Raw genomic sequence first — 70,797 nt, forward strand, 5'->3', positions numbered from 1 at the left:
GGCCAGTTGTGATCTAAAGGACCCTTGCATTGCACTAAGAGTTAGCAGGCCTAGCTGCAAATACAGGCGTGGCTTGGGGCACATTACTATTATTAATAAAGTTGTGACTGCAACAATTTAATCATAATTTAGCTGCTGGGCTGGAAAGGAGGTGAGGGGGATTGGATTCTTACCTACACTTGGGAAGGGGGGAGAGGAGATGGTACCCTAGAATTAAAGAGCTATTGAGGAAGGGACTACACAAGACATTTAATTCAACCCCACAGTTTTTGTTTTTGTTTTAAGATAGGGCCCATCCAGATGCCCACAGTGAGATCACAAGTTCTTCAGAAGGAACTCTGGCAGACTAGGGAGTGGAAATGGATCCAGAGGTTTTAAAGAAGATAGAGACTAAGACACAGGGCATAGAGTGAGAATGTAGATAATCTGGGACCCCCAATCCCATCATCCAAAGTGCACATACTTGTCCCAAATTCCGAGGAGTGCTGGAGAAAGAAGGAAATGTACCCTTCTCCTCTCTTACCTTGCCTTCTCCTTCCTTCCCTTCCCCCAGTACAAAGTAACATCCCAAGACAAACAGAACTCATTCTGGGCATAATGCCTAGCATGTATATAATGAATATTATTTATGTCTGTGTGTGTGTGTTGTTTTTGTTCAGTCATTTCAGTCGTGTCCAATTCTTTGTGACCCCATTTGGGGTTTTCTTGGCAAAGACAGTGGAACAATTTGCAATTTCCTTCTCCAGTACTATCCACTGCCCCACACCTAGCTGACATGTATGTATATACATGTGTACATCAATCATATATACGCATATCAATCACTTTCAGGTTTACAAAGCTCTTTACACTTTCATTTAATCCTCACAACCCAGTAGTTGCTATTATTAGCCCCATTTTACAGGTGAAGAAACTGATTACATGATCCCATCAACTGAATGCTGGGAGAGTGAGGTTGTAAATCAAGTGAGAGAGATTGGGAGGGAAACCTGTATGCCCAGGTCCCCAGGGAGCTTTCCCAGGCCCCTTTCCCCAACCTTCTCATCAGATAGTAACAGCTCCCCCTTCTTGAATACCTTACACTTTCTTTAAAATAATCCTGAGAGGCTGGTAGAGCAAGTATTGTTGCTATCCCATTTTATAGATGAGAAAACTCAGACAGTGAGTGTAATATGTCTAAGTTGTAGAACTGTGATCTGAATAGAGGAAAAGAAACCGATCCCCTCCATCCCAGTGCCTACTCAGGTGGCTTTGTCTTTTTCAGCAACTTATTCCGGGTCCCTGTAGAAGCACTGTTGTTGAATGCATGAAGAGAGTGCTGGCCTTGGAGTCAAGAAAGCCAAGGATCAAATTGTCTTGTTGGGGCACTTAGCTTTGTCACCCTGGGCAACTCACCATCTTTGATCCTCAGAAAACTCCCTAAGACCTATTGACACTAAGTCACAGACAGAAGAAGAAATCTCTCTACCAGGAGTTACTGTGTACCAATGAAGCCACAGATCACAGATGCCACAAGCGTTCAATCCATCAACATTTAAGTGCCTACTGTGTGCCAGACTCTAGGGATACGAAAATGAAATAATTCCTGCCCTCAAGGAGCTTACATTCAGGTGGCTGGGGGAAAAGGGGAGATGTCAGTATGAGAGGCAGTCTACTCAAAGCTTTCATCCACCACAGAAATATCAATTTAGTCAACTCATCTAGGTTATCTATGCACTTAAGCTGTCCTGCGGAGGGGATATAGGTATTAATTATACTTACATGAAAACAGCACATAAGTAGCAACTATATGATCCAAGAGCAAGGCACAATGATGTAACCAATGTCTTTTGAAAGAAATTTGGATTGGATTCTTACCTGAGATGAGTGCAGCTACTATTTTAACCCATTATCCCCTAGTGAGATTAGAAGCACAGGCATGTTATCTGATGTCTTCAAGGGACCTGAGGTGCCCCTCCTCCCTCGTAAGGCCCAATTTCCCAAACCTACAGCCACTTATCCAATAGGGATGTTCAAGGCAGGTGACTATATGAGTTTGGTACTAAGCATCTCTACCATTAGTTGTGAGTAAATAGCCCTCTAGATGTGAGCCATCCTTCCTACTAGGTTCTGATAGCTCTTGTCCCCCACAGGGCAGCCTCCTCTCCTTCCCTTCCTCCACCCCAACCATGGCCTGCCTACATGAGACTCGAACACCTTCACCCTCCTTTGGAGGTTTCATGGCAGCCCTAAGTGAGGCCTCCGTTCGAAAACTCGACCCAGATACTTCGGACTGCACTCCAGAGAAGGACCTAACCCCCACCCAGTGTGTGTTGAGGGATGTGGTGCCCCTGGGGGGGCAAGGGGGAAGTGGGCACAGCCCCTCCCCAGGTGGGGAAGCCCCCACAGAGGCCTTTGCCAACAGTGTCCTACAACTGCATGAGCAGGAGGCCGGGGGCTCAGGAGGGGCTGCAGGGCCCACGGAAGGCCGGACCCCTCGGTTCCGAGCCGATGAAGTCAGGCTGCAGTGTCAGAGCGGCAGTGGCTTCCTGGAGGGCCTCTTTGGCTGCCTTCGTCCAGTCTGGACCATGATTGGCAAAGCTTATTCCACAGAGCACAAGCAACAACAGGAAGGTAGGTTGTATGTTTCGTTTCTCCTTCCTTTTTCTAGAGGAGGCTGAGATACTGACCTTCCCCCACCCTCTGTTCAACTGGGTTCTGGACACCTAATTCCCACCTCCACTTGGATTCTGTTCCCTAACAGCCTATGCAATCTTCTGGGCTCTCTAGTTCCCCCCTCTAAAGCCCTACCTGAATGGGCAGGGTCAGAGTGGCCCTGAGTGACACTTCGGGAAGTTACTCGGGTGGGAAATGACACCCAAGTTTCACTGCCATGCTAAGCTCCCAGAGTTCCCTGATCTAACAATAAGCATGCTTGCTGACTTAGTGCTCATCTGCAAAACTCCCTTAAAAATCCATCTCCCTTTTTCCTTACCCAACCTTCTCTGATTAATTCACTTACTCTGAATTCATCAATTCATTTGAAAGAATATTTATTAAGCACTTACTTGGTAGGTGCTGGGAAAGTCAGACAGGAATATATAATAGATCTTCCTCTCAACAGCTTAGAACCCTTAACGTTTCAGGGTAATTCCCGTCTCCAGCTCCCTCCCATTCCTAAGTTCCATGTTTTCCTGATCCAATTCTCTCCTATAGACCTGTGGGAGGTGCCCTTTGAGGAGATCCTGGACCTGCAGTGGGTGGGTTCTGGGGCCCAAGGTGCTGTATTCCTGGGACGTTTCCATGGGGAAGAGGTGGCTGTGAAGAAGGTTCGGGACCTGAAGGAGACTGACATCAAACACCTTCGGAAACTCAAGCACCCCAACATCATTACCTTCAAGTAAGGAGGAAACCCTGACCTAGAAGGGGGACACAGTGGTATTATGGGTGTGAGGGGGTCCCCAAGTAAGTGTCTTGTATGAAAAACATTTCCCTTCAAGAGAAGATGAGAAAATTGCTCCTAGGAGAACAGGTTCCCCAGTATGATCCATTTCAAATGGAAAAGAGAGCCTCCCTTTCTAAAGTCTTGCAGTGGGGGGCGCTGGCCCACTCTGAGACTACCCCACAATCTTTTCCAGGGGCGTCTGCACCCAGGCTCCCTGCTACTGTATCCTGATGGAGTTCTGCGCCCAGGGCCAGCTATACGAGGTACTTCGGGCAGGGCGTCCCGTCACACCATCTCTGCTAGTCGACTGGTCTATGGGCATTGCTGGAGGGATGAACTACCTGCATTTGCACAAGATCATCCACCGAGACCTCAAATCCCCAAAGTGAGTAAGGGGCTGAGAAATAACCTACCCCTTCCCAGAGTTGTTTTAGTAATACCCCTGGCCCTAGGCCCTACTACCCCAAGAAATGTTGGCCCTCACCTTTTTCCCTCTGGACTCTTCCTGAAGTGACTGACCCCTCTCCCTGCTAGCATGCTGATCACTTATGACGACGTGGTCAAGATCTCAGACTTCGGAACTTCCAAGGAGCTCAGTGACAAAAGCACTAAGATGTCATTTGCAGGGACAGTGGCTTGGATGGCCCCAGAGGTGATCCGGAATGAGCCTGTGTCTGAGAAGGTGGACATTTGGTGAGGGCCAGGTTAGGGGGTGGGAGCCAGGAAACCAGTGGCATGTGTAATAGAAGGGGAATGAAGGAGGGAGAGCCTAGAAATGAGCAGGTAGTTTGGTGAGCTTCCCTCACCTCCTACTCCTCCCCTATCCCCATCACACCAGAGAGCCTGGGGAGATGGAGCAAGGGGAAAACCACTAGGTAAGTTGTTCAGGACTCTGGACTTCAAGAAATCTGGCTTTTCCTCAAATTCGGGGGGAGGGGGTGGGGAACGACTACTGTTCAGACACTTACCTAGGAATGGGCAGGTGAGACATAGGTAAAACAATTTAGGCATGAGCAGCAAAGGAGGGATGAAAAGATCTGTGGGATCCAGACCTGGAATTTGGAGGTTACCCACCTAAAGCTTCCTCTCTCCTTGTGCCAGGTCATTTGGTGTGGTGCTGTGGGAGTTGTTGACTGGTGAAATCCCCTATAAAGATGTGGATTCATCCGCCATCATCTGGGGTGTGGGCAGCAATAGCCTTCATTTGCCTGTACCATCCAGCTGCCCTGATGGTTTCAAGATCCTCCTTCGCCAGTGCTGGTGAGGCCAAGGTCCAGACCCAGTACCCAGATCCAGGAACCAGAACCCATGGGGCATGAAATCTCAAGTGTGAGGGGCTGGGAACAAGAAACTGGTTGAGGAGGGGAAAGAATCTAGAAAGGGTGAATGAGACTGGAACCTAAAGTGGAGGTGATGTTTCTGGACATAGGCATCCACATATTTATGCAGAACTAGGGGTTGGACCTAGGAGACAACGCAGAATAGAAATGTAGAACTTCTCCCTATACCCATGCACTTGGGCAGTGGAACTGGAAATCAAATTCCTGAGGAACTAGAGAAAAGAATGGAGAAGAAACAGAAAACAGACTCTGGGGCACCAGGGCTAGAACCCAGAATTAAGAATCAGAAAGACATTTGTGTGCTGAAAAAGACCACAACCTTCATAGGATTGTAGTATTTAGAACTGGAAGGACCCTTAGAAACTACCTAGTCTCACTGTCTCATGATTTTACAGATGTAAACTGACACAGAGAGAAATTAATTTAGGTGACTCAGATCACATATAGAATATGGCTGGAACTTGAATGTCGTCATCCATTCAGATGTCCGACAGATATTTATTAAACACTTATGTGTGTGCATGTGTTTCAGTGCTGGAGGAAATGCTAACTACAAACTGGTGCCCTTTTGCAATAATCATTCAGATAGACATCTGCATAAAAGACCAGTAATATAATCTAGAATACGGAGTACTTAAGAGAGCTACCAAGTATTGTCAAGGCTGAAGGAGGGAGAAAGGGAGGCAGAGGTGGCTTTCCAGAGAAGATGGTGCTTAAGCTGGACCTAGAAGCCTGGGTAGAATGTCAAGAAGCAGAAATGAAGATACTCATTGCAGGTATAGAGGACACAAACAGAAGTAGAGTGAAGCCAAGTATGGGACAGGGCAGCTAGGTGACAAAGTGAATAGAGGGTCAGGAGTCAGACTCAGGAGTTCAAATGTGACCTCAGACACTAGATGTGTGACCCTGGACACATCAGTTAACTCAGTCTCAGTTTCCTCTTTTTAAACTGAGCTGGAGAAGGAAATGGCAAACCACTCCAGTATCTTTGCCAAGAAAACCCCAAGTGGGGTCACAAAGGGTTGGACGTGACTGGAAAAAACTAAACAATTATGGGACCTGTTGGTGAAACAGAGTGGTCTGGTGCTCTGGAGGATATGAGGGGGTGTAATGTGAGAAATCAGGCTAAAAGAGTAGTTTTCGCCAGACTGAGAAAGGAATGCCAGGTATCCTAGAGTGAATGGTTACTGGTCAGGTAATAGAGAGGAAATGGTAGAGTTTTGAGATATCAGACAGGATCAAATGGATGCCAATTTGAGGACTGCATATAGGATGACTCAGAGACTAGGAGACAGATCAAGGAGGTAGGTTATCATACCAGCCCAGGGACAAGCTCAATGGGAGCTTGCTTGCAGTCAGGTAGTTAACAATGAGAACAGAAAGGAGACTAATGTGAGATAATACTTGGTTGGATCTTAGAATCATATGGAAGGGGGTTTCAGACAGGAAGACTTTATTGCCCTTGAACCCAGATGTCAGTTTAGGTGGGATGGGACCAATTTCTTACCTCATCAAGGTCCTTGCAACGCCAGTCCTGCGATGGTTTCCCTTCATATACCTTTCGTGTTTCCTTTTCTTTTCAGGAATAGCAAGCCCAGGAACCGGCCTTCATTCAGGCAGATCCTACTGCACCTGGACATTGCCTCAGCTGATGTGCTCTCCACACCCCAGGAAACCTACTTCAAATCCCAGGTGGGTTGGGTGCAGGAGTACACCAGATTACTGAGAGTCCTCATCTCCCCTCCCCATCTCTCCCTTCCTTCTCCACCTAAGAATGGAGAGTCGCGTTTTGAGTCATGACACATTTCTGGGGTTGTTATCTGAATGAGTTGTAATAGATGAATCAGTTGGGTTTAAGCCCTTCCCAGCTCTAATAACTCACATTTTGATATGACTTCAAATAAAAATCCCTTCCAAGGTTGGGAGGGAGATGGTCTATTACCTCAATACTTGACATATCAACTGGGTGGGGGCTCCCCCTCTGCAGTGCAAATCACAGGCCCTACTCAAGTAAAACTGAGACTCCAAGAAGTTATGTGATTTGTCTAACATTGTGCAGCTGTTTTGAAACCATATTTCACTCCCAGTAATGTTAACTGCTATGGGCCAATCTTGGCATCAGGAATCCTGGTTTCAAACCCTGGATGTCATTACTGACTTTATAACTTATCCCATCAGTAAAATGGCATTAATACTTGCAGCACCTGCCTCATGAGAGGCATTGTATCATAGTAGGTAGAAACTGGAATCAAGAATATTTGGGTTTCCATTCTGCCTCTTATATGTACAGGCTGTGTGACCCAGGACAAGTCATGACTTTTCACTGCCCCAGACAGCAGACTCGATGCAAAGACCAGGTGTATACCTGCACTAATGTCAGTGCTATCACAGGTCTGGCTTAAAACTCCGTCACCTTAGATGTCATCTCTTTGGAGACCAGGACTCTCTCTTACGCCTCCAAACTATGATGTTACCTTCATCCTCCTACCCTGTGGGTCCAAAGGACAGGCTTCCTTTTGAGGACTGCTCAAGGAAACTAACATGGCTCTTCCCTCTCGCCTTCTCCTCCCCCTCAGGCAGAGTGGAGGGAAGAAGTGAAGTTGCATTTTGAAAAGATCAAATCAGAAGGGACTTGTCTACACCGGCTAGAGGAAGAGCTGGTGACTCGAAGGAGAGAGGAACTCAGGTGTGGGGACAGAAGGGGAACACAAAAAGGGGTGGCCCAAGGAAATGACTGTTCCTATGGAAGTCACCCAAGGTGCAGGGGTACAGGGTACCCTCAGTCCCAGCCCCTTAAGATACAACCAAATATCCAGCCCATTCCCAGAAACATTGGGTAAGGGGAGACACGGGCAGTCGTCATATCATCCCTGTCAACTTTGATTAGACATGCCCTGGACATCCGGGAACACTATGAACGGAAGCTGGAACGTGCCAATAACCTGTACATGGAACTCAATGCACTGATGCTGCAGCTAGAACTCAAGGAGAGGGAGCTGCTGAGGTAATCCACAACCAGGCCCTCCTCCTCCTCCTACTGGGCTCTGCCCTTACCCCTCTACCAGACCCAACTCTGGTATGAACTTCTTGGCTCCCCTGCTGCCCCAATTCCTAGTCCCTGGTGGGTCCCTGCTGAGCCCATGTTCTCATGTGCCTAGCTGAGTGGGTGCCTGGATTCTTAGGCGGGAGCAGGCCTTGGAAAGAAGATGCCCTGGGCTCCTGAAACCACACCCTCCCCGAGGCCTTCTGCATGGCAACACTGTGGAGAAGCTCATCAAGAAGAGGAATGTTCCACAGAAGCTGTCACCTCACAGCAAGAGGTGGGGCCTGAATTATGGAGACAGGGGGGTAAAGGTTATCTCAAGTTTAAAAAGCTTGGTAGATGGAAGGCAGGTACCAAGATGGGGCTAGGGAATTCAGAACCCTGAACGTGGAATGTCCTTGACAGATGCCAGAGGTCACTAGGTTGATGAATATCCTACTAGTTGTAGTGTCTTGGTAGCAAACCCTTGGCATGCTTGACCCTCTCTCCTCTCCCCTTCCTTAACCTTCCCTATTTTCTCTTCCCCTTAGGCCAGATATCCTCAAAACGGAGTCCTTGCTCCCCAAGTTAGATGCAGCCTTGAGTAGTGTTGGGCTCCCTGGTTGCCCTAAAGGGCCCCCCTCTCCAGGACGGAGTCGTCGTGGCAAAACTCGTCACCGAAAATCCAGCTCCAAGGGCAGCTGTGGTGACCTGCTTGGGTTTCGGGCATCTGTACCTAGTCCTGAACCTGGGGGGCCAGCAAATCCAGGGAGTTTAGGAGGGGGACCCTCAGCTTGGGAGGTCTGCCCACCTGCCCTTCGGGGCCTCCATCATGACCTCCTCCTCAAAAAGATGTCATCTTCTTCCCCTGACCTGTTATCAGCTGCACTGGGAGCCCGAGGCCGAGGGGCAGGAGGGGGATCTATGGAACCCAGCTCTCCCCCTCCTGCCCAGGAAGACACCCCTCCTAGTGAGGGATCAGCTCCTGGTTCTACCAGCCCAGATTCACCCGGGGGAGCCAAAGGGGAACCACCTCCAGCAGGGGGCCAGGGTGAAGCTTCAGGGCTGCTGGGTTCTAGCAGGGAGGGAACTGCTGGAAGAGGAAGCAGGGCTGGTGCCCAGCACCTGACCCCTGCTGCGCTGCTGTACCGAGCTGCTGTCACTAGAAGCCAGGTGAGGTGTGGGCAAAGGGTCTGGAGCAACCACTTCCTGTTGCCCCTCAACCCCTTCTCATCCATGTATTCAGTTATCCCAAGTCCCAGGTGGCATACAGCTCCACACTTCTTGATCTCCCTTTCATTTCCCTACCCCTGCCATGACACCTTCCCAAGTTGAGAGACTCTCACCTCAACCTCTGGTCCATATCCTCAATGGGGTCCTTTTTCCTCCCCCAAAGAAACGCGGTGTATCCTCAGAGGAAGAGGAAGGAGAGGTAGATAGTGAAGTGGAATTGCCCACAAGGCAAAGGTGAGTATGAAGTACTAAAGCCCAAGAGCAACGACAGTCCGGTTAATTGCTGACCTGCGCAAAAATGCCCTCAATCCAATCCTACTCCATCCATTTTTCTGGTTCACAGGTGGCCACAAGGCCTGAACAAACGGCAATCACTATCCACCTTCAGCTCAGAAAACTTGTCTGATGCAGAGGAAGGTACAGCTAGTGAACCGTCACCCAGTGGCACCCCAGAGGTGGGCAGTACCAACACAGATGAGCGGCCTGATGAGAGGTCAGATGACATGTGCTCTCAGGGCTCTGAGATCCCACTAGACCCACCTGCTCCAGATGGAGCCCTGGGACATGAACCTGGCTCCCAGCCCAGTCCACAGGAGGTGCAAAATCAAGCCCTACTCAGAAGGGAACAGGTGCGATGTGAACAGGGCAATATGGGGAAAGGGGAGTGGGCAGTTTAGGGGCATCCTGAGAAAATCAGTTGTGATACTAAGTATCAGAAATGGCTATAAACTTAGTAGATGGGACCATCCAGCATTAACAGGAGACTGAAGAACAGAAATCGAGAAGATCCTCTTGGAAAGTAGAAGACAGGGATGAAAAAGATCAGGCACAAGAATGCTAAGGGGTGGTGAATCTAAATCAAGGCTGGACCCGAGGATGCAGGCCAGATTACAGATGCTGATGGGACTCCAACTATGGAAAAAAAAAAATAGACTTCAAGCCCCAGGATTCTCTCTCTGAACCTTTTAACTCTCCTCTCTCCCAGGGCATCCTCAACTCTGAGGACTCAGACTGCGATAGCACGGAACTGGATAACTCAGGCAGTGCTGATGCCCTGCAGCCCCCTGCCTCCCTCCCTCCGTGAATGCCACCCTCGCCCAATGTAGAGAGAAATATTTATATAAATTATATATATATTCAACACATATTCAACAGAGAAAAAGCAGGGCTGTTCCAGCCTGACATCAGGATTATGGTCGCTTCCCCCCTACCAACATCCATCTGAACTTGGGGGAGACTGGTATCTATGGGGATAGGCTCAACCTAGGAACCTCCCTCGCCCACTTCCATGGTCAGCTGGCTGTCTCTGGGGTAGAAGAAAACCTGTTATTCCCCCCCTCTTTAGCCCCACCCTATCCCAAAAGTCTTGAGGGTAGGGGCAGGGCAACTGCCTAACACTGCACTTTTTTTTGTTGTTGTTTTATTACCCTGTTTACAAATTTTGCACTTGGGAGGAGAGAGGCCAGGGTTGAGCTGAGTCCTCTCCTCTGGGGCTTCTCAGGTGACTATTCACCCTCCCTCCCTTTTTTAAAGCCCCTCCCTCTCTCACTGGCTAAAGGACTCAGGAGGAAAGAGAGGTAATAGAAAGTATATGATGATGGCTCAGGCCAGGAAAATGGAAATTATAGGGTCCTCTGTACCCAGTCTACCTGCCTTTTGGGGGTGGGGACTATGTCACTGTTGTAACCCCTGTAAGATACCTTGAAATATAATCAATCCATGCAGGCTCAGCTGTTGAGTTTTCTTGTCAAGTGGGAGAAGGGCTACAGAGTGAAGGAATACATAATTGGGGGGAGGGGAATGAGTGCCTTATGAAATGTGCAAAGCTGAAGACAGCAGAACCTGAAAAATTCCTCCCTAATCCAGCACTGCAATCAATTCTGATCTAGGTTTCTTAAAATGCCAATATTCCACACCATCTTTTGTCACAAGGCATCATGGAAAAATCTCAGAGAAACTAAAATGGGTATCTCTATAACTGACTAGGTTTTCTCATTTGGAAAGAATCCATGGCAGTTGCAGGGAAGGAGACTTAAGCAATCCGTTCAGAAATAACTGTATCCTAACTATGCTGTGTCAGTCCCACTACTCAGGTAACCTCAGTTTCATGCCCAAGCAACAGGTACATCATCTTCCCACCAGTGGAAAGATTAAACAGAATAGAAGATTGGAGAGGTAGGGAAGGCTGCTTCCCAGTGACCCAAACGAATGCAACTTCTACTTCCCTTCTTATTTTTAGGTCTAGTTTCCAAAGTAAATCTCTGGCACAACAAAGGTTTAACCAGGGAGTCAAGTACTACGACCTATGGTGGTTCTCATAGCCTTTCTTAGGGAATGAAACACACATGATTTCTTCCCACTACCAACTCAAAAAACAACTAAGACTAAGGTTAGACAGGAAGGAGATCAAGAATCCTGATCAACAGGCTTTGGAGACCTAAGTCTGAGACAAAACACAAGAGATGAAGGCAACATTCTTAGTTGGGGAAGGGCTCTATATTCCAATCCTCAATGACTGGGATTCCGGATCCCACAGTGATTCAAGTGAGAGGGACACAGACAGAAGGGAGTTAACAGGAATAAAACCCACATGAAGCACCGTGGCATCCAGTTTCTATTCACAAGGAAAAAGCTCCAGTCCATCTTTTAATTTTTTTTTGAAAAATTCCTGACATTACAGAACTAAACTGAAATGTATTAATATTCCACTCTTACATTTCAATGACAAAAACAGAAAAAAAAATTCATGAGCCCAAAAAAAAACAAAAAAAAAAAAAAAACCAAAACAAAAAAAAAAACCAAAAACAAAACAAAAAATCAAAAACAAGAAAAAAAACAGGGAGAAGCTTATAAAACTAAATATGGTTCTCAGCGTTAACGGCTGAACAGAGAAAGGAATTAAAACGCTGTAATTAAAAAAATCACGAGTGGATGATAAAGTTGTGTAGAAACTGAAAATTTACAAACTATTTAAAACCTGGAATCGCTGACTGTTCAGAAACTACACAGATGGATCATGGGTGGTGAACAGCAGAAGGGGGTTATGGGTGAGTCTGCATTGTTCTAGCTGCTCCCCATGCCACCCGTCTCCGAGGAAAGCCTGCAACACAGAAATAGACAAAGCTTATAATCAGTTTTTCCTTTTTTACCCAATAACCCCCACCTTTTTCCCAAATCCTCCTGGGACACGTATGTGTAATTATGTTTGAAAGGAAGAGGTCAAAGGAAAAAGGCCTACAACCAAATTACCTGAAAATTAAGAGCTAGTGAGTTTATAGCCTCCTGAGTTTTTATGCCAACTCAAATCACTTAAGTAGCACCTGTGTCTTAGATAACTGAACCACAGGAGCTGATGATCTTGAAAAAATTTTTGGGCTTTTGATTTCCAGAACATAAATTTTTGTAGCCAAAGTAGCACAGAAAAGGACCAGTAGGATTGATGAGAAATAGAACTTGAAATCAAGAATTACCATTATCTATACCTTCTAGGTTTAGATATTAAGGTATGAAACAGTACTGATCAAAAGAATATGGTCCAAATAGGTTTTCCCTTAGGCTGCCTTCCCAGTTCCACAGTTGTGATTACTCTTCTCAGACACAACACCTCTCTCTCTCTCTCCACTGCAACAGATTTACCAATTATATCTAGTCACTATGCAGTTTATAATCCAACTGATATGACATTCTGGGTGTTAAGAAGTAAACAAATTGAAATTAAGGATTTGGTAACAGGCACTGTATAATGCATGCACTTTTGGGAACGTTTGAATTGATTAGGAGTCTGGCTAAGGCAACCCTTCTTTAGACACTGCTATATATGATCAACATATAAAGGCCAGTTTAGGAAAGAAGCATTACAATGAAAAATAGTAAAAGGAAAGGGCCCTGATCCACAAGGCTCTGAGCAAAAACCGGCCATATTTTAATTCAGAGACAGCAAGGGAAGACAAAAAAGGGGGGGAGGGGATTTGGTGCAATTGAGGTCAGTTAAAACTGCTAGCGAAGGATGAAAGCAGGGGGGGGTTCAGAGGAAGAAACTGTCGGATGTGGCTCGGATCCAAGGCAGAAGACAGGCTAAAGCTATTGGAAGAGAATGGATGGAATGGAAGCATAAAAGCAACATTGGTCCCAAGGTCTCAGCAGGATGAGCTGGGCCACTGGCCCAAGCCCCCACAGAGCCCAAGCTGTCCCCTTCTTACTGTAGGGGTGAGATTAGGAAAGGATGTGAGGGAAAGCAGCCATAACCCAACAGAGCCTTTTACGTTATCTGCCAATACTAAACTATAGAAAAGTGCCACTATTAGAGTGACCACATGGGGGCACCCCAAGACTCTAATTTCTATATGAAAAGGAGAGCAATGTCCCGAAAACCTCCACATTACCTCTCAATTACCTTTAATTTTTTCTTAGATCCCTCAAGGATCTAAAAGTCCCACTCAATAAATAAGCAGATTAAAAATAGAAGCAGAGGCAGGGACTAGAAGGAGAGAAGGTAGTGGTATCAGAATGCCACAGCACCAAGGACAGAATACACCAAGAAAGCAGGGATATAAGGAAGAGAGGAAATCCATTCCTCTATTATATTTTCTAAAAATATCTTCAACCGGGGAACTGGAATAGATTGCCTCGTGGTTGCACCCAAGGACCCACCCTTCCCCCCACCTCCAGGCCAAACCCACTCAGGACACATGCTGAGTACATAGGCTCATATCCTGGACTACTGAGACTATATATATATATATAAATGGAATGGAGAAAATGAAAAATGGCCAACAGGATTACAAGCAATAAATTTAATTGATTATGAAGCTAAACTGGAGAGGGAAGTCAATCTGTTCCTTCTCAAACTTCACTCTCTCCAATGCACCAGGTCTACTACTTACCCTCCCAGTATCTTTTAAAGCTAACTGCACATTTCCTAGGTTGAACCAACCAAAAATGGATGAATATTTTAAAAAAATAAGTGAGACAGAATTCGTAATAAAAGAATCCAATGATAGTCTAATATCTCTAACTCTCATTTTCTATTGATTCAATTTTCCCAGTCCCATTTTTGACAAATAACTACTTACATGGACTAATGACCTCATGTCTGTGTCCACAGGGTTTTCCTCAGTACGATGAGGGGCTTAAATCACTGAAATCTTTTTTTCTCTCTAATATTCTCCATGGGTTTTTCCCCTCAAGTTCTGTTGTTGTTGGAGGGGGTGGGTCAAAGTGGAATACCCATTGTGAGTTTAGAAAAAAAGGACAGTAGACTAATTAAGCCAGTATGCTCAAAGACCTCTAAAATTATGGGAAGCCAAAGGACACTCAACAAAAATATACCTCATAGGATGACCACCATCCCTGCTACAACAAAAGAATGGAAACTACACCAGCATTTTATCAATTTTAAGAGGGACAGATAAGGAAAGGAAGCTCTTTGACAATACAGGGAATAAGAATATATACTACCACAGGACAACCCCTCCTATCTCAAACCCCACCATGGATAAAGTATGAAACCAGACAACAAGAAAAGGGCTTAGGGGTATACACACACCTAATTTTCAGGTCAACACAAGGGCCCCTCCCCACCATTTGCCCCTTAACAGCACATTGATAACTAACACGATTCTCACTGTGGCAATTTTATTACAGCTACACAAAGTTATTTCCAGCCAAGTGGCCTGCTAAGCAACTTAACTAAGAAAGAATTAAAAAAAAAGTTCAACGGAGTAGCCTTTATTCATTAAACACAGACCCTAACACATTGTCATATTGCAAGGCAAAAAAAGCTACAGAAAGGGGGATGGAAAAAGGGAAGGAGAGAGGGAGAGAAGAGTTGGGGAAGGGGGAGGGAAGGGAGGAAGCAACAGCTACGGCTCTAGATAAGGAATTCAACAAATCACAGACTCTGAAACAGGCAAACGCTCAGCTCAACTGGCCTGGACCTAAGCAAAGAATCTCCCCCCCACCCCTTTCCCCCACAAAAGCACCAGGAAGGTCACAAGCTCACAATTATTTGGTTTTCACCAATGTTAACACAAAGGAAAAAAAAAACAAAGCCCAGAAACACTTTTGAAGGGATGCCCCAGAAATCTGCCATCAGTAGGGAGAAAATCTCTGTTTCTCAGCTTTCAGTTTGTTAGTTACGCATGGCACGGCAGAGGTGGTGGTGGTGGCAGCCGAAGCCCCCGGACCCTTAGCAGCAGACACAACATTTAGAGCCAGGAGAGGGATGGGTTTCATGCCAAGCAGACTGGAGACACAAGGGGCGGTCGGAAGAGGGTTGGGGAGGCTGGAGGGTGCGTCGGAGGTCCCCGCTGTGGCGAGCGAGGGGGTGGTGGTGGAGGAGGAAGAAGAAGAAGAAGGGGTGGAGGGTTGAGAGAGGTTGATGCTGAGGTGATCAGGGATCGTGACGGAGGCTGCCTGGGAGGAGGGTTTAGCGTTTTCTAAACTGTAACAGAGGAAAAAAAAGGAACAAAAAAAAACTGGGTGGGTGGAAGGGAAGACCACAAAAAAAAAAGTACAGGACAACGGCTTCAGTCATCAGTAAGTGCCTCTGGCTGTCAAACAGGAGGGTCTCAAAACCAGCAATTTTGCTAACTACATTATATTCGTAGCCCAATCTCCACCCACACAACCCCCATCCCCCACCATTTCTGTCTTTAGGATTTTTGCTTTCTAGTGTTGCCAAAACCTGAGCACCTCAGATTTGCTGCAGACTAGAAGCAGCACACATTCACTGGCTATTATTCCCCACCCCCACCCTCAAAGACAAGTAAGTGACCACCTAAAAAGGGGAGTTGGATATTTGAGATCAACATCCCTCCCCCTCAAGGCATTAATATTGAGCCCTTTAAGAGTCAATTCAACTATTCATATCAACACAAGGAAATAAATTTGTGGCTCATTTTAAAATCAATGTGACTTTAGGAAGCATTATTTATTCTCTTATCTACTTTCTTAATTGTAGAGCCATTAAAAAAATATACACCAAGGTAGTGAGATCCTAAATGTGCTTGTCATCTAGACAGCAGGGATGAAACCCAGCCCAGCCCATTATTTTACTCATAAGTCACTAAGCAGATAAGTGTTTCCTAATTCCAAAATTCAGTAAAGACAGTAGCACTTTGAAAGGAGTGTTAATGAAGTATTATCACAATTTTTCTTGATTCGAAGCAAGAAAAGTAGCAGCAAGATTAAGAGAAGGCTTAGTATTATTATTATTTCTATTAACACAATGCTGAAGCCCTGCAAAAAGATGAGAAAAGAACTGATCCCTGCTAAAAAAAAAAAAAAAAAAAAAAAAAGTCTGTGTAGGAAGGAAGGCAACTCCAAGCATAGCTCATCCTCCCCAAACTAGAAATTTCCCGTAATTTTTTTTCCACATAGTCTGATAAGAAATCAAAGGTAAGCATCTAAGCAAGGGAGCCAGGACTCCCTACCACCTGAAATTCTTAATTAAAAGGGAGAAGGGTAGGAGAGAAAAGGAAGGCATACCCTTAAGTAATACCCTCAAACTACTGTGGTGCAATTGAGGTAGAAAGGTTAAGCTTTAATGGGATCTACTCTCACTCTTCAAAACTGAGTAAATACTATCTATTCAACAGGATGACCTAATTTGAGCTATAGCAGGGAAAAATAGGTATTATTAAAATGCACCACTCTGTCCAGTAAGAGAGCCAGCACAGAGCAAGCACTTGAGTATCTGCAAACTAGCTACATTCATAGCTAGCTTGCTAAAGGCAAAATAAAACAAAGTAAAATTACTTTCAGAATTCAACGAATGCTCAAAATTTGCCCCTCTCAGAAATAAACCTCTAACTTAATAAGCAGCCTCTCTATGCTCTACCATTTCATAGTGAATTAAATGATATGCATGAATATGAAGACTGAATAAAAGACCCTATATAATATTCAAACCATCCATTCTGCACATACCCAAATATGCTCACTCTTAAAAGACCCCACATTTTCTATCCAAAAAACCCTATAATATTGCCCACCATCATTTGAAGAAAAAAAAAAGTGAGCAGGGACAGAAGGCAGAAAGTCACTAGCCACTGACCTATAAGTAATGAATTCAGGAAAGGTAAGAAATCCAGAGTACTGGCTGGCCACAAAATTTATGATCAAATCCAGGATCAGGAAAGCAATGACACAAAGATACTGTCAGTTCCCTTCCCCTTGGGTTAAACAGGAAATAACTGTGAACAAGACTAAACTCCCAATGTGCAGCCCCTTCTTTTGCTGGGTTTCGTTTTGATTGGGGTGAGGGGGGTGGCGCAGGGAATGGATGGTGTTTCAGAAAGAACTAAGAATTTACATACCCTTGAGGAAGGAAAAAGGATAGAAAATGGAGGCAAAACAGAACCAAAACATAAAATGGGGAGAGCAGCCTAAGGCATTGAGACAAACATCTATGCTACAGATCACTTGGCTAAACATGAAAAGGGATAAAAATTCATATTCCCCCCTGCCCCATGCTGTTCAGGAAACCAAGACAGTTCTATTCTAAGGGGGCCCCTCTGACTCAATCATCCAGTCCTATCTTTGTCATAGGCATCCCCTTGTCTCCAGTCTAAGCTGAGTCCCACATGCTCCAAATAACGAGTTTAGTTTTAAGACATGTGGTGGTCTTTGTTCACAATGGCTCTATGGAAGGGATCTACCAGTGGTTTAAGGTCTTAATCATAAGCTTAAAAGACAACATCACCTAAAGAAGGAAAATGGAAATTGCTTCTTCTAGTCCTACCATTTTTTTAGTAGCCACAAAAGCTTATTTACTAAAGCAAAGTAGCATTACTTGATTTCAATAAAGTCAAGGAAAGAATCAAAGGCACATGACTAGATAGAAAAGGAGTTAAAAAAAAAAAGATGCTCTTAGAACATTCCTGTCTAAGTGTGTCCTACCTGAATCAATTGAACATACTTGTGTAATCTCATACTATCATTAAATAACTTTGAGCTTCAGTCCTCAGTCAACAAATGTTCTTTATGCCTGTCACATCCCATTTTCCTCCTTAACTCAATTACAGAACATTTGTGAACTTTATTCCCTTAATTGTTATCTGAAAAGAGAGACCACAAACAGCAACCATGATAGCAGCCAGGATAGCTAGTCTTGGTAATTTTAACATGTCATGTTCATTCTGGTTAAACTATTATAATTAACAAGAGACAAGGTGGGAACCTTATACCACAGCTATACTACTCTTCTCTCTTCTGCTTGGTCCCCAAATTAGCTATGTCTCATGTTATTACGTGTCTTTGTTGAACCAAAGTACCAAGGTTCAGTACACAGCTCATCCTGCTCAGGCCAATCCCTTTTAATATATGAATAGGAGGGAAAGGAACCTAAGCAACACATCCAGAGAGAAAAGAATGTGGCTTTAGTTTAGGACCAGGGATAGCAGCTCCCTGTTTCCTTGTACCTCAAAAGCACCTTCCAAATTAATAAACTATCAAAGTTAAGAGTCCTTAACCCCAAGCATAATGTGCACAACACACACATCCCAATCAGTAAATCATCAAATTAGGAGAACTCTTACCTGACATTGATTAGATACTGGGCCAGGCTAATGCTGGCAGCAGATCCAGTGATGGTAACCTGCCTATCAGTAGATCCTTCCACTGGATTGGCAATTTTGATCTGAGCCCCAGACATCTGACGAATCTCATTGATTTTGGCGCCTTGACGCCCGATTATGCAGCCAATTAACTTGGGGACAGGGTGGGAAAAGGGAGGGGAGAGAAAGAAAAAGGCAAACCAAATTAAGGATAGCTCCATGCCCTATTCACCCAACTCAACACCAGTAACACTGTAGGTGCATAATAAATCCTTGATTAGGGGTGGGGTGGTATTGTTAACCATATGCTTCTAATCAGAAAATCAGAACTTTTCTGTTATTAGTCCCTTATCTCCCCTTTTCTTTCCCACTTAATGACTTGAGAGGCAAGTAGCCCCCAGGGCTTTTAATGTGTATGTATGTATGTGTATGTATTGATACACATCCACACACATATACAGATCTTACTATATATAGCTAGATCCACACCTACATATATCTACATATCTAAGCTGAAAATTATACCATAGAAATGTAGGAGTCTTAGGCTGAGTTGCAGTTTAAGCCCCCACCCACCAATGCTTTGACCACATACCAACCCTATCTATATCAATTCTACAGGCGTCAGGTGTTTTAATAACAGCTCAAAAGACTGTGCATCTAGTGAGAAGCACAAAAAAGAGGGAAAAAAATTCAATTCTACCTAGTGTCTCAGTACCCAGTTTAATTACCAAAAAAAAAAATCTACATTTAGAATTCACAGATGACTTTTGCCTTTGGTTTTAGGAGCACAGGAGTCCTACTTAGGATGAACAATTTCCATTTAGCTTGCAATTTTTCTACATTTAAATTGGCCTTACAGCCCATTCTAACTTGCCATAATTTCTTTATTACCCCCAACTCATCTAATGACTCCCACTATCTACCAAATAAACTTACGTCATTTGGAATGGTGAGTTCATGAGAAGTAGTCTGAGCAGATGCATCCAAACCTGCTAAAAGACAGAAGAGACCAGGGAAAATTTAATGCACAGTAGAGCAGGCTCCCACTCTGTAGCATATTAACCTTAATAGGAAACAGAACAGACCACAAAACCCAGCATTGACTGTTGGAATTCAGGACTACCTTGGTGAGGCTCCCAAGGAGGAAGAAAAGGTAGATAATGCTGTAAGGGCTTCCTCCACACGAACCCTTCCCCTCAAAGAGGATGCCTCATTTATCACCTTCCTTTCAAACCAGGCCTGCAGCTTAGAGAGGGTGCAGGAGACCCTTATACAGGACCATTATTAACACCAGGCTTTGTCTGGAAAACTTCAGCTACCCTCCCACTCCATCAGCAACCACAGTTGGTGTGTTCCAACTCTGCCAATCTTACCCGAGGCCTACTGACACCAGTACCAACAATACCAGGCTAGTTATCAGGAAGCCAGGGTTCTGCTTGGCACACATGCAGAGTTTCATTTTAAGTACAACCACACCAGTAACACACCCCAGTTTAGCCTAGACAAGCTCAAAAGGATAAAAACTGGCAGTCAGGTAAGGGGAATTAAGGCAGGGGTTTCTCTAGATTCTCCCCATAGAAAATGGTCAATTTCTTTTCTTCTTTTTGTTTTCTTTAAAAACCAAGTTTTCCGCCCCCAGCAAGAATCCCATTCCCCAGCAATTTCAGAAAGGAGCAGAGGACCTAGACTAAACAAACCAGTCCAACCGATTAACCTTTCCAGCCCCATCCTGCTCTCAGATGTGGCTGCTTGTCTCTACAGGTTTTAAAAGGGGGAGGAGGACCAGATCCATCAAGGGACCTCAGGGCTTCAGGCCCACACCAATGCTCTCTCAGCTCCTTTGCCATGTGAAGGTCGCTGGTATGGTTTGTGGGCAGTGAAACAAAAAAGACTCCAACCAGTTTATTAATATAACAGTAGAATACTACAGATTTTTTTTAATCATTACCCCAATAGCCTTTCACCTCTGGAGAGCTGGATTCAATGCCTGTTAAGATACAAGTGAAAATGAGTTTGGTGGTCTCGTCCTAATCCCTAAGGGACAATTCATCCTTATTATTATAAAAAACTCTACACAATTTGGCACAATGGATAGTCTCTACCCAGGTCTAGGAATAGCTGGTGGAGAGAAAGGGGGTGCCAGTCAGATCCAGGAGGCAGCAATCAGAATGGGTGAGAAGAAAGTCAGCCTACCCTGGGCCTGACAAGCACTCCCAGCCCTCCCCCCCAACCTTCCAGGGCCATTTTAAAACAACTCACCCCAAAAGAAAACCATGTTTAAAAAATAGACATTACCTCCTGGGGTCTAGACACACTAGACAGGCTTTAAAAGCAGCAGGATGCCTGGTATCGCAGTTTTGGTTTTTGTTTTTTATTAGAGACAAGCTGGGGCCTTGGGGCCTGGCCTCTGGCTTGCAATATACCTTACAGAACAAATACTGAGGTATCCATACCACTGAATCCGGTGTTGCCATGCGTCATGGGAAAGTGAGACTGTTGCATTGCCAACTGGTGCAGCTTGGTCAACTGGAGAAGAAAGGAGAGAAATAACAGGTTTAAAAAAAGTAACAATGCAGGACTCAAATCAAAGAGTGCTTATTATAGTTAAGAAATAGAGGAATACTCAACCCACAAAAATTGTCAAATATCTCCCCCAACACAATCCACCACTAAAAATGGGAAGCTTAAGTAATTCCTGGGGATGGGCACTCTCTTGGAATAGGGAAGGGAGGATTTGAAAAAGGGAAGAGAAGAAACAAGCTTAAGTTATATGATAAGCAGGAGCACCCACCCCACACCCACTCTTTTGGGTGCTACTCCACGGAGGCCTCTGCAGTCAGTGCAACAGTTGCCCCAGGGACAAGCACACACACAAACTAGGAAAACAAACTGTGCAGTTGGGTACTAAGGAAAACACACCATGCAGGACTCTGTCAGTACTGGGAAGAACGGAGGGAAGTTAGAGGGCAGGGAGACTGTAAGGAGGGGAGATTAAGAAAAGAAACCAAATTATGTTTGGCATTAGCCCACCCACTTCTCAAGAACAATTCCAAAAAGCTACCTCCCTCCTCTTCTACATAAAGCTACCCTGCAGCTGCTGCAAACAATCCCTCCATATCTACTTTCCCCTCACAGGGCTTCCTACTAAAAGAATACCAATTTCTCAATTCCCCAAGGCTAATGCTCAGCTCCTAAAGGATTAGTAAGGGTGAAGGAAGAATGTAGGAGGAAATGCCCAAATCTGAACACCAGAATCTCTGTACAGCACTTTGATTTCCCAATTTAATGGAGGAGCTGAAATAGGAAATTTCAGGTTCCTGTCCCATCCCTAACAATTAATAAGTACCTTCGACCCACCATCCCAAGACTCTGGGAATAGTCTGGTCCCACCCCCACCACCAGAAATAGAAAGAGGGCTACATGCGAAGAGTTTGTCAAGGAAAGACAGAGGAAGGGATCCCAGCCCACTACATCAGTCAAAACGTGCTGTGCCCTGAGAGAACAATGACAATTTATCATGGTGTGTCTGCTTTGTTTTCTCTTTAACAGAGGGCACTAGAACCAGATGGGGTTAAGTACAAGTTGTGCATCTTTGGGCTGCACCTTTCAGGTGGGTACAAATGCCAACAGGGAAGAGGAGGTGGCATAATACCCTGATGTGATTTCTTAAATTATTATTTAAGGACTTAATTCATGGAATAGTATTTTAAGGAAAACAACTTGTTTTAAATCACATCTGATTTTAAAACCCAGCTCACTTCCGGCTACTTGGATGGGAGAAAGCACTCAGAAAATTTGATGGGAGAGGGAGCTTTCAAAACAAGAAGTGAAAACAAAACTTACATCTGGCTGTGGAATGGCATACTGTCCTTGAATGGTATAGGCCTACAAAAGGAGGAAAACAGTCCTATTAAAAACCAATCGTGGACAGCCACCCAATGGGGGGGAAAAAAAAAGACAAAGATTTCAACTAGCCAGGAAGCCAGAGAGCTGAACTGCAGGAACAGGGGAGCCAGGGATTCATTCAGGCAGTAGACAGGTATCTCCTACACATGAATGGGCCTGCAAGTTGGCCTTGCATGGACACTGAGCACGACCTGTTTATTCTGGGGAGCCTGAGGGAAAGGAACTGAGGTCCTTGCAAATATGAAGTGTATATACATCTGTTTCTTAATGGAAATGTGAGAGATGGTATAGGAAATCATGTCCTGACTGACCAACCCTCCTCCTCCTCCTCCCTGGGTACACAACATCCTTGGAGGAAGGGAAGACTTATTCCTTTTCTCAACCCCAACAACCCTGTGGTTATCCCCTCTTCTCTAGGTGACATGAATGACTTGTGTCTATGTGATGTCTTGAGTCACTACCCTGTCCCTATCCCTCTGCTTGCTCTATAGTCTTCTAAAAGAACTTTGATGCGCTGGAAAGCTAGCTGGACCCCTGAGATTGGGAACTACCCACGTGAGTACAGTAATTCTTGTACTCAAACCTTACTTTCTGCCCCCTCCCCTCCATAGTAGCCACTTGTAGCATCCACTATCCCTCTTCCCCCCCACCACCACAACCTCCCCAACAAGTTAGCTGGGCCTTTGGGGCAGTGGGGTAGGGTCAAGAAGGGAAGGAAGAGATGGGAAGTGAGGGAGGGAGATGGGAGTGGCTGGTTAAGAAGATGTTGTGAAGCATCTCAAGCTTCTGCCATCAGCTGCCAGTTCCCAAGTGCACCAAGGTAGGGGTGGGAGGAGGGTGGAGACGGGGTAGAAGGAAGCGGGGATGGGTGGGGAAAGGGGTTGAACAACAACAAAAAAAGAGTTGGTGTTACCATCTGATGGGCTACGCGGCCTGTGTGAAATGAGGTTGGGGGAGGGGGGGGTCAGTCCAGGTCCCCGTGGACAGGTGGTGTCCACAGCACAAAAATCACCAGCGCCACTGGCCCCCCTCGTGTTGGCAGTCTCGGCTGAGGCGGAAGGATTGAGTGAGCCTTGGAGACTGAACATCCCCTCTCACCTCTAGAGGTGGTCCCTCCAGGTCAGGGTTGAGGCACATGGACGGGGTGGTGTGGGGAAAGCTCGCACTGTCGCTGCCTGTGCTGTACCTGTCCTGTGGATAAATAGAGGATTTCAGTCTCCAGGGCTGTCAATCCGGCACCTTGTCACCAGCATGAAATTCACACAAAAAAAGGCGTTTAATTTTTTTTTCTTTTTTCCTTTAAAAGGAGCTCACAACATGGTCTGAAACGAGCCGCAGTGTTTTGTTTCTTTCTTTTTTTAAAAAAAGTTACCTAGTGGCAGATTTCACGCCGCGCGCTTGGGCTGTTTTTCAACAAAGGGACAGGGATGGAAGAGCTTAAGGAACCAGACCTAGGGTAGTTCCAGGGATTCTTTAGGGAGTAAAACGACCCTGGAGTCCACTCCACCACACAGGAGCAGAAGGGATACATGTCCACTTGTGGGCAGACTGGAAGCTGGTCCAAACAAAAAGGCCACTGAGAAGAATGCTCCAGGGCTGGGCCACTCACGGAAGAAGCTGCAAGCCTTTAGAGGGTGGTCAACTGAAAGGGAATTGCCAGGGAAAAAGGGAGGGGAGGAAAGAGAGGTATGAAGGGGAAGGTGGTAGGTTGGGGAACGGAAAGGAACTGAAAGCAGGACATGTAAATGGACCGCAATAGCCTGGGACTAGTGCAAGTCCCAAACCAGGATTGGAAAATCCAGGAGTAGTAACCTGGACCTCCAGTTTAGAGTAGAAAAGTCCTCAGCCTACCCCTCTTCACTGTACTGACTGGGTCTCTGCTTATCCCACCTATCTGCCCCTGTCTCTCAAAACCAGTTTTCCATGGTGGTGCATGAGTGCTAAAAGTGAGTGTACTGTGTATCTACTGAATGAACCAGAGGAATGTGATTTGCCTTCAGGGCTCTGTGAGAGTCTTTAAGATTCCAAGTCAGCCTAAACACTGTGCCAATTCTCTCAAAATGTGAATGAGATGGACCTCAGGACTATGATGTTCTGATCCCAGGCCCCTCTGGTATCCCCTTTTATATCTGGTTCCAGGTCAAATGGAAACAAGGTAGAACTGGTAAGGAGAGGTAGAAAACAGGTCATGCTCGGGGTGGAAAAAGGCTCAGCTCCATCCACTTGCCCCAGCCAGCTACCAAAGTAACAAGTTATGTTTTCAAGTTGAACCGCAATGCTCCCATACTAGCCTACCTATTATTACTTCAAATCCTAATGGAATGGCTCTTATAGGGTGCTGGCCAATTCCCCTGCGATTATCACAAGCATGGCCTGGGTTTAAACCACATCGTAGGAAGCAAACTTAAGGGAGTATTGGGGTAAAAGAGGTGCTTTGGTACCCTCAGAGGTTCTAACACAAATGAGGACAACAAGCTCCCTTCAATCCTTAGACACTGCCCTAGCTGAGTCATATACATACATATATACACCATGTGGATTCAGAACCAGTGCTTAGGGAGGTTAAGAGCCTGGGAGACAACACACTGGAGTTTGGGGGTAAGGGGATAGGAGCAGGGGAGGTGAGGTGGGGGGGGAGGGGAAGTTTGTAGGACACTCAAGTTCAGGACCCTCGGTTTGACAGACCACCGTCCAGATAATGTTCCTCAGAGGTCTAGTCCTTTAAGACCTCCAACAAGACCTCTAGATCATCCCATTTTAATCAGAATATGAATGGGGTGTGTGAGGGGAGGGAGGAGGGGAAGTGACAGATTATTTAACCCTCTCTCTGCTAACCCAGCCTCCCACTAGTTTCCCTTCTCCAAATAGAAATACCTCTTCAGAGTGCCTACAGAACTTCCAATACCTGCTGAAAATTAAAGAGGGGCTCAACATAGATCTCTCTAAGAGGAAAAAATGTTTAACTTTAATTTTTTTTTTACTCAAAAAGAAAAACAAAAACAAAAAGCAAAGGAGAGGTCATATGGTGACCTGAGTACAGCAAACATGCAGAGTGGCCTGGTGTGTCGCTGGCAAAGTTGGCAGCTGAATATAACTTGCCCACCCCGACCCAGAAATGCCCACAAAAATCCAAGTTTCTTACCTGACCACCTGCAAAGATGACTGGAGAGCTGGACGGCTTGGGCCGGTACGGGATGGTCACGCCCTTCGGGGGAGACTGGGAGAGAGTCAGAGGGGAAAAAAAACAAAAAGAGATAAGGTTTCAAAGCTGTTTCAGCTGTGTGGCTAATGCTCACACAGGTCACAATAAAAACATAGCAAATCACCCAGTCTTCTGCCTAAGTATAATCTTTAACAGTCTGAAGAACGTACAATAACACTGGGCTAAGTTCTAGCTATACAACAAGCTTGGGCATGTAACTCAAAACAAAATGGTCTCCCAAAAAGATCTTAAATTATGCTGAAAACAACTAAGTTTACTTGTGGAAAGAAAACCTGAGTATGACCTGTTTTTATTTAACAGATAAGCCAAAGATGTTCGTGCCTTTTTATGTTCTGGGCCATCTAGACCAGAAGGTTAAATAAAAACCAGAAGTTTGTTTCTGGCTTGATTATAGGTCTTGTCCACAGAGAGAGGTAGCATAGCCTGGCTGTTTTATACCTACCACTGCTTCTTAATTTCTGATATTAAACTTCCTTTTCTTTTCAATAAAACCAAATCCAATTTTATAACCTCAAACTGTTTCTTCTTCCCAACCTTTGCTGTCTATTTGGAATCAGTTCAATAGTACGGTGCCAGACTTCATTAAGTCTGGACTTTCAAAAGTTAACACCTTGTCCTGTGAGTCTAACCTAGGGCATTTCTGTCATCTACCGTGCCCAATTAATGACCTCCCTGCCTCTTTGAAGTTTAATGGGCTGAGATCACTGTCACTCAGTAGTTTCTATTTCAGAGCTCTGGACTTGATAAAGCCATAAGGAAAGAAAAATATAAATACAGGAAGTGATGCTTTCCAAATACACTCAACCTAATTCTAGCCTATCTAAATTTACTTTATGTGTTGCCCCCCCCATCCCCCAACAGCATGAGCCTGAGGGCTTACCTCCAACATGACCACGCAGATCTGTTTGACACACTCAATGATAGATTGCGGGATGCCAGCAATAGTGATGGCCCGCTCAGTTGAGTTTGGTAGCATATCCCCTGCCACCTGGACCTGAGCCCCTGTACTCTTTGGGGCAAAAAATGTAAACAAAACAAGTTAGACAAGCATATACTTCATTACCTTCTTAATGGTAAGTAGGAAGCTACAAGTCCCACTAGTGCCTTATAGCCATAAGTTATACCCTTCCCCCTTCAGCACTCCCTTCCTACTCTTCCCCCATTCCAGCTGAAATGGTATAATCCAAGCTGAAAATAAGTCAGGCTCCAGAAGCTGGGGGCTGAGTAACAGACTAAATTTAACCTGATCCCAAGAAAAGGTTCCTTCAAGACTATGCCTCCAAGCTAATGACCTACCTACTCTTTTGCCTTTCCTGGCCAGAGGGGGGAAAAAAAAACCAAGGAAGCATGGTCTCTACAGGGTTCATAGTTATTTCTCCAGAACAAGAGGTTTTTTCCCAGAAAACAGAGTAGCATTCCTCTAGGAGCCATTCAAGTTTCATTAACATTCAAACTCACCTCCCACCAGAATACGTAAGTATTTTGCTTCTATAAATCAGTAAGACAGAATTCCACCTAAAACCTAGGGCTCCTACTCCCCCATCATACAAAGGCTTGATCAAGAAACAAATTATTTCCCCAAATTTCTCTCTCACATTCTAATACCATAACTCCCTTGACTTCTAAGCTCCCAAAGACCCTCTCTTTCACAAAAGCCTAAGAATCAAACTAGTAATGGCTTTCATCCCATTAATTAACCCCAAGTAATTCTGAGTTGAAAGAGGCTCGATTTTTTATTCATCCCAGATCATGACGATTCTAAAAGCCAAAAGATCTACAAGTATACTTGAAATGGTGCTGGAATAGTTCAGGTTCCTAAAAGGTACCCAAAAAGTGCCAACCTCTCTTATTTCCTTGATCTTGCATCCTCCTTTTCCAATGAGAGAGCCACACTGGCTAGCAGGGACCACAAGCCTCAGGGTGACTGGGGGTCTACTGGCAGCTGTACTATTGGTCATAGAGCTGCTGATGTCCTGTAAGAGGAAGGAAGTAAGGTCAGGAAACTAAAGGGCAACAATCAGATCTTCGGCAGTCAAGAGGAAACAGAAACTACTAATTAGTGCTTGGCATTCCATACTAGAGCCATTAACTGTAAGGCACTTTTCTCTGAGAAATCATCTTTGAGGCAGAGAACATGCTCCATCCATTAGTGGCTTTCACTGGGCTTGTGTCCTTTTTCTCTTATGGACAGGGGCATGATTAGTTGGGGGGAGTCAGGCCAGTGGAAGAGGTCACAAATAATAAATGAAATAAGCTTTCTGGAAGAGTTTGTATTTAGACAAAGGAAAAAAAGGCAACTGAATAGTTACAAACTACCAGTATGAAAGAACTATGGACTGAGTCCCACTGTTCCAAAGTACCAAATACTATACACTATCCAACTACTACAAACTGTTATCCTATTTAACACTCAGGGAATGAAAAAATCCAAAGCATCCCCTGCTCAGCAAATGCTTTGATTTTTAAAATGGGAACACCTCTACAAATGGCTCATCTCGTCTTAAAAGGGGAGCCTTATGTTACCTTGATAGACTAGCAAATTAGGAATATAAATAGATTAGGAATATAAGACTTCCTACCAAGTAATCCATTTAGACTTTTCAAATTACATGGTCTGTACTAGAATTCAAAGTCACTGAGAGCAGACCCAAGTTCAATCTTTGGATAATAATGTGTCCCTAGGAATCAATGAACCTGATCCAGGAAGCAGCAGGAATCAGGCAGTGAAAGTTAAGAGGTCTCATGCTTGATAAAAAGAGGAAAAGACATTTTGACCTTAAAAAAAAGGGGGGGAGGGGGGAAGAATGCACACAACACTTAAGGTTTAGCAGGGTTCCTGCTGATTTAAAGGAAAAGTTTCTGACCCTGAAAAGGATAAGGTTTCAGGTACCATTAAGCACTGACCACAAGCCAAAGCAGCAGCCAGATGAAACCTTTGCCTGTGGTATCAATTGCACAATTGGTTGCAGTACAGAAGGGTGAGGAGACTGAGGACTGGGCAGCTGATACATACTTCTAATATAGACATTCATACTTTTTCTTTAGATAGTAAGAGCAAAAAATTTAATGGTAAACCATGACACATGGGGCATTGGACAGTGAGGAAAATGTGGATTCAAATCTTGCCTCAAACATTTTTAAAGATGTGTAACCCTATGTAAGTCACTAAAGCTCTGAGCCTTGGTTTCATCTCTAAATTAAGCATGTTGGACTCAATGTTCGATAAAGTTCCATCCAGCTATAAAACTAAGATCTTATTATCTCTCTTATTTTCTGCTTTTACATAAAACCAGAAAGCTCAAGAGATTACTTAGAGGACTGCTGGACTTATGCTTTATAAACATGAAGCACTGTTTGTCTTCCAATATGAAGGGAGCTAGAAGAGCTTATTTTTGGTGTGATGGCCACAACAGTATTTAAATTTAATTTTAGACCAAAGGTGTTTTGGTATTTTTGTTATTGGAGGGGGAAGGGGCTGGGTATCCATCTATGTGTTAAGAAGAATCTTCACATCCGGATTTACAGGATGATGAAAGCCTAAAAATCTAAGACACTAAAGATCCTGTTTGAATCTGTAAACACCAGGGTGACACAAATGTGTATTTTCTTTTTCTCCAAGAAAAAAAATTTAACAATGAAGGGCCCTTGGTGCAGAGTAACAGACCAACCTCTTCCAGTTTGTCAATGATCATAGCAAAAGCTTTAAAGATGGCATTGGTGGGTCCAGCCAAAGTAATTATTCTCTCAGGACAATTCCCTTCTGAGATGTTGATACGAGCACCACTCTGTCGAAAAAATGTAAATAGAAGAGATGAAAAGGTAAATGAAAGAAATCAAATACACAAAATACCTAACACAGTCCCAACCCCCAATCCCCAAATTAGATTTAAGTGTGAAGGGATAAACATTTGACTCTGGGAACAGGCAAAGCCATCATTATTCTCAAACCAATTCTGTGCTTAGCTCTCCTTCTCCAGACTACAGCAGCCATCTTAGGTGCTAGATCTAGGCTGAGATTGGCCAGAACTACATTTCCCAGCATTCCTTTCTATCACATCAGAATTTTCATTTGCTGCCAGAACAAGCTCAAGTAAACAAGCTAGTAATACCAGTTCCTAATATGTCCTATTGGGACCCTCCTCCCACCTATGCCTAATTTTTGATTCCTAGTAGGTCTTCACCTACTTTTCTAACACCCAAATCCAAGAAACTTACCTCTTCACGCATCTTCTTCACCGACTCTCCTTTCTGCAACCCAAAGAAAAGACAAAAGTAAACTCCAATTGCTTCACAACCCCAATTGGCTAAACAGTAAATAAGATGAAGTAAACCTGTCTTACCTTTCCAATAATGCTTCCAACTTCCTGTAATTAGGAAAATAATTATCAATAAAGAGAAATACTAAAGAATCTAGTAAAATGGAAATAGTCATTCTTCTGCCCAACTAATCCACTACTCTTTGGATCTCAGTTACCACAAAGCTAAACAGCAGCATTATCTTGAAGATACTAGGCAATACTAGATTCATTGGGAAGTTACAGCCACCCCAAAGCAGAACTGGGTACCTTTAAGAACAGTGAATTCTTTCTCAAAAGGCAGAAATGAGTATGGGAGGGGAGGAAAGAGGAGATGAGAGATGATTTGACAATTTAGTCTAGAGACTCTCTTGTATCCCCCTTTTAACTCTAACTCTGTAACTATATTGCCTCTTTTTTATTTCACCCTTTTCAGGTCTTTTTATCATACTTATTCAGTAAATTTAATTCAACAAATTTATCACATTTTGAGTGGAAAGCAACAGTCCTGTGATTTCATTTTTATAGTAATTCTTGGTAAAAAAGTTCCCTACCAATGCTAGCCAATGACCTATACTGAGAATTTATATGATTTTGGTATTCAGGGTTAATACAGCCCATTATTATAACCACCACAGGACTAGAACTCTGGTCTTCTCTAAGTTCACCAAACTGTTTCTCAACTAGCTCAGGAAGATTCAATATTTAGATAGCACTGATAGAAATTAGCCTAATTAGTAGTTTTGCTAAATTACCCATCAGCCTTATTCAGCATATTTACATTTATAATTGTGTGATCATAAGATATCTGTCTGCAAGTATGTATGGGGAAGAATGATTTTCCCAATACTAAAGGCTTTCAAGCAAAGGTAGAAAATGACACCTGTGGATTCAGTTTAGAGAATTTCATACTTCAAGTGGGGTTCTAGTGATATTTTTTCTTTCTTAAAGAGTGGTATTCAGAGATTCCCCAATACTGTGAAGGTCCTAGTCACTGGGCTATGGGATGGCCTCTCATTATCTTGCCTAAAAAATGTATCCAATCTTCTCTAGTAAATGTAGAGTTTGAACAGAAAGAATGCCTGCCTTTTTCCTCACCACCTCCCATTTCTTTCTACTATGGTAAGCAAGAGTGCTACAGCTAGGCATCCTGCTGTGCTAATCTCAAGAACTCCAAAATAGGCACTCCCCCACCACCACCCTGACTCCTCCCCTAACATTTACTATGACCCAATTTCCCACCAAGGAAGAAGCTGGCACATACCTTTCCATGCATAAGTAGCCGGATGGTGAGAGTGACATTTAATCCACCTTCAATCACACCGGTGTCCATGTCGAGCAGTGTTCTGGGGATTTGGACTTTGTAAAGTGGTCAAGTCTTTGGTCACTGGTGGGAGTGGAAGCCAAAAACTGGAATGGCAAACGGTAAACTAAGTTAAAATAATGAAAACTTTAGGAAAAACTTTTTTTTGTCACCTGGGCTCCTTTATCCTTGATGACAGTCTCTCCAAATTAATGCTTTTACTTCTCATCTGCTACAATTAAACAGACCATCCCTTTGAAAAAATGGCAGTATTACCTCTAAGAAGAATTTATTCATACATGAACTATGTTATGAATTTCATGGTAGCAATGGTTTTTGCATTAAGTTGATAAGAGAACTTCTGAAGACGCACCAGGTTATCCTTTAATAAAACCACAAGGTTACCCTCCAGTTACAACTTCAAATGAACCTTAGTCATGTCTCTTTCCAAACCATCTACAATCTTACTACTCTGCCTCCATAAACCTGGAAGCCCCAAGGTTTTCCCTATCTCAAATTAGCAGTTTATAAAGTCAGACTCCTTACTAGAGGCAAATTCTAGGTCAAGAAATTCGAGTTATATCCAGTATAGGAGTTCGTACTTATAATTCATACATCAACTTTTGATATGTGATAAAATTTTCACATATACTACTTGATGCTCCTAACAAGGTAGTACACTACATATTCATTTTACATTGAGGGTATGAGAGATCAGTGACTCGAAATTCTAGTGGTTTTATTAGGGCCGTGGATTTGTGGTTCTTTACAGAAAAGATTCCAGTGCTCTTTTCTAACACTACCTCTCAACCAGAGTCAACTACGAAGCAAAAATACAGTTATGTCCCACCTATTATATTCATTGATCCCCCCTCCCCCAAGTTACTGGGAATAGAGATTCACAAAATCAGATTATTTAATGTTTTCTTCTTAATTGTTCCCCACTTTTGGGGGGGAGGGAATTGTTGAGATCTTGGCACAGGTTTAGCTACAGCAATTACTTCCCAAACTATAACAACCATTTCTGCAACCTAACACAAGATGTCCCCTCATCCTTCTATTTCCCCAATGACTTTTCAAACAACACCCCCTCATCTCTCAATGACACAGACCTCAGGGACCTCTCTACCCCCTGAAAGCACCAGATTTACTACCTCTTTATCCTGCTTTAAGGAAAAAAGTAGGTCCAAACAATTTTGAAAAGATTTTAAAATTATTACTGACTTATCCTCACTCCTTTAAAGTAGCAAATTACTCCTTGGCTACCAAGAACCTTCAGAAAACTATGTAAAAGAAGGGCCTAGTAGTAATAAGCTATAGCCAAGAATCCAGATGAGCATATGAAAGGTGAAAAAAGACAAATAAAAAGATATTCATCTATCATCTGTAGAGTGGTTTCTGGCTTTTTCTTTTCTTCAAAAGTTTAAGATTTCTAACATCAACATTCACTGCCTAAATTTTATAAGACATATTTTAGAAACAAGAAATGATGATCAACAAAGTTTGAAAGGCTAAGATAAAATTCACCCAATTTTAAACCATTAGTTGGATTTTAAGGAACCCCTTTCCTGAAACTTCAATTTTGGGCGTCCTTAACCCCACCCCCTCCCTATTAACTTGGGGGAGGTAGGAGGCTGCATTTTTTTTTTAACCCCAACCCTGCCGACTTTCTTGCCACCTCAGAATGGGACGTATGAACTGATGTTAAGCATATCAATTAAATGCGCCTACCAATCTCCCATAAATATCTCGGTGGACGACTAAAATGATGATGTTAATCTCTCCTGTTTCCCAGTTAAAAAAAATATCCGATATAACCTTTTAACTGAGGGAGAGGAATGGGGTGGGGGGGTGCAGTCTACCCTTTCTCCATCGATCCTGACACTCCGTCACTTCTCATCCGGGCATTTCCCACTTTTAAAAAATTCCTCCACCACCACTATTCCCCCCCCCAAAAAAAGGGGGAAAAGAAAAAAAATAAACGGCTCGGACGGGGGAGGGCGCTGCGGTCCGGGGGGAGGGGCCGGACCAGCGGCGCCTCCTCGTGTGGCTGCGCCAGCAGCCGCCCCCCGCGGGGAGCCGCGTTCACCCGCCCGGCCAGCCGGCCATCGCCTCACCCCCGCCCCCCCGTCAACCAACAAACCCGCCGCCCCCCCCCAACCTGCCGCGCGCGCGCCCTCCCAGAGTCTTGCGCAGCCGCCGGAGAAGTGGGGGGGGTGAGAAAAGGCCTTACGCGCGGCCTAGTAGGCCGCGCCGAAGCCAGGGCCTCGCGTGAGCCGCCGAGCGGGAGGGGTGAGGGAGAAAGCGGTCACGCGGTGTTACGTGAGGCCGGGGCTCGTGACCAGGCCTAGGGCCGGCTAACAGGTAAGGGGGGGAGGGGAATAAGAAATAAAGTCAGAGGCGGAGGGGGAGTTCTGAGGCTTACCTTCGGGCGCGAGGCGACTGAAGGGAAAAGGGGGAGCGGGCGGGAAAGGGAAGGGCGGGAGGCCGGGGGCGGAACAATAGGGGCGGGCGGGAAGGCGAGGGGGCACCCACGGGCGGGCGGAGGAGGAAGGGGGGGGTGGAGGAGGAAGGGGGGAGAGCGACCCCGGGGCGGGTGGAGGGCGGCGGAGGGCGGGCGGGCGGGCGGAGGGCGGGCGGGCGGGAGAGGGCGCGGGCTGCGGCTGCTCCGGCTGCTGCCTCTGCTGGTCTGGGAGGGGGACGGGGCGGAGCGGCCCGCTTTCAACCCCGCGCACCCTCCGACCCCGGAAGCGCTAACCGCCCCGGGGGCCGGCGAGGCGACGGCAGCGCCCAAACCTCCCCCACGCACAGCGGATGGCCTCCTTCCAGCCTAGAGCGGCCCCATGTGCAGCGTCGGTATCAACGAGATGAAGGCTGATAGCAGATTAAAGTTTGAGCTAGAGCGGCACGTTGGGGGAGCGAGGAGGAAAGTCAAGTCGCGACCCCTAGTGGGCAACGAAGGGGGAAGGAAGGCACTGTTGGTGAGTGAGGCAGAAGAGCAGCTAGAACAGACAGGGATGAGAAAGAAAGGGGTGGGGGGAAAAGAGGGCAAGGGTGTCATGGGGTAGGGGGGAGTGGAGTAAAGAGGAGAGAATTACCAGGGCTAAGAGAAGGATTAGGAGAGCCAACAAATAGAGGATTCTGAATAAGCGCTGTTACAGGGACAGGGGAAACTTTTTGAATTCCCCCCCAACTCACTCTCTGTCTGTCTCTGTCTCTCTCTGTCCGTCTCTCTGTCTCTGTCTGCCTGTCTCTCTCTCTCCCTCTCTCTCTCTCTGATCAGGGTACAAGGAAATATATTGGTCAGAAGATAGTTCAGCCATTGCAGCCTTCCGTAAGGGCAACTCCAAGAGATGGTCAGATTTGATGGAGGAATCTTGAGAAGGTCTGAGCAGTGAAGGACTCAATGAATTGGAGCAGGAATAGCTGATATTTTATATAATGCATATGGTTTACAAAGCTATACAAAATATATGTTATCTCATGTAAACCTCAAATTGAGGTGGGCCCCACAGATGATTTTCATTCCCATTGTATAGAATGAGAAAACTGAGGCTCATAGAGATTAAGTGATTTGCCTGTAGTCACACTGCTCTTAGGAGTCAGAGGCAAAATACAAATCAGATCTTCCGTTTCAAGGCTCTTTCTACTATAATACTTACTTCCCCAAATATCAATGTTTGTTTCTCCAAGAGATTCAGAAAAGACACACTACCCCAGCTCCACTCAAACTGATGGGAGCCACCTAAGAAGAGATCTAGGAAGTTATCTTATTTGACTAATCATTGTGCAAGTGAAGAACCTGAAGCTCAGAAAGTGAAGTGACTTGTCCAAGGTCACCCAGGGAGTAATGTAGTAGCAGAGCCCAGGTCCTCTGGCTCTAAAGATGGTTGGTACATGACACTGAGTTTACTCCCTATCTAGAACCCTGAGGCTCATCTATGCAATCTGTCCTGACTGCATAAATCGATATATCCATCTTCTACCTGCTCTATGTAGTCATCTAAGTCCCTTTTCATTTACGCTCTATAAAAACATTTGTTCCCCTAACCTCTCTCATCCACTCTAATCTCAAACACTCTCCCCCTGTCAACCCTGATATGCTCTTGGACATAACCTTTCCCCAACCCCTCTCTACCTCCACAGATCCTTTCCACTGGCTTTTAGATGACCAGTCAACAATTCCTCCTCATCTTCTAGCTCTCCATTTGCCACTGCTTCAGCCTCCCAGCACTAATTACAGTTACAAAGAAAGTATTTTTTTTAAGCCTTAAGCATCATAAAAATATTAATTATTATTAACAAACAAGCTATTAACCTGTTTCCCTTGAGCACAACTCATTACTATCCTTTCTCTATAATGCTTCTGCTCTCTAATATATACGATGTTACCTGCTAGACACGTCCAGGTCCTTGTTCTGCCACCGTAACTTAACAAATTTATGCCACAAATTAAAATACACTCTCTGAGCCTTATCACTGCCATTGAGTGACCTCCAGGACTGCCTCTCCCACCTTCCTTGAGTTTAGCATTCTTTTAGTCTCTCCTACTAGTCCCTTGGAGTCCTCAGTATTGTTTGGTGACCCTTCTAACACTGGCCTCTCACTAAGGTCCTCACCACCTGGAGACTTCTATCTGCATCCTACTTGTGCCACCCAGAGAGATGGTCATATGTAGACCACATCATCTGCACAGCCTCCAAGATCTTGAATTCTGACCTCAGTTCCCAAACGGTTTCCTGGTGTCACTTTAACGTCCCCAACTTCATCCCTGTTCTGACTTCACTTCCTTCCCTCAAATGGTTATTCTCAGTCCTTATCCTCCTTGACTTGCCCCTTCCCGTAATTTGCCTGTTTGTGTTGCAGATTCCACCAACCTCCCAGGCCTCCAAGCTCAAAACCCAAGTGTCATCTTTGACTCACCACTCTTTCTCATCCATCACATCTACTCTGTTTGTTTTCCTATTTCCAAGTATCATGTTTGCTATCTCCACATGCCTCAGGGCTACCTCAAATTCAACAGGTTCAAATACTCATACTGTCTTCAAAAACCTGTCCCTTAATTTTCTAGTTTCTGTTACTGACACTACCATTCTTAGTCCCCGGGGCTCAAAATCTCACTGTCATCCATGACTCTCCCCTCTCCCTCCTCTCTGATCCTCAACAATCAATCAGCTCCTGTCCTTTTTCTCAGAAATCTCTTTAAAATCTGTCTCTTCCTTTCCACTCTCACTGCCACTATATAGTTCAGGCTTTTATGGCCTCTTGTTGCACTGTCGTATAAAACTGCAAAAGCCTCTTAAATGGCCTCCCTGCCTCCAGTCTCTCCCCTCCCCAGTCCCATCTCGCTGTTGCCAAATTCATCTTCCTGATGTGCAAGTCAGATGATGTCAGTTCCCCACTCAAAATGTATCATATAATTCTCCATTATAGAATTACAGAATCTTCTTCAGAATCATCTCACCTAATCCACCCCCAAGCCAGATAGGAATCCTCTTTATAACACCCATGACAAGTGGTCCTGTAGCTTCTGCTCAAAGACCACTAGTGATGGGAAACTCATTACCTCTTTAGTCAGTCCACTCCACTTTAGGGTGGCACTGACTGTTAGGCAGTTCTTCATTAAACTGAGCTAAAACAGCATCCCTTGCCACTTGCATCCACGGCTCCTAGCTCTGCCCACTGGAGCAGAACAAGTAGAAGGAGTCTTGACTCCTCCTCCATATACAGCTCTTCTAATACCTAAACACATCTATCCAGTCTTCTCCCAACTCAAGAGCTGTACATTTGATACCTATGCTATCTATATCTTCATTCAAGTCGCTGATTAAAAAGGATAAGCAGCACAAAACTAATGACAGATCTCTGGGGTGTTCATGAAAAACCTCTCTGTAGGTTGATAGCTATCCATTAATATAGAAATCAGTAATTCTATGGCATAGTTTCCAGGCCTTTCATCATCCTCATGACCTTACTTTGGAATTGCTCCAGGTTCCTTTCCTAAATGTGACCCTCAGATTGGACTACAATACTCCAGATGCAGTCTGACGAGGCAAGAGCCTAGTAGGAATATCACCTCCCTTGTTCTGGCTACTGTACTTGTAGTACTGTACTTGATGTAACCTAATATATAAGCTTTTTTGGTTGTTGAATCATATTAAGTTTGTAGTTCACTAAAACCTCCATATCTTTTTTCTGTCAACTTATAGTCCAAAAATTCTGTGCTCCACCGTCCATCTTGTGATTGATTGATTTTGTAGAATGTAGAATTTGCATTTATCCCTTTTGAATTTCAATTTATTAGACTTGGTTCATCATCATTCTAGCCTGTAGAGGTATTTTGTGCTATATATTATGTCAGCTATCCCCCTAGCTTTATACTATCCAAAAATCTGTTAAACACGTCACTCACGCTTTCACTCAAGTCACTGATAAAAATGTCAACAACATAGGGCCAACGAGAGATCTCCGGCTTACTCCATGAAAGAGTTCTCCTCTTCGGATCACAGTCTTAAAGCTGAGAGGAGCCTGAGAACTCTGCTCATTCATTTTACAAATATGGAAACTGAGACTTGGGGAGAAATTAAATGACTTGTTTGAGATCAATCCATTCCTCTGACTCCAAATTTAGCCCTCTTTCCACTGTAGACAGCTGTATGACATCAATCCATTAATCACTACACTTTGTATCTTGTCATTTAACCAGTTCTGAACCATCTAATTCTCCTATCACCTAATTCACATCTCTCCACCTTGTTCATAAGACACTGAAATAAAGTAATGGATGGAAAGTGGACTTGTCAACCAGAAAGAGCCATATATAAACCTCGGGTGGTATTATTATTGCATAAACTACATGATTCTTATCCTGCCCAGGCCCATCCATGTTCTAGCTCCAACCTACCTTTCTTGTGCCATTCTCCTTCAGGAATTCTATGCCGGAGCAACCAAAACTCAAACAAACTTCTAGTGGTTTCCCCTCTGGCCCCATCTCATCCCACCTCCGTAAATTTACACGTGCCCGGGCTTTGCTTGGAAGAGATTCCCCTTCCCCCATGCCAACCTTCTGAAAGCCCTTTGCTCAATCTAGGCCCAATTCTGCCTTCTCTTCCACGAAGGCTTCTTTAATCCCCCCAGGAGTGATATCTCCCCTGCCCCCATCTGTGCTCATGCCACTCCCTTTCTGACCTCTCCTACGCAATTAATCAATCATTCTGTACTTGTTGGTAGTCATTGGTGTATGTCTCAAACTCTTCCTCCAATGGGATTTTAAGCTTCTGAAGGAATGACACAATGGGAGAATTCTAGAGTGCATCTTTGTAATCCCCATATCTAGGATATGCCTTCTACTAGTGTTGAATAAAAGTATGAAACTGAAACTCACCAAATTTTGGTGAAATAATTAAATTCCTCCCAATAAATTTTACTTCCTAGACCAACAATGATAAAGCTTCAATCTTGACCCTGGGAATGGGGGGGAGGGGGTGTAATAGTTAAAAATTGCTCCGAGGAAAGGGATGAAATTTAAATTGAACAAATGAGCGATTTTACCCAAGGCTATCTTGACAGGAGCAAAGCAAACTGATAAGGAACATATTCCCCATTTCCCCATTGGCCCAAAGATAAACTGTCTACTCTTCAAGTCTCACAAATACCTTCCTAAACTTACCATTTCCCAACAGAGTGGAAATCTTAGAACACTGTCTTTGGTAGGGAGAGACCAAAGTCAGAGGAATCAGAAGCCTGAGGAAGAGTAAGTTGGTGGCATAATTAAAGTAGAGCACTGGAAGACCATGGAAAGAGAACCAAGGCTCTCTGTTTATAGTCGGTAACACTGCAGTGCTCTCCCTAGTAAGGGAAAATCATCTTAGGCAACATGGACTGAGGAGACAGGGAAAGGTAGTAGGGGGCGGGTGAGGGCAGCATCTCTGGATCTTGTGTTTCTTTTAGACTTCTTTTATGTCCTTCTTCCTTGCTATTCCCTCTCTTGTTTCTCTCACGTGACACACTGCTTAATCTCTATCTCCGGCTCTGTTCCTCTCAATCTGGGCATTTCTCTCTGTGCTCTCCATATCTCCCTATTACTGTGTCCATCTTGTCTCTGGAAAGGAAGAGGTCTGCAGAGGAGGAAATGAGATCATAGAAAATTTGAGAGAGGAAAACTATTAGAAAAGCAAAAAACCCAGCCATGACACCTAAAAAGAGGACTCAGGCCTTGGAAATCAAAAGAAATCTACACAACATCATATTCTAATTATGTCACAATTGGCCTAGGAATAAAGGAATATCTACAACGCTCTGCCAGGATGCATCTTTGTGCAAGCCATTCTCTGTGATCTGGCAGACACCAGTTCTCATGCTATATTCCGTTGATCTAACCTCTGTTCTATGGGCTCAAAAGTAACAGGGTTCTCTTCTTGTTGCTAAGATATCACCAGGTAACTAGCTCTCTCTCTCTCCCAGATGGGCCTCATTCTGATACTATCGCTCCTATTCACTCAATTTTGTCCCCCCAACAGAACACAAGCACCAAACGCAGAGACTTTTTTGTTTAGGACCCACCCTAACTATTGTTGATAATCAAAGTTGGTTGAACTTCATTGAATTAATCCAAACCTTCAATAAACAGTTATTCAGCACCTACTATATGAGAGATGTTGGGCTAGGTGCTAGAAGAAATGTAAGACAAGACAGACTTCATGAAGAGCTTACACTATAATAGGAAGGAAAATCACAAATACATATATGCCTACACTGCAATGGAGGGAAAGTGAAGGAGGTATAGGAAATTTAAGATTGGAGAGATTTCTTTACTGCTCCCTCCTCTGTACTGCCCCTCTACCCCCACCGCCTGCCTCTGTAAATCACAGGCTTCACAGTGATGTCAGCTGAAGTCATAAGATCATGGACTTAGAGGTCATCTAGGTAGCCTACTCCCTTATTCAGTAACCTGCAGTGCTCCCATCCCGGACTTCCAACCCCACCCCCACATCCTGTTTCTCTATTTCAGCTAGGCAAACCTGTCCCTTCTGCCACAAACATTGCATCCTCTCTGAAACGTGAGCCTTTACATTGAGGTGTTCTCACCTGGGATGCTACCTTCTGTGCTTCCACTTTGCATGCTTAATCCAGGACTTCTCTCCACCTAGAGGCATGCAAAATATGCATCCCATCCTCCTAAAGCCTTCTCTATCACATGATATATTAAGCTGTCCAGTAGTTGCCTTAGGTCTCTCCTTTTTTTGTTGGTTGCTATGTCTGGGCCTGTATTCTGACCTTTCCATTAGCTTAGGAGGCTGTCCAGGGACTGCAACTATCTCCTCCTCCATTGGGCTCTACACTCTCAGACACCCAGGACACAGCTTACGAGGAACACACCAGCAGGCCAGATGTACTCAGGCTTATTTCTTTATGGAGAGAACAGTACTAATTGACAGATTTTCACAGTCCAAGAAAAGTCAGTTTGAAGGGTCCAGTATGGATTAAAGAAAAGGGGGCTGAGTGTCTTCAACAAAGAGAATATCAGATTTCCTTTTTTGGAACAAAAGAGGCCATTACCATATCCATTTTTGCCTCCAAATATACCTCTGCTTTGCTATCCTACCATACTTACCCCTATTCCTTCAGAACAGCTTCATCAGCAAAGAGGACTCAACTTAGCCTGCATCAGTCCTGGAGGGGGAAGGTAGTTCATGATTGTCCATTCAGGAAACAAACATGGTGACCATAAGGTACCCTCCTCACTCATGCTCAGCTCCGTAGGCTAGGTTATTACTCCTTAAGAAAGGGTTGTAGAAGGGGGCAGCTAGGTGGCGCAGTGGATAGAGCTCAGGCCTTGAAGTCAGAAGGACCTGAGTTCAAATTCAGCCTTAGACACTTGACACTTACTAGCCGTGTGACCCTGGGCAAGTCACTTACCCCAACTGCCTCACCCAAAAAAAATAAAATAAAAAAAAGAAAGGGTTGTAGAAAGGGGCAATAAAAACAATAGAACTTGCTGGAAACAGCCCAAGATATTAGCACAGATGAATGGAGACTGGGATAAACAGCTTTATTGGGAAGCACAGTGAGAGAAACAGAGGAAGACCCAAGAATGATTGGGATGAAAAGAGCTCACCAAGAAATAAGGTTCCAAAATGGCACCCACATTATCCTATTCAAAAGAACTCTCTTTCCCAGAAGGCAATGGGCTGAGTAGAAAGCAGAGTCTGCTGGGAAATGTAGTTCCCACATCCCATTATCATAAGATTACCATGGTAATGCCACACCCCCCTTCTTCCCCTTCTCCCACACAAATTACAAAATAAATTTTTTAAAATCACATTTTTCCAGATCCTAAAATGTTCTTCAGCATTTGGCTCAAAGGACATACATCTTCAGAAAGGAGTGCCCCCAATGATTCAATCTAGTAGGTAAAAAAATGGACTTCCTCAGGCCAATAGGGATCCTTTCCTCACCTTCACCAACCAATTTGGGCAAAGGGGTGAATGAGGTTGGGGCTGCAAGGCTATCTTCCCCCAGCACAATATGGTGTCCAAGGCTTGATGGGAGAGCTGGGGTGGTGTGACTTGGGGGGAGGAGGGCCCAGGATTCAGTCAGAGTCACTGCTGGAAGAGGAGGAGGAGGAAGAATGCTGCGAGGGGAATGGGAAAGTGGAGAGGAGAGATTATCAGACTTTGAACTCTGACCCCATGAAGTCCCACCCCATTCCCCATCTATCTAGTATGTACCCTCCCATACAAGGTGCACCTAAGGCCAATAACTCACACATGGAACGTCACCAATACACTGAAAATAAGTTTCTCCCTCTGGAATTAATGCTACAACAGTAGTTTAAACCAACCCACATTACTGCAGGGACTTTTCATTAATTTCATTTGGAACAAGATACCTCCTTCCCTTTCTCAATCAAGGGGTTTCATGTATGGAGAAGCCTCTTTGAGGAAAGCATAGTTCAGTGTTGTAAAAGCAGAAGTCAATTGGCAAATAAATGTTTGTTGAGTAACTGAAGCAATGAATAGCCTCCAGCACCTTTAGTACAGACAATCCACATAAATGAAAATGACCCTTACTCTTACTCAAAGTAACTTTGATCTAGGCAAAAGTACTGGGGTATAAAAAGAATACACAAATTAAGTACCTTCCAAACTTTATAATACTATAAAAACGTGACTTAATATCTAATCCAGATTGCCTACATGCATAGCAACGGTAAACATTTATTTTCCAACATTGGCTGTTCTTGAGTTATTCTCAAGTGGTTTCCACTTTTCCCTTTCTGCAGGATCCCCACTATCACTGAAATGAAGGGAATTTAGACATGCCCCAATCGAATCACCTCCCTCCTTCTCTTTTTCCCTGTCCCAGGTTGGTTTAAGCCCTCTGTATGGTCATGCGACCTGCTCCAACCCATGCTAAGGAACGCTGTACTTGAATGATCACTGCCCCCAAGGTTAGAGATCAGAAATCCTGGATTCCCAGATTGCCCTGGCCTGGCTGCCTGATGTCAGAATAGCATTCAACCTCAATTTCCAAGGCCCATTATTGCTATTATCTAATAACAATTGATGTGTCTGTTAGGTTTTAAGGTACATAAAGTACTTTCCATTCTGTATCTCATTTGAGTCTCAAAACACTATGAGGTAAGTGCAGTAGCTATTTTTAATCCCATTTTGCAGATAAGGAAACTGAGGCACAGAGAGGTTAAAGAACTTCCCCACAGCTACGTAGCCAGTAAGCAACCAAGGCAAGATTCAAGCTTTGGTTTCTCCAAGCTCCAATTCTAGCTAACTTTCTTTAGACTATACTAGAATAACTAAGGTGAAGGAGAGAGAGGAGATAGGAGCCTGGTCCCAAGTATTCCCTTACAGAGTCAAAGGACAAAACTAATTAATCCATAGGCTTGGTGGTCATAACCTTTTCCAAGATTCCCAAGTCCTTTCATATGTATGCATACATAGATATAGATCTATGCCTCAGCACTCTGGGTGGGGGTGAATGGATCACTTATCCTGTACAGCTAGAAACAACTAAAGCCCAGATAATCTGAGTCATCTGCCAAAGGTTATCCTTCAACTCAAGAGTTTAGAGCTGAAAGGAAGCAACTTTAGTGATTATCTGTGCCAACTACTTTATTTTCCTCTAGAAACTGAGATTTAAAGGGGTGAGGGGACTTGCTCTGAGTTAGGGAAATATTAAGAGGCAGAATACAACCCAGTTTCTATTTCTGGGTTCTAAGGCCAGCATGCTCTCTCCACTAGTCTATGCTCACAGCATGGATGGATGGCAACAGAAAAGGCAAATGCAGACTGGCATAGCCATCTGAATGTCCCAAATTCCCCTGCTCCCCATCCCAACCCCAGCAGGGCTACCAGAGAAACTGACCTTGCCATGTTTGTGATGTTTATGCGCTTTCTTATGAGCCTTCTTCATCTTCTTCCTCATCTTCTTATCCATCACAATACCTGGCCCCATGACCCCTGGGGCCAAGGGATTCACAGAAGGCACACAAGGGCCAGGAGGTGGGTAGTGACCCGGAGGTGGGCAGGGACCTGGGGGTGGGCAGCCTGGGTATCCTGGCTGCTGCCCAGGGCCAAAAGCATTACCAGGAGGATAAGCTGGATTCCCTGGGAAACACCCAGGTGGGGAAGGAAAGGTACCTGGAGGGTATGCAGGATTGACTGATGGTGGGTTGATGGGGTTGGTAACCCCAGGGCACCCAGAAGTTGAAGGGGGCATAGGACCCCCAGAAGGGTACATCCCTGGCCGCCCTGGATGGGGACAGAAGCAAAGAATAAAATATCAGCAAGGTCTAGCCTCTCTTACAACCGAAACAGGTGGTGAAGAAGGGACTCTGGTACCTTTATTGCCCCCTCTTCCTTCAGGCAGTAGGGAGGTTAGGAAAAAGGAGGAAATATAGAGGGAAAAGAGGATATCCCAGGTGGGATGGAAGAGGTGGAGGGGGAAAAAGTTAGGGGGAAGGGGAAATTAACTGAGCTCAAGAGGAAAGTCTTGTGTGTTGGGGAACAAAAGGGAAAAGGGAGGTCAAGTTAAGTTTTTGCCTTAACTGGGAACTTTGCTTCATGAGGGGGAGAAAATGGGCATAAGAAAACCACATCTCCCCACCTCTGTGGAGCCCTTCTAAATTAAGGGTAGGAGAGAGATGGGGGCACAGCACACCCTCCGAGGCGCTTACCTGCATTGGGGTCCCACATCCTCCACTGTTCTGTTCCCTACAGGGAAAGAAGGGACAAGGAAGAAAAAAGTTGAAGGTCAGAAAGGGGAAGGAAGAGGTGGCACAAGCCTCCCCCACCCCAGCTGTCTGGGGCTGATCCCCCGCCCCCTCAACTCCATGGGGACCCTTCTCTGCTCACTTAAGACCCTATCAGCTCCTGCCTCTCAAATGGGGAGGGGGATTCCTCCAACCTTTCTCCCCTCCCCGCCCCCATCTCTGGGCACAGCTTGAAGACGAGCTAAGCAGGGTAAAGCCCAGGTATTCGGGGGGTCCCCAATCCTCCACTCCGCACTCTCTTTCCTTGGGCTGGGAGAGGAGGGACCCCGGGTGGGAGGGATGAGGGGACAGGCAAAGGAGGAGATCAGAGCATGTCCAAGCGTATCTTTGTGCTTAGAAGAGAGAGGGGGGTCTGAGAAGGAAACCGAGGGGACCTGTCCCCAGTCCCACGCCCAAGAAAGGAAAGGGAAAAGCCTCTCGTCCAAGCACCCCAGCGGGGTGGGGAAAGAGGGACAAGGATTTCCAAGCACTGAAAGACACTCTTCCAACCCGCCCCGCCCCACTGCAAGGGAGACTCAGAGGTACGTGCCCCAGGGCACGGGGGGGTTCCTCGCCCGGGGAGGGAAAGGGAAAGAGGAACCAGACGACCCCATCACCTCTTCCCTTCCGCAGGAGCCAGAGTCCTCTCTCGTCCTCCCCCCACCTCCCAGCGCCTGCTTCCTGGTCCCCACCTCCCTCCGCTGGCTCCGCCTCCGCTGCGGCCTGATTTGCCGCTCTGCCGGGCTCTCGCCTTGTTATTGGAGAGACCACCCATCGATCTCCGGGGGGGGTGCCAGACCCTGGGAAAAGGTCGCTGGAGGGGGCTGTGTCAGCCTGGGGTCTCTCTTCCTGGGGGCGGGGCCAGGGCCCCACCCACCCAAGCCCCGCCCATAACTTTTCCCGAGGACAGGGCAGGCGGGGCCAAGGCGGAGCGGGGGTGGGGAGGGGCGGGGGCGGTGTGTGTGCTGGTCTGGGCTGCGAGACCTCGAGGGCCGAAGCTTCTCCCGGGCCAGAAATCTCGAGATTCCCGCCCTTCCCTTTAACTCGCCCGATGAGGGCACTGAGTCCCGGCAAGAAGCACTAATTAAGCGCCTACTATGCGGCAGGAATATTGTTAAGCGCTGGGCGTACCAAGAACGGCTGCCCTTTGCTCCAGGATCCCCCAGCGCGGTGGGGGAGACAGCGTGCAAAGAGCCGCGCACATGCGCGATGTCAACGGGCCCAAATGGGAGGGGTCCCCGAGTACCACGAGCATCCCTGCGAGGAAGCCAGGGAAGCCGGGGCCCCGAGGTCCGAGGGCGGAAAGGATCCCGGGCATGGCACGGCCCACCGGAGAGAAGTGACCGAGCCCCATCGTAAAAAGGGAATTCACACCCAGGCCCTTCAGCTCAGAAACCTCCGGATCTCCCACCCCCAGGACTGCACAGGCGAAGGACACTTTTTTTTTGTCCTTCCACTAATAATAGTATTTTTCCCTTTTTTAAAAATATGAACTTAGGGGCAGACCTGAGTTCAAATGTGACCTCAGATAGGTGACACTTACTAGCTGTGTGACCCTGGGCAAGTCATTTAACCCCGATTGCCTCACCAAAAAGCAAAAAAACAAACAAAAAAAATGAACTTAGCAAACACCAAATAAAATAGTTACTTCCTGATACTGTCCCAAGGCATTCATCTCCACCAATAAGGAGAGGGTCCCATGCCTATGGCCTTGGGACGGGTGTTACCACAGAAATCCTGCGTGGAATTGTAGGTTCCATATACCGCTTGCTTTTCCTTTTAAATATGTGCTAAGTTCACCCTGTAAGCAAAGCAAAATGTAAAATGACTACTCAGCAAAATTCCCTGCGTTCAGATGAGGTTTTTAAGTAGTAACCTCCTGGGAAGCGTAACAGAAGTTATTACTGCCCTTTTGAAGTTGTCATTGTGTACATATGAATGTTTTGGGTTTAGCATTTCTTCTGTGTGTAGGAAATAAACACTTGTAGAGTGTACACCGAATACTTTTTTACTCTCCCCGGTAAGGAGACCTTAGAAATGAACCAAACCTAAGTTATAAATAAATTGTCCCTGGAGCACCAGGGTAGGGGCGTAATGAGCTGAAGGGTATGAGAACAGAGACCCTAACCCTTCTAGACTCCAGACTCCCCCAAGGCCTGAACTCCACTGAAGCCTGTACATGGGTCCAGAGCAGATGAGCCCCCCCTTACAAAAAGGGAGAGGGTCAAGTGTCCTAGTCTTTTGGGTCCAGCAGCGGGTTCTGTCTTGTTAAAATAAATTTGTAGACCAGAACTGGAAGGGACCTTAGAAGCCATCTAAGATGGCCTCTAATATAATAACATATGGGCCTAATGTAATAATATATAGGCCATCTAAGATGGCCTCTAATATAATAACATATAGTATAATAATATATAGGCCATCTAAGGTGGCCTGTATATGATGATGATGATGATGATGATGATGATGATGATAATAATGGGATTTATTATGCTTTAAGGTTTACAAAGCCCTTTACATACATTGTCTGCTTTGATCCTCATAATAACCCTAGAAGGTAAAGATGTTATTCTTATCCCCATTTTACAGATGAGAAAAGTTCTCCAGAATCGCACAGTCAGGATTTGTGGCAAAATTTGAACTCACGTCTTCTTAGCTACAAATACAGTGTTCTAATCCATTGTGCTACCTAGCTACCCCCTCTGAATTTTACAGATAAGGAGACTAGAGGTCAGGAAAGAGATGAATGCTGGATATGTAAATTTGGGCATCATTCTCAGAGAGATAAAAGCGAAGCTCAGGGGAGACAATGAGATTAAAAAGAAAAAAAGGTAGAGAAGAGTGTCCAGGAGAGAGCTTTTGTTTCCTGATAATGTCCCGAGGCATTCCTCTCCGCCAATAAGGAGAGGGTCCCATGCCAATGGCCTTGGGACAGGTGTTACCACAGAAATCCTGCATGGAATTGTAGGTTCCATGGATTGCTTGCTTTTCGTTTTAAATATATTTGGGTATTCCTATACATAGAGGATGGGGCATGAATGGTGATCTCACAAAAGACGATGAGAAGGGGCAGCCAGACAGGTAAGAGAAAAAGAAGTTAGCTTTGTTTAAAAAAAAAAATTCAAGGAGAAAAGCATATTCAGGAGGAGTAAATAGTGTCATATGCTGGCAGGAAAGTCAAGGAAAATGAGGAGAGAAGAAAAGACCTCAGATTTAGTAAGGAGATGTTTGGTGACCTTGGAGAGAGTAATTTTAGTTGATTGGTGTGTTTCAAAGACAGATTACAAAGGGTTTCTAAGTAACTGGGAGATGAGAAAGTTGAGGCAAAAAGTGTAGACAGCTTCTTTCTAGGCGTTTGGCTGTGAATGGGAAAAAGAATGTAAGATGTTAGCTGGAGGATATGGTAGGATCGAGGGGAGGTTTTTTATTTTTATTCGTTTTTTTTAAGGATGCAGGTGATCTGGGCTTATTTATAAGCAACAGGGAAAAAAACCAATGGATTAAAATAAATAGAACCTTTGGGAGACGAAGGAGAAAATGGTAGGGGAAGTCTACTGGCAGAAATGAGAAGGGATAAATAGATGGATTGACACTGGCAAGCAGAAAGGCCCCTATTTCCTCTGAAACAGGAGCAAAGGAGAAAATAGGGGATGAAGTCCAGCTGATTCACAAGTACAATGGAAGAAAAGGGATTCTCATGACCAAAGGCAGTAGTATAGGTGGCTTGAAAGAAGAAGAGGTTTGGAAGAAACACTGTGGGGAGTTTGACGGAGAGTCAATTGGGAAAGAGTAAACAGATTGGTGTGCACCAGGGAGGCCCACTTGAGATTAGATGGCCTAAATTTGTAGTATATCCATTCAATAGGGTGGGAGGACTTCCACTCTGTTCAGCAGCTTGTAGGTAGGAGTGGAGAAGGCAGGTGGTGGGAGTAATCCAAGGTTCTGGTCTAGAAAGGCACAAAACATATATCACCAGGACAAGAGGGTAAGTGTGATATTGAACTGATTAACTATGGTCAAGATTTTGAAGGGAGGAAAGTAAGACCAGAGGAGGAATAATGGCCTGGGAAATACAGGGTAGGAATGAGGGAGGATAGGAAGGGGAAGGATTGGAGTACCTGGAGATTTTGTCTTGAAGGTGGAGAATGGGTTTAGGAAAGATGAGGCACAAGGAGAAATGGCCAGATGTGAGGTTATAATGACACAGAGGAATTTCAGAGTTATACATTGAGAAGGTATAATTCATCTCAATCCAATTCTTTTAAAAAATTTATTTTCAAATTTTTAATGTAAACTCCCCCAAAGAAAATTTCCATACATATAACACATTACACATAGCATTTTCATACACCCAAAAAGAAGATTCTATATGAAGCAGAATCATTTCATACAGCTTGCTTTTTAAAAAAATATATATGGTAATAAATATATTATTTTCAAAACTGCCCCGCTTGTGTATGCTTTCTTCTGAACTTCCTTCTTTGCATTAAAAAAAATGGTATGATGGCCTCCTTTTAGGGAGGTATCACTTTTGCTAACTCCTCTTTTCTCTATACCCCCCAATTAACCAAGAGAAAAAAAGGAAGGGAAGTGTTGTAACAAATAAGCATAATCAAACAAAAGGAATATATTCAGTGCCACTCTAAAAATACATGACTCTGTACCTTTCGTCCATCATTTCTCCAATTATACAAGCAGTTATTATCATTGATCAACACCAATTAATTATAGTTAGTTATAGTGTTAACCATTAAATATTAATTAATTGTTAAGTACCTTCTATGGGCCATGGATCATTTATGGGTGATGATTAAATCAAGAATAACAGTATCCTGGTGTATGGTGGAGCTGAAGAGAAAGTAGAGGTAGTGGGAGTTGAGAAGGTTGATAAATCTCCTGGGGAGTCAGGGGACTTGAGGGGACATTGACCTATCCTTTACTACCAAGATATTAATAGCAGCACTTTTTGTGGTAGCAAAGAACTGCAAACAAAGTAGACTGAGAAATAATTAAGCAAATTTTTATACATGAATGTAACAGAATTACAACGTTCTGTAAAAAACAATGGATATAATGAATACTGAGAAGCATGGGTAGATATATGAACTGATGCAAAATGGAGTAAGAAAGACCAGAAAACAATATAGGATGACTTCGACAGTGGAAATGAAAAGAATCACAGCCACAAAACAACTGAAAATGAATATTGCAAAACTACAAAGAACAGGCTTTCCATTTTGAGGAAGAACCCAAACCAGCCATTCTCCTTTCTCTGGACTTGACCACCATGACTCGGCAGCCTCACCCCTGTAGGTTCCTTCTCCCATTGATAAGTTCTCCCCAGAACTTCTCTTTGGGGGAAGAGCCTAGACCAGTCATTCTTCATTCTTGGAACTTCCTTACCATATTCCCCCACCTTTTCAGTTCTCCTTTTGGGTGTTAGTATGGAAATTCTTGAGGGCAGTGATTGTCCTACTTTTTGCTTATATTTGTGTCCCCAATACTTAGCAGAGGGCTTGCATAGTAAGTGCTTAATAAATGCTTAATAAAAAAACACATTTCCTCCCTCATTCTTTTGCAGAGACAGGAGGTCCATGAGTGTTGCACGTTGCTTATATTGTCAGATTTTTTTCATGTGTTGGTCAATTTTGCAGATTATTTTTCCCCAATTTTTTTCTTTGTTACATGGGATGGCTGTTGGGTAATGCTACAGGGGGAAATTTGGGCCATGTTAAAAAAAAGATATTAATACATTTTTATTTTTTAAAGAAGATTAATATTTCAAAATTATAAAGAACAAAAAGAGACATGGGAAAACATCTCCCCTTACTTCTTTGTGAGAGTGAGAGAATAGGGAAGGAGTCCAGAGGTGTGGAACATTTCATATAGTGTCAGATTTTTTTCAGCGGATTGATTAGTTTTGCTGAGTTTTTTCCTCTTTCTTTTTAATTCTTTGTTATAAAGGATGGCTCTCTGGGAGGGGCAATAAGGAAGGAGGAGATACAGGAGGAAATTTAGGTGGTGTAAGTAAAAACAAGAGATATGTATAAAAATCAGTGTAAAAAAAAACCCATGGGGGTAGCTAGGTTGCACAGTGGATAGAGCATTGGTCCTGGAGTCAGGAGGACCTGAGTTCAAATCCAGTCTCAGACCAGACACTTGACACTCACTAGCTGTGTGACTCTGGGGCAAGTCACTTAACCCTAATTGCTTCACAAAAAAAAAAAAAAAGAAAAGAAAAGAAAAAAATGTAAAACAGTGCAGAGGGAGTGAGGGTGGGGTGGAAGGAAGACTATAAGCCAGTTTCTCAATTCCTTGGGAGAATAAACTGGGATCTTGTAAATAACAGGTACCAGGATCTGGATAAGGTGATATATCCAGAGGGAATGAACTTGAGACAAGCAGAAATGAGCAGATTGATGGAAATAGGGGTAGGATCTGGAAGTCAATCCTGCTTACTCTTCCTCTTTACTCAGATAGTCAGGGCTCATGAAAGGTGGTATTGTCTAATACTAGAGAGGGTAACCAAGGAAAGGGGTAGGGAGGAGGATATTTGAAGGATTGCAAGAAGATGGAAGGATCGTGAAAGGAAGAGGTCTAATATGAAGGGCAGTTTGTAAACAAGAGAACAGGGGTTCCTCAGAGCACAAAAGAAGAACAGGATGGAGAGAGGGGCATGGAAAGACACAAGCGAGATCAGAGAGCCATCACAGCCTAGGTGGCTGGCCTGGGACTGGGAACCACTGGGTTCTGAATGGAAACAAAAGTATGCTAGCCACAGGGTAGTAGAGTGTCATGCTTTTCCCAACAGCAATAATATTGTTTATGTGCTTATTATTTCTTGAGCAAGGAAGTGGGGAGAGGAGAACCCAGCGGGCAGAAGAAAAGATGGCAAGAAGCCCATGTGGACGAAACCCTGGTTCTGGCCTATTAGCAAGAGAGAGGGACCAGAGGTTGGGCAAGAAGATTGTTCTTCCTCCTTCACTTTTTTTTTGTTTGTTTTGTTTTTGTTAGGCAGTAGGGTTAAGTGACTTGCCCAGGGTCACACAGCTAGTAAGTGTTATGTGTCTGGTCTGAGACTGGATTTGAACTCAGGTCCTCCTAACTCCAAGGCCAGTGCGCCACCTAGCTGCCCTTCCTCCTTCATTTTTGAAGAATCCTACCGACATCATGAGAATGATGACTAGCTTGACTTGCTTGTGAACTGAGTTTAAGTGAGGTAGAGTAGCACAAAATCATTACACCTCAGGGAAGTTAGGTGGCACAGTGGATAGAGGTCCAGCCTTAGAGTCAGGAGGACCTGGGTTCAAATCTGACCTCAGACACTTGACACTTAATAGCTGTGTGACCCTGCGCAAGTCGCTTAACCCCTATTGCCTCACCAAAAAAACAAAAAAAAATTATTTATTTTATATAATATATTATATTAAAAATATATAAATAAAATAAATATATAAATATTATATTAAATATATATCATTAGCTCATTAGCCTCACTCTCTCTTCCAGAGTCATTGAAGTCTCGTGGCAACACAAAAGTCAAAATGACTGGTGAAGGCTGGGATACAGTGGATGACCTTGGTGTCTTTGATGTCTAATCAAGTTCTAAGCGCCGCCTTCACTGCCGTCGGAACAAACTGTTCTCATCTGCTCATAGTCTTTGCATGCTTGGAGTAGACAACCTCCTAAGACACCAACAGGTTTGAGGTCCGTGGGTCACCCTCAGCCCTCTGCCAAGACAGTCTTACAGGGGTGTGGCCAGTGTGCATGCTACAGTTTCTTGGAGCCACAAGTGAGAGTTGGGTGACAGGTAGACATCCATCCAAAGGTGGATGAGAAGCCCTTACACCAGACGTGCTAGTTCTCCCTGACCTCCCCATATAGGAAGATAACTAAGTCTGAATGAGGCCTGGTTGGTTATAGAGAGCACCAGCGTGGTTGATTTACTCCCTGCCCAATCACGAGCAAAGGCAGCCCTGCTCCAGGGCTATGTGCAATATTGAATTGCTTATCTCCCCATGGGTGCGAGTGCAGGGTCCTGGATTGCCAAAAAAAACTATTTTATGGATAACTCACACAGGGCAAGTAAGTGTTCATATGTGCTCAGAAGAAGCGAGACAAAGACGCTGTCAAGGTCTCGCTTAAGAACTTTGGAGGGGCCCGCTCGGTGGGGCAGTGAATAGAGTTCTGGTCTTGGAGTCAGGAGGACCTGAGTTCAAATCCAGCCTCAGACACTTAACACTTACTAGCTGTGTGACCTAGTCAAGTCACTTAACCCTGATTGCCTCACCAAAAAGAAGAAGAAAAAAAGAACTTTGGAAATTGGAAAATGCTATCCACAGCCAAGAAAGATCTATGGAGATTGAATGCAGATCGAAGCATACTATTTACTCTTTTTTTTTCTTCTATTTTGTTTTATTTTCTCTTTCTTGTGGTTCCTTCTATTGGTTCTAATTCTTCCTTACAACACGACCAATGTAAAAATATGTTTAATAGGAATGTATATGTATAGCCTATATCAGATTGTGCACTGTCTCAGGGAGGAAGGTGAGGAGGGAGGGGGAGAAAAATTTAAAACTCAAAAGCTTATGGAAGTGATTGTTGATAAATCTAAATAAATCTATAAAAGAAAAGAACTTTGGAATTGCTTACATGACATGGGAGACACTGGCACAGGACCGCTCAGCATGGGGTGCCCACATCGGAGAAGGTGCTGTGCTCTGTGAGCAAAGCAGAATTGAAGTAGCTCAAAAGAAATGCAATACGCACAAATTTAGAGAATCCACCCCAAATGTTCACACGGAATACTTGTGCTTGACCTGTGGTAGAGCATTCTAAGCTCGTATTGATCTGATCAGCCACAGTCAGACACACTGAAACTCGACTCTAGCATAACGATGTCATTTTGGTCCTCTGTAGAATAAAGGAAAACAACCAGTCAGAGCATGGGGTGGTATAAGTCCACAAGTCCCTCTTTCCCTCCCCACCCCCACCCCCACATACATATACTATAAGCATTAATTAATTGGCATGTGGTGTAGTCACAAGCAATTTTTTCTGAATATATTGTGCATATTCAAGTATGTAACACACAGATGGTAGCATAAGATTTTTTAAAAACTACACATGAAGAAAAAATTATGCATAACACACAAATTAATAGCAATCTTAATAAAATTACACACCGTGGAGCAAATACTTGGGATTCATATAATACATAGCATAACATGTAAGGTCTGTATATGATAACTAGATGCATAGACCATATGCAGGCACATAATACAACATACATGTAGCACAGACACATAATACGGCAAAGGTCATAGAATCACCAATCCAGAGCTGAAAGAGATCTCAGAGGACCTAGTCCAGTTCCTTTATTTTACAAATTTGGAAAGGGAGGTTAAGGGATTTGCCCAAAGTCACATACCTAAGAAGGCACAAAGGTAGGATTTGAACCCAGGTCCTCATACTTCTGAACCAGTACTCTTTTTCACCCTACTGTCATGCTTCCTGTGTTGTAATTGCATAAAAAGTATGCATTACAAGCCTAAGGTATTTGTATGTTGATGTGTAACCTCTATTCCAAAACCTATTGGTATAGGATTCTCTTGTTATTGGTGGAGATGAATGCCCTGACCTGCAAGAAGTGGGGGCAGATTTGATGAAAGGTTAGAGAACTCCAGCCTTTATCTGTCCCCTTTTGGACTCTTTAAGGCCAATCCCCTTTGGGACCCTTCAAGCTTCCAGTCCTCTTCAGGTGTCTTCAAGTGCTCCTGGCTTCCAGCTTCAAGAGAGAGAAAATGGAAGAGGACCACTCCACTGGAGATTACTGAAGGAATAGACATGAGAGGAGTGGGCAGTCTCCATCACATCCCTGTCCCCAGCTTGCTATTCCAAAGACACTGGGAAACCTCCACTTGGGTGAGATACGGGGTGCTCTCTCTTGAACTGAGTTATCTTACTCCCAATGGAAGAATTCCTTCACTCTGTATTATGATTTGGATAAACAGGCTTCTTGGCTATTCTTTATATGTGGTCATTGTGGAGCTGGTATTTGATAGAAAAGGGGTCAAGTTTTGGCTGTAGCTTGGGGTCCCCTTTCCCTCTAATAATGACAAAGTGAATAAAAGCTAGATTGAACCCGATCATATGCCCTAGATCAGGGGTGGGGAAGCTGCAACCCTGAGGCCACATGTGGCCCTCTAGGTCCTCAAGTGTAGCCTTTAAAGGATTTGTTCTGTGAAATTCGGATTTGGTCAAAGGGCCGCACTTGAGGACCTGGAGGGCCACATGTGGTCTCAGGGTTGCAGGTTCCCCATCCTTGCCCTAAATTAATTGTATTTAAGGGAGCAGATCGATATAATTCTAGCACAATACCTTTTCTCTCTAAAGAGAACAGAGTGGCCTCCCATCTCAAATTCCTACTTCCCTACCTGGAAGAAATTAGTGTCCCTCAGAAAAGGATGGATGAGAAGAGGCCAGAGATGTCTATTCTGCCTCCCTTCAAGCCACATGACAGCCCTCACCACACACGAACCTCTCTACAGACTGAGTCTTTGCTATACATGTGATATAGCTATCTCTATATCTATCTATCTATCTATCTATCTATCTATCTATCTATCTATCTATCTATCTCCACCTGGGTTATCCTAATGAGACTTGAAGGAGGCATTGATAACCGAAATTTTGCTCAACCCTCTCTAAGAGAGGCTTTGATTCTTGCCTTCAGGACAGAGAGAAGGCACGAGGCTGGCACCTCTATTTTCTCTGAAAGAGGGGTACTGGATTAGAATTATATCTATCTGATATGATTACATCTATCTACCTCCCTGAATATTGCTGGTCTAAGGGCGTATGGGTTCAGGAAAATAGCTACTTTCCTAGCTCCTGTCCTTTAAAGGGTGGAAAATTGCTCCAAGTTTATACTCTGCCCTCTTAGTCCCTTCTAGCCAATCAGGTTATACAAATGATCATGATGAATAGTGAGTAAGCCCATTTATCTAAGCAGATAGCAAACAGAAAGTGGAACTTTACAGATTATAATATAACAAAAAATACCCATTAGTGGATGAGCTCTTTAGATAAGAATGAGATGAAATCTAAGTTCAGCTAAGAGAGAAGGCCCAATCTCACCCAAGCAGAAATTCTCAAAAGTCTCCAGAGGCAAGTTGGAAATCAGGATGTATTGGGAAGCTGGTTTCCCTTAGATGTCTGCTGCTATCAAAATCTGGGTCTGTGTCTTAATAGGCTTGGAGCTAGTCCACAGGCTAGACCAGTGTGTCCTCTCAAAGACAGGATAAGGAATGTCTTTTCTAAAAAATCTCACACCAATTCCTCTCTTTATATGTCATGTCATGTTCAGCATTCTCTCCACTGATCCAGAGTCATGCATACATGCAGTTATGCAAAATCCCCCAGAGTTGTATTGAAACCTGGATCATACAAGCATTCCATCAATAGGTGTCATCTGGCAGTGCTTGAAAACTTATATTGTATTATAGCTTGAAGCACCACAGGTTGGCCTGGTCACTGAGCAAAGATAATCCTAGAACTGCTGCAGTGACTGCCAGTTTCAGTATCACATCCAATAGCCTGAAGTCTTTTTTGTTTTTTTTTTTTTTCCACTTAATAGTATTCTATTTTTTTTCCAATTACATGTAAAGATAGTTTTCACATTCACTTTTAGAAGATTTTGAGTTCCAAATTCTTTTCTCCCTCCCTCCCCCCCTTCCCTCCCCCACGTCCAAGAAGGCAAGCAATCTGATATAGGCCACACATGTACAATCGTATTAAATACATATCCACATTAGTCATGTTGTGAAAGAAGAATCAGAACAAAAGGGAAAAAGCACAAAAAAGAAAAAAAAAAGGAGAGAAAATAGTATTCTTCAACCGGCGGCATTCAGACCCTATAGTTCTTTCTCTGGATGTGGATAGTATCTTCCACCATGAGTCTTTTGGAGTTGTCTTAGATCCTTGCGTTGCTGAGAAGAGCTAAGTCTATCAAAGTCAGTCATCACACAATGTGGCTGTTACTACTGGTGTCCTCCTGGTTCTGCTCACTTCACTATGTATCAGTTCATGCAAATCTTCACATAGCCCGAAGTCCTGTTCTTTGGCTTGGGGATGGCTATGGTAGGAGTGACATCAATTACTAATCTAGGCAAGAACAATAATAATAATAATAATAATAATAATAATAGCTGACATTTATATAGTATTTACTATGTGCCACTGTACTAAGCACTTTACAATGATTATCTCATTTAATCTTCACAACAACCCTGGGAGGTAGGTTCTATTATTATTCCCATTTTACATATGAGGAAACTGAGGCAAACAGAGGTGAAGTAACTTGCCCATCTAGTAAGTGTCAGAGGCTGGATTTGAATTCAGGTCTTCTTGACTCCAAGGCACTGCATCACCCAGCTTCCTAACCATGACAGTAGGCCCTATTGCAAAGCTAGAAATTTACCACGGATACCCTAAACTTCCTTTAAGGCAATGCAATCATCCTCAAGCCTTGATTTGTCCAGTGCACTAAGACTTGAACTATTGATGTGACTTTCTAGTCTCCTGCGACATAAAAGTATAGTTGGGGTTGCTCAAATTTGATAGACCTCCTCACTACTGTGTGGGTCAAAACACTCTTTTGACTAGTCAGGTCCCTATGAGGAATTGGGGGGTTGGGGTTTGAAGAAGGGAACCAAGTTAAGCTGAAGCAATGTTGTGCCCTCACTGAGTATCCTTTCCACGCTATTGTAGGCAAACTTCTTTAGTTAAAGGTTTTATGGTCTCGTTTCAGTCCAGTCACAAGCCTGAACCAGCAGCCTGGCCCTTGTCAGTCCTGGCCCTAAACAAGGACCTAGACTAATTCACAGAATCCTCAGGCCCACTGCCTTGCAGCTGTGATCCTGAGCCGCTGGGTGACTCAGGCTGGCTCTCCCATTTCTCAGTCCAAATTAAAAAGGCAGGCAGGCAGGCAGGCAAATGAGATAAACAGATAGAGAGGTCAATAGAAAGATGTAGAGAGAGATCAAGATACAGACAGACAGAGGTAGATAGACAGACAGATAGATACAGACCGATACAGACAGAGATAAATAGACAGAAAGACAGACAGATAGATAGATACAGACAGACAGACAAATAGATACATAGATATAGTCAGACGGACAGACAGATACAGACAGATATAGACAGACAGACAAAGATAGACAGATACAGATAGATACAGACAAATAGATACAGAGAGATAGATACAGACAGATATAGACAGAGATAGACAAACAGATAGATAGATACAGACAGACAGATACAGACAGATAGACAGACAGAAAGATAGATACAGACAGACAAGTACAGACAGATGGATAGATACAGACAGATACAGACAGAGATAGACAGATAGATAGATACAGATAGACAGACAGATATAGACAGACAGAGATAGAAAGACAGACTGATAGATACAGACAGACAGACAGATACAGAGATAGATAAATAGACACAGACAGACAAATAGGTACAGACAGACAGATAAGACAGACAGATACAGACAACAGATGACAGATAATTTAGATAGATCGTACAGATATAGTTAGACATAGATTAATAGGTAGATGATATAGCCAAATGATGGATAAATAAATAAATGGATAGATGCTATAGATAGAGATGATAGAGACAGATAATATAGATAGACAACAGATGATAAATAATATAAATAGACATAGGTAGATGATACAGATATAGACAGATGATAGATAATTTAGATAGCTATAGAAAGATCATACAGATATAAATAGACAGATTAATAGATAAATGATAAAAGATAGATGATACAGATATAGATAAATGATGGATCGATAGGTAAATGGATCTATGATACAGATAGAGATAGATAGACATAGGTAGATAAATGACACAGATATAGACAGACAATAGGTTGATAGATAAATTATATATATGATGCAGATATAGACAGACGACAGAGAGATAAAAGGATAGATATATGTAGATAATACAGATATAGGTAGATGATAGAAAGACAGATGGTAGATAGATTATATAGAAACAGATGATACAGATAAATGGATAGATAGATGGATGATATAGATAAGTAACATAGATAGATAGACAGATAGATAGATAGAGACTTTATTAAGCACTCTGTGCCAGATAGATATTAAGCACTCTGTGCATAAATAAAAATATTAACAAATAAGACAACCTCCATCCTGAAGGAATTTACATTTCAACAAGGGAAGAGAACACCACATGTAAGGAGCACTGGAAAGTAGGGGTGAGAAGGAAGGATAGGCGTGTGGGAGCAAAGTAGCAGTTGAGGAGAAGGAGGCAGAGCCCAGAGTGAGTCCACACCTGAGTGAGGTCCTTCCTAATATGGTGGGCCTGAGGGAAGGAGTAACCAATGAGGTGAGGTGCACCTGAGGGTAGAGTTTTCTTCAGGTTGGTAAGGTGAAAAGGAGGAGGAGGAAGAGTCAGTCCAGAGAGAAAGTCCAGGGATGAGTGAAGTAAGAGCTAGCATTCTTACAGCACTTAAACATTTGCAAAATGCTTTACATATATATTGATTCATTTGATTCTCAAAACACCCCTGTGGCAGTTAGGTTGTACAGGGGATAGAGCTCTGGCCTCAGAAAGACCTGAATTAAAATGCAGTCTTTGAAATTTACTAGCTATCTAACTCTGGGCAAATCACTTAACCTCAGTTTCTACAACTGTAAAATGGGGATGATAATAGCACTTAGCTTACAGAGTTGTTGTGAGGATCAAATGAGAAAATATTTCTAAAGCACACGCCTAGCACAGAGTTGTTGTTATTACTCAGTCGTTTTTAGTTGTGTCCTACTCTTTGTAACCCTATTTGGGTTTGGTTTGGTTTGGTTTTTTGCAAGACAATTGGAGTTAAGTGACTTGCCCAGGGTCACATAGCCAGTGTCAAGTGTCTGATGCTAGATTTGAACTCTGTTCTCCCGACTCCAGGGCTGCTGCTCTATCCACCAAGCTACCTAGCAGTCCCCTGATTTTATTGACAAAGATAATGGAGCAGTCTGCCATTTCCTTCTCTAGCTCATTTTTACAGATGAGGAGACGGAAGGAAACAGGGTTAAGTGACTGGCCCAGGGTCACACAACTAGTAAATGTCTGAGGCCACATTTGAACTCAGGAGGATGAGGCCCAGCACTATGGTGCCACCTAGTTGCCCCAAGCACAGAGTAGGCACTTAATAAATGCTTATTTCCTTCTCCTGTGATATACTCTTATTGTTCCTATTTTATATATGAGGGAACTGACCAGGGTCACACAGCTACCAAGTATTTGAGGTAGAATTAGAATTCACGTCTTCCCAAACCCACCATTTGATATTAGAGTCCAGCTCTATCAGCAGCCTCGGGTTCTCTGGGGCCCGTTCGTGGGGGCCTCCACACCTAGAGCAGGAATAAAGTCTAGAGTCAGTCTTCCCCCTCCTCCATCCCCATTGCCTGGGCATGGGATCCCCCCAGGGTCAGGGAAACTCTCATCTGACATCCTAGATCCTCAGGAAGTCAAAAATAGAATTCCTTCTTTATCTGAGTTTCCTCCACATGACTCCAGCAATCCACCTGCTTCCTTGGTAGAGAGGTGTTTCCTGAGGTTTAGCTGATATTTCTTCTCTCTAGCTCTTGTCCTCCTGATAAAGAAACCAATGAATTCCTCCATGTTGTTGTTGCTGTTGTCATCCATCCATGGGCATCAAGTGATTGTAATGTCTTGTCTTTGTAGTTGCAAAGCGCTGACTCCTCCTCCTAGTCCTTTGTGCCTTGGAGAGGGGGTCTAGTGGTGCCTTCATAGGAAAAATCCACAGACTAAGCAAAGATAGCAAGAATAGAAAAGGAAGAGCTCATTGGATGCTCATTTGTAAGAGAGCTGGGCTCCAGCCACAGTGGAAAGGGAGGGTTAGAGGAAGACAGAGACTGGACAGAGCTGAATTTACTAAGGAGAGAGGGGATGTGGTGGTTTCACAAGCTCCCCACCTCAGGCGAGGGGTTGAGGCAGGGCCACTGCAGGGAAAGACAAAGCCACCTTTAAGACTCGTGGATACGGGACCCTGGAGGAAGTCTCATTATCTCAATTTTCTGAGTCTTGAAAGCATCCATCAGTAGGTAAAGATGGCCCTTTCCCAAGCATCAACAGGAATGGGGGAAAGCCTGCAACACTGTCCTTGGTCACATTATAAGCTCACACTCGAAATGTCTCCAGTCGGTTCCAGTCAATCCCTCGATAATCATTTACTAAGCTCCCACTGTATGCCAGGCACTGTGCTAAGTATTGGAAATAACAGAAAAGAAAAAAAAAAGACAAAAGACAGATCCTTCTCCCAAAGCATCCATAATCTCACAGGGGAGACAACATGAAAATTACCATGTACAAATGAGATACAGACAGATCGAAGAGATAATCAACAGAGGGAAAGTACTAGCATAACAGTGGACCAGGAAAGGCTTCTCTTAGAAAATTGGGTTTTTGATAGCTCCAGAAGGAAGCCAGGGAAGGAAGACAATTTACTGAAGAAGACAGGATAGGATAGGACTCCTTACATATATAGAGGGGTCAGACTAGGACTGCTTCTTCATGTGAGGAAGGAGGGAAAAGTGACAGAAGGCATCAGAGGGACATGAAATGAGGGGTTTTCTCAAGCTTCAGAGCCCCAAGCATAGTTCTTTTAGTTTGCCAACTTGTAGATACTCTTATTACGTAGCAGAGCTGTGCTTTGCTACAACACAATATAGATTTTGTTGTTTTAAAATTTTTATTTATGCCTTTTTTACATCATTTCCACTTTCTGAACTTGTCTCTCCTTTTCCTGTACCAGGGTGAAACATTCTTAGTAATAAATAAGAAAAAAGAAGGAAGAAAGGTAAAAAGTAGGTCAGCAAAATTAATACATTCATCAATTGAGGCTAATGGTAGAAGTCCCCCACCTCTGCAAAGAAGAGATTGTTGTGTCATTTCAGTTGTGTCTGACTCTTCTTGACCCCACTTCGGGTTTTCTTGGCAAAGATAATGAAGTGGTTGGCCATTTCCTTCTTCAGATCATTTTACAGATGAGGAAACTGAGGCCAACAGGGTTAAGTGACTTGCCCAGGACCACACAGCTAATAAGTGTCTGAGGCTAGATTTGAACTCAGGAAGATCAGTCTTCCTGACTCTAGGCCCAGCACTCAATCCACCAAAGAGATTATAGCTGCCAAAAGAGGTACATCTTTTATTACTTTGGCACCAAGTTTGGTCACTATAATTATACAGCATCCAGTTTCGTTTTTAATTGTTTTTTCTATTTGCAATCTTGCAGTCATTGCATTGTTTTCCTACTTTTCCTTCCTTCATTGTGTATCAGATCATATAAGTCCTCATAAACTTATCTGTTGTTATCATATTCATAATTTATTTTTTTATTTTTTTGGTAGGCAATGGGGTTAAGTGACTTGCCCAGGGTCACACAGCTAGTAGGTGTCAAGTGTCTGAGGCCAGATTTGAACTCAGGTCCTCCTGACTCCAGGGCCGGTGCTCTATCCACTGTGCCACCTAGCTGCCCTTTCATAATTTCTTATGTCACAATAATCTTCTGAACCTCATGTAATATACAGGTATCTTATATTTATGTACATGCTTCAGTGGAAAAATGGACCAATGTGTGTACCTCAAAGACAAGCCCCTTGCTACCATTTTTCTTCTACTTTTCATCTCAATAACTAATATACTCATGTGTCAGGGACAGGCCTGGTACCATGTTAGGCCAGGTTTGATGTTGGCACTAGAAGGAAATAAGGCGGCCATAAGCCATTGAACAAGTAACAAGAAGTGGTTCACTCAACCTTAACATGGCAGGGATTTGCCAGAAGGACATAGTCACTTCTACAGAAAAGTCCTCTCCCCATCTCCAAAGAAGTATCAAGGTGGAGAAGTAGATGGAGAGCTGGGGATGGAGTCAGGAAGAGCTGAGCTGAATGGGGGAAGGGAGACTCACTGGGAGGCTGGTTATGCATAGGAATGCACAGGAATGGAGATTAAGCACGGTCCCCATACAACAGGGTAATGCTTTTAGGGGGAAAGTGCCTACATGTATCCTTTGAAGGCTCCCATATGTAAAGAATACATGTGGAGGTTATTTACCTGTGTAGTAAATCCTTAAAGGAGTATCCCACCTGTGGCAGGTTTAAGGAGTACATAGTCCAACCCAAACAGATCCCCCTTTCCTGAGTTTTGCTTGTTTGCCTCAATGTTTTATATGTTCTAGGATCAGGGGTGGGGAACCTGCGACCTTGAGGCCATATGTGGCCCTCTAGGTCCTCAAGTGCGGCCCTTAGACTGAATCCAAACTTCACAGAACAAATCCCTTTAATAAAAGAATTTGTTCTGTAAAAGTTGGACTTAGTCAAAAGGCTGCACCCAAGGACTTAGAAGGCCACAGGCTCTCCACCCTGTTCTAGGTCTACAAGTAAATATAGTGTCCAACTCTTCATGATCCCATTTGGAATTTTCTTGGCAAAGATACTGAAGTGGTTTACCATTTCTTTCTCCAGCTTATTTTACAAATAAGGAAGCTGAAGCAAACAGGGTTAAGTGGCTTGTCCAAGGTCACATAGCTAGTAAGTGTCTGAGGCCAGATTTGATCTCATCAGGATTCCAAGCCCAGCACTCTATGCACTACAGCGCCACCTAGTGGTCCCATGGGTAAAATACATCTTTGTTATTCTCTTCTCCAGGCATTCCTTCTTATGAAAACACGTGCTTGTGTAAAGGTTTCCATTTCAACATCTGTCTGCTCTTCCTTGCGCCTACCTTAGCCCTGCTAAAGAGGGATTGGTCTCCCATCCCTCTACAGGTTCAACCTTTCTCCAAATCTCCACCCTCTCCAGCAACAATCACACAAAATTGCATTAATGCTGAAAAGATTTTCTCTTACATAAAGGGTGAAATAAAATGATAGTAATGAAGTGACAGAGAGTGAGCAATTAGAGGAACTGTTGGCCATTTGAATAGGAAAATGCCAGCAGCTCTTGATATCAGGTTTTTGTTGTTTGACAACTCATGACCTCATTTGGGGTCTTCTTGGCAAAGTGATTTGCCATTTCCTTCTCCAGCTCATTTTACAGATGAGGAAACTGAGGCAAACAAGGTTAAGTGACTTGCCCAGGATCACATAGCTAGTAAGTGCCTGAGGCCAAATTTGAACTCAGAAAGATGAGTCGTCTAACTCCAGGCCCAGAGCTCTATGCACTATGGCTCCACCTAGCTGCACGATGCCAGGTACTGAGGCACAATTAGCTCTTCCTCCTGAGTTCAGCCGTCTCCCAAATAACAGGGATTCCCCTAAGTTCTGGGCCAGGGCAGGGTCTTTCCTTAGCTTCCGATTTCCAGAAGGACCAGAGTTTGCTGGAGCTGTCACTCAGAGATCAGACAGTCAGCTCAATTTTGCCTGCTGGGTCCACCGGCTCATCCCAGCATCCAGCTCCTCTGGCCCAGAAGCCTTCCAAAAACAGAGCCCCAGAAATTCAAGTTCCCACAGGTCACCAGCTGCTGAACTCTGAGCTAGCATCAAGTCTCATCTCCATAGCAGCACTTTCAGCTGAGGTGCTCCATTCACACACACACACACACACACACACATTCGACCCCCTTAGGGACCATACATTTTATAGTTATTTGCAAAGAAAAAAAATCATCTAGGATGTACTTGGATTCTGTAATTACAGAGCACAATTTTCAAAATAAACAGCAACACTTTCAAATAACAAGGGAAATTATCCTGGTATTTCACTCATATCATTCTACAATACCACTGAAAGCAAATGCGTATGACATCATATATCGATATATAGTGGGTATTGTATTTCTTGCCTTCTCAATGGGTAGGGAAGGGGGTGGAGGGAGGAAGAGAATTTGGAACTGAAAATAAAAAATTTAAAAAAGAAAAGGAAAGAAAACAAATCCATATTAACGATGTATACAATAATGATACTTATCTCCTGGGAAAGAGGTGATGGACTCAAGTTGCAGGATGAACGTATATTTTTGGATATGGCCAATGTGGAAATTTATTTTGCCTAAGTGCCTATTTGTTTCAAGGTTTGATGTTCCCTCTTTTTTTTTTTTTTAGGCAATTGGGGTTAAGTGACCTGCCCAGGGTCACACAGCTAGTAAGTGACAAGTGTTTGGTTTGAGGCTGGATTTGAACTCAGGTCCTCCTGACTTCAGGGCCAGTGCTCTATCCACTGTGCCACCTAGCTGCCCCCCACCTTTTTTTTCCAATGGGGGAAATGGAAGGGAAAGAAAATAAATGTTTGCTAATTGAAAATAATATTTTTTAAGTGCTCAAATAAATAAATAATCAATGCATGCGGTGCAAAGCATCCAATGTTAAGGTGCTTAGTGACTAAAGGTCTAAATGACAAGCATGATAATTAGGACATGCTCATCCTAAGAGTACATGCTTACCCACAGTATACAAGTGATCATAAATAGCAAAAAAAAAAATTTTTAACTACCTATAAAATATTATTAAGCCTCTGAAGAACAAATATAAGTATGATCATTAGTGTACACACAAATAAACAGTGAGAATAGTGCAAAACTAACAGAGAGGTTGCCATATACAAGATCTAGCTATATATGTAATAAATCTGTAAGCAAATACACAAAAGAGCAAAGTAAAACAGGAAGCATAACTCAGTTCTGCAGCAAAGTCATGTGCATTAAATGCAATTATATACAAGTCATGCAATTATGTGCAATTTCTTGCAGGGACAGTCTCAGAATTGCCTCCTGGCTATATGGGTAACTACTCTCTCTGATTCACCTGTAACATAAATTAGCTGGGTCTCTGGCTGGTTCTATGCTGGGGTTTGTTTGTTTTATACTGGAGTGATTTGCCATTTCCTTCTCCAGGTCATTTTATGGATAAAGAACTGAGGCAAACAGGGTCAAGTGACTTATCCAGGGTTACCCAGCTAGCAAGTGTCTGAGGCTAGATTTGAACTCAGGAAGATGAAGCTTCTGTTTCCCAGTCCAGTGCTCTGTGCCCTGCTCCTCTAAACTGTTTTGTGACCTGCTTAGCTCTCAGAGGGCCCCTGTACTTGTGCTGGTTAAGGATATGGGCTGATAAATCATTGTCTTCATAATGGTAGGCCTACTTCCCTACACTTGAACTTCTAATAGTGTCAGGTTGGATTATCAGGATGTAACCGGGCTTTTCAAGTCTGAGTTTTGCAAACTGCTGCTTAAACATGCATGACTCAAAATTGGGAGTTGAGGAGGGGAAGGGAACAAGGATTTATTAAGCACCTATTATGTGCTAGGCACTGTGCTAAGTACTTTAAAATTATTATCTCGGAGCAGCTAGGTGGCATAGTAGATAGAGCTCCAGCCTTGGAGTCAGGAGGACCTGAGTTCAAATCTGGCATCAGACACTTGACACTCACTAGCTGCGTGACCCTGGGCAAATTACTTAACCCCAATTGCCTCACCAAAGAAAAAAAAAATTATTATCTCATTTGATCCTCACGATAACCCTGAGAGGTAATTGCTACTATCATCCTATCCTAGACAGTTGGATAGTACAAGGGATGGAAGGGGCCAGGCCTAGAGTCAGAAAAGTTGGAGTTCAAATCCAGTCTCAGTCTCTTAACCTTTGGCTGCTTCAGTGTCCTCAACAGTAATTGATAGAGGGAATAATTACTCACCACTGCATACTTCTTTTTTCTTTCTTTTCCTCCCCTTTGGAAAGCAATTGGTGTTGTGACTTGCCCATGGTCACATAGCCAGTAAGTGTCTGAGGTAGGATCCAAACTCAGGTCCTCCTAACTCCAGGGACAGAACTCTATCCACCGCGCCGCCTAGCTGTCCCTTAACATTGTATTCTTTTTTTTTTTTTTTTAGGCTCTATGTATACATTCATGTTAAGCATATTTTCTGGGGCAGCCTCAGACCTTTACTAGCTGTGTGACCCTGGGCAAGTCGTTTAACCCTGAATGCCTTGCAAGGGGGAAAAAAAAAGAATGAAGCATATTTTCCCATTAGTCATGATGTAAAGAACAATTAAAACTAATGGGAGGAACCATGAGAATGAAGCAATAAAACAGAACAACAAAGGAAAAGGAGAGCAAATAGTATGCTTCTGTCTGCATTCAGACTCCATAGTTCTTTCTCTGAATGTGGACAGCATTTTCCATCATGAGTCTTTTGTACTTGCCTTAGATCCTTGCATTGCTGAGAAAAGCCAGGTCTATCAAAGTCAGTTATCACACAGTGTGGCTATTACTATATACAAGATTCTCTTGGTTCTGCTCCCTTTACTCAGCATCAGACCATACAAGTCTTTCCAGGTGTTTTTGAAGTCTGCCTGCTCTTCATTTCTTATAGCACAATAGTATTCCATTACATTCATATACTATAACTTGTTCAGCTATTCCCCCACTGATGGGCATCTCCTCAATTTCCAATTCTTTGCCACCACAAAAAGAGCTGCTATAAATATTTTTGTACATGTGGGTCCTTTACCCTTTTTTGTGATCTCTTTGGGATACAGACCTAGAAGTGCTATTGCTGGGTCAAAGGATGTGCACAGTTTTATAGCCCTTTGGGCATAGTTCCTAACTGTTCTCCAAAATGGTTGGATCATTTCACAATTCCACCAACAATGCATTAGTGTTCCAATTTTCCCACATCTTCTCCAACATTTATCATTTTCCTGTTTTGTCATGTTGGCCAATCTGATAGGTGTGATGTGGTACCTCAGAGTGGTTTTGATTTACATTTCTCTAATCAATAGTGATTTAGAACATTTTTTCATATGACTATAGATAGCTTTAGTTTCTTCCTCTGAAAACTGCCTGTTCATATCCTTTGACCATTTATCATTTGGAGAATGACTTGTATTCTTATAAATTTGACTCAGTTCTCTATGTATTTTAGAAATGAGGCCTTTATCAGAGACACTGGTTGTAAAAATTCTTTCCCAGTTTTCTGCTTCCCTCCTAATCTTGGATGCATTGGCTTTCTTTGTGCAAAAACTTTTCAATTTAATGTAATCAAAATTATCCATTTTGCATTTCATAATGTTCTCTATCTCCTGTTTGTTCATAAATTCTTCCCTTCTCCATAGATCTGAGAGGTAAACTATTCCTTGCTCTTCTAGTTTTCTTATACTATCAGCCTTTATATCTAAATCGTGTACTCATTTTGACTTTATCTTCATATAGGGTGTAAGATGTTGGTTTATGACTAGTTTCTGACATGCATTTTTCTAGTCTTCCCATCAGTTTTTTTCTCTTTTTTCTCTTTTTTCTTTTTTTCTTTCTTTTTTTTTTTTTTGGATGAGGCAATTGGGGTCACATGGCTAGTAACTGTTAAGTGTCTGATGGCAGATTTGAACTCAGGTATGCTCTATCCACTGAGCCACCTAGCTGCCCCCATTTGTTTTTAAGTAGTGATTTCTTATCCCAGAAGCTGGAGTCTTTGGATTTATCAAATAGTAGATTAGTATAGTCATTGACTGTTGTGTCTTACATACCTAACCTATTCCACTGATCCACCACTCGATTTTTAGCCAGTACCAAATAGTTTTGATGATTGCTGTTTTATAATACAATTTAAGATCTGGTACAACTAGGCCATCTTCCCTTGCATTTCTTTTCATTAATGCCCTTGATATTCTGGACTTTTTGTTCTTCCAGATAAATTTTGTTATTGTTTTTTCCAGCTCTACAAAATAATTTTTGGTACTTTGATTGGTATGGTGCTAAAAAAGTAAATTAATTTACATAGAATTATCATTTTTATTATATTAGCTTGGCATACCCATGAGCAACTGATATTTTTCCAGTTATTTAGATCTGACTTTTTTAACACTGTATTCTTGAAAGGTGGAGTTGGTTCGAGAGCTTTATAGAGGAGAGACATTATTCTTCATTCTTTCTTTAAGAGATACTTATTCCAGGCTCTCTTGGGGAGAGACAGAGGGAAAAAAAAACAAAACGATTGTGGGAAGATGCATGTATATAGGGTCAGAGGCAAAACATGTCCTTGATTTCCAGCTTGTCTCCCTAGAGACTTTCGGGAATTTCCTCTTGGGGGAGATTGGGACCTCTTTCTTGGTTGAGTGGTATTTTAGCTCAATCTCATCTAAAAAACTGATTTACTCTTGTATATATTTTTTGTTTATTTTAATCTGTAGAACTCCAATTCATGTTTGCTATCTGCTTGAATAAATAGGTCTACTCATTATTGACTATTTGTGATAGGTTGGGTTTGTTTGGTTTTTTTTTTTTTTAATGTAAGTACCATTTGGTAGGAAAGAGTCAAGACAACAGTATTAACTTGGGCTATCTTCCCTTTTGAGGGATAAGGACCAGGAAAGTTAGTGGCTTAGGCATAAAAATCAAAATCTTAGATCAGCAATATTAGGAAGTGGAAAGCCATCTAGATAAAATTCTAACCCAGTACCCCCTCAGACGGGAGCACAGATTGGCCAGCCTCTCTGTTCCTGTTTCACTCCTGTGGAGGCAGAAATCAAATTGTCCCTTGTAGATGGATGGGCCAGATTCCAGAGATATCTATCCATACCTCCCTGAAAGCTGCATTTAGATGACCTATTTGCATATGCACATTTTACATGGGCAGCACACACTTTACATGGAATTCTATGCTCTGTGGGTTACTTTTGTAGGCTAGAAGTCTCTACAACTGGACTGGATGAAAGGGAGTTGCCTCCGGATTCATTTCTCTCACCTTCTCTGAACTGGGATTCTCCCACATTTGAGGCAAGGTTACCCAGTGATAGTACGAATCTCCTTCGCTAGAAATGTCACTTTCAGAACGAATATCTGGTTCAGATTGTCTTTGTCTATCTGATGGGCGGTCTGTTTTGCTCAGAGTCTGCAGAGATAAATGCCAAGTACTTCTTCAGCACATCAGAAAGTTTAACTCTCCCAGGGACTGTAAGCAACTGGACATGGAGTGGCAGAGGGAACAATTAAGCACTTCCTATGTGCCCAGCACTGTGCTAAGCATTGGTGATTCAAAGAAAAGCAGAAGATAGTCCCTGGTCTCAAGGAGCAACACCGTCTAATGGGAGAGACAATGTCCCAACAGAGATAACCATTAGAGAGAAAGCACTAACATTAAGGGAATCAGAAAAGGCTTCTCATAGAAAATGGGATTTTATTTATTTTTTTAATTTATTTATTTTGATTTATCAACAATCACTTTCATAACTTTTTGAGTTTAAAATTTTTCTCCTCCTTCCTCCCCACCACCCTCCCCAAGATGGCGCACAATCTGATATAGGCTATACATACACATTCCTATTAAACATATTAGTCGTGTTGTAAGTAAGAATTAGAACCAATAGGAGGAATCACAAGAAAGAGCAAAGAAAACTCAACAGAAGAGAAAAAAAACAGCAAATAGTATGCTTCAATCTGCATTCAAACTCCATAGTTCTTTCTTTGGATGTGGATAGCATTTTCCATCACAAGGTCTTTGGAGATGTCTTAGATCTTTGTATTTCTGGGAAGGGTTAAGTTTATCAATCTTAGTCATCGCACAATGTTCTCTTGGTTCTGCTCGCTTCACTCAGCATCAGTCCATATAAGTCTTTCCAGGTTTTTCTGAAGTCAGCCTGTTCATTATTTCTTATGGCACAATAGTATTCCATTACATTCATATACCACAACTTGTTCAGCCATTCCCCAATTGATGGGCATCCTCTCAATTTCCAATTCTTTACCACCACAAAAAGAGTTGCTATAACTATTTTTGTACATGTGGGTCCTTTTCCCATTTGTATGATCTCTTTGGGATATAGCCCTAGAAGTGCTATTGCTAGGTCAAAGGGTATGCACATTTCAAGATGGGATTTTAGCTAGAATTTGAAGGAAACCAGGAGTTAGAGATGAAGAGGGATAGCGTTCTAGGCATGGGAGGCAGTCAGTGAAAAATGTCCGGTCTGGAGTCTAGAGATTGTAGCTTCTCAGCTAAGCAGTGCACTGGTTGCTTTAGCATCATCTCCATCCTCTGAAAAGCTAAAGTACTAGTCAATAGGTAAGGCCTAACCCTTGTCCAAATATAAGCAAACAGGGTGGAAAGACTGTAGCTTCATTCCTGGTAGAATTGTACACGTATACTAGAAATAGTGCACTCTTGATCTCAA

The 70,797-nt window shown here is 43.6% G+C and overlaps 3 protein-coding genes across 18 annotated transcripts; 1 reads left to right on the forward strand and 2 right to left on the reverse strand.

Annotated features, from left to right (window-relative positions):
- The first annotated feature begins 1,162 nt into the window (after nt 1-1,162).
- MAP3K12 (mitogen-activated protein kinase kinase kinase 12) lies at nt 1,163-10,749 on the forward strand. Of its 2 annotated transcripts, XM_027858359.1 has the most exons (14): nt 1,163-1,610; nt 2,133-2,613; nt 3,196-3,379; nt 3,618-3,809; nt 3,959-4,117; nt 4,526-4,684; nt 6,348-6,456; nt 7,341-7,450; nt 7,652-7,768; nt 7,947-8,084; nt 8,338-8,959; nt 9,183-9,253; nt 9,363-9,648; nt 10,005-10,749. In XM_027858359.1, the coding sequence occupies exons 2-14, from the start codon at nt 2,169-2,171 to the stop codon at nt 10,101-10,103; spliced, it is 2,691 nt and encodes an 896-aa protein (XP_027714160.1). In that variant the 5' UTR covers nt 1,163-1,610; nt 2,133-2,168; the 3' UTR covers nt 10,104-10,749. The 2 variants fall into 2 exon arrangements, with proteins under 2 accessions (XP_027714160.1, XP_027714162.1); XM_027858361.1 differs by lacking the exon at nt 1,163-1,610 and having other exon boundaries at nt 1,620-2,613; nt 9,771-10,096.
- Nucleotides 10,750-11,959: 1,210 nt separating this feature from the next.
- PCBP2 (poly(rC) binding protein 2) lies at nt 11,960-33,816 on the reverse strand. 14 transcript variants are annotated; one of them, XM_027858365.1, is made up of 15 exons: nt 33,732-33,816; nt 31,268-31,413; nt 30,049-30,072; nt 29,924-29,956; nt 29,377-29,493; nt 27,550-27,681; nt 26,589-26,717; nt 25,628-25,702; nt 23,584-23,676; nt 22,423-22,464; nt 21,033-21,105; nt 20,528-20,566; nt 19,516-19,568; nt 18,559-18,728; nt 11,960-12,119 (listed from the first exon to the last, which is right to left on the reverse strand). In XM_027858365.1, the coding sequence occupies exons 2-15, from the start codon at nt 31,334-31,336 to the stop codon at nt 12,083-12,085; spliced, it is 1,086 nt and encodes a 361-aa protein (XP_027714166.1). In that variant the 5' UTR covers nt 31,337-31,413; nt 33,732-33,816; the 3' UTR covers nt 11,960-12,082. The 14 variants fall into 14 exon arrangements, with proteins under 14 accessions (XP_027714166.1, XP_027714165.1, XP_027714164.1 ...); XM_027858364.1 differs by having other exon boundaries at nt 19,516-19,571; XM_027858363.1 differs by having other exon boundaries at nt 25,628-25,714.
- A 7,520-nt stretch (nt 33,817-41,336) lies between these two features.
- Nucleotides 41,337-45,262, reverse strand: PRR13 (proline rich 13). Of its 2 annotated transcripts, none has more exons than XM_027858327.1 (4): nt 45,194-45,262; nt 44,502-44,538; nt 43,691-44,076; nt 41,337-41,939 (listed from the first exon to the last, which is right to left on the reverse strand). In XM_027858327.1, the coding sequence occupies exons 2-4, from the start codon at nt 44,518-44,520 to the stop codon at nt 41,898-41,900; spliced, it is 447 nt and encodes a 148-aa protein (XP_027714128.1). In that variant the 5' UTR covers nt 44,521-44,538; nt 45,194-45,262; the 3' UTR covers nt 41,337-41,897. The 2 variants fall into 2 exon arrangements, with proteins under 2 accessions (XP_027714128.1, XP_027714129.1); XM_027858328.1 differs by lacking the exon at nt 45,194-45,262 and adding an exon at nt 45,127-45,151.
- Nucleotides 45,263-70,797: the final 25,535 nt, after the last annotated feature.

The sequence above is a fragment of the Vombatus ursinus genome, unplaced genomic scaffold, assembly GCF_900497805.2.
Source record: "Vombatus ursinus unplaced genomic scaffold, bare-nosed wombat genome assembly UNPS02012958.1, whole genome shotgun sequence".
NCBI classification, from domain to species: domain Eukaryota; kingdom Metazoa; phylum Chordata; class Mammalia; order Diprotodontia; family Vombatidae; genus Vombatus; species Vombatus ursinus.

Excerpts from the sequence above, each read along its gene's own strand:
- PCBP2 (XM_027858362.1), bottom strand. The coding sequence starts at position 31,336 with ATGGACACCGGTGTGATTGAAGGTGGATTAAATGTCACTCTCACCATC. Across the intron at positions 23,677-25,627 it reads TCATCTTTGCAGGTGGTCAG|GACAGGTACAGCACAGGCAG; the intron begins GTAAGAAACTTG and ends ATTTATCCACAG. Across the intron at positions 20,567-21,032 it reads TGGCAACACCGGATTCAGTG|GCATTGAATCCAGCTCTCCA; the intron begins GTATGGATACCT and ends GTATCTTAACAG.
- PRR13 (XM_027858327.1), bottom strand. Across the intron at positions 41,940-43,690 it reads AACATCACAAACATGGCAAG|CATTCTTCCTCCTCCTCCTC; the intron begins GTCAGTTTCTCT and ends TTCCCCTCGCAG.
- MAP3K12 (XM_027858359.1), top strand. The coding sequence starts at position 2,169 with ATGGCCTGCCTACATGAGACTCGAACACCTTCACCCTCCTTTGGAGGT. Across the intron at positions 3,810-3,958 it reads CGAGACCTCAAATCCCCAAA|CATGCTGATCACTTATGACG; the intron begins GTGAGTAAGGGG and ends TCTCCCTGCTAG. Across the intron at positions 8,960-9,182 it reads CTGCTGTCACTAGAAGCCAG|AAACGCGGTGTATCCTCAGA; the intron begins GTGAGGTGTGGG and ends CCTCCCCCAAAG.